At 42.4% G+C, this 72,089-nt stretch overlaps 1 protein-coding gene across 1 annotated transcript; it reads right to left on the reverse strand.

Moving 5' to 3' along the window:
- Nucleotides 1-6,660: 6,660 nt before the first annotated feature.
- On the reverse strand, nucleotides 6,661-22,179 carry LOC126092830 (uncharacterized). The gene is made up of 4 exons (XM_049908559.1): nucleotides 22,003-22,179; nucleotides 20,463-20,615; nucleotides 15,899-16,051; nucleotides 6,661-8,574 (listed from the first exon to the last, which is right to left on the reverse strand). The coding sequence occupies exons 1-4, from the start codon at nucleotides 22,177-22,179 to the stop codon at nucleotides 6,661-6,663; spliced, it is 2,397 nt and encodes a 798-aa protein (XP_049764516.1).
- Between the last annotated feature and the right edge of the window lie 49,910 nt (nucleotides 22,180-72,089).

Consider the following 72,089-nt stretch of genomic DNA (forward strand, 5'->3'; position numbering starts at 1 on the left):
CCACCCCTGCCATACTGTGATTCGCACACAAGGCTTATGGTTACTCGACACTGATGTTTTCACTTTGCTTTTTGTGGTGCTTGGACTCAGATGATCTGTGATCGTATAATCGCAGATGCTTTGTCTGGCTGTTACCAGTTCACCTTCCAGGAGATATATGCCCATGCTTTCGGAGTATCTGGCTATGTACATTAAAATCTTTTCGAATCATTGAGTTCGGACTGGGCTATCGTGGGTGTGAGTACCAGATTCCAATATTTGAGAGGGAGGCACAGACATTCGCAAGGCACTTCGTGCTCACCTCTCCCCCTGAAATCATTCAGATATTGAGTGGATAACCAATGATTCTCTGTGAAGTTTTTACTATCACCGACAAAATTTAGTTCTTACTGATTGATAACCGGCCGGTGTGGCCTTGCGGTTCTAGCGCTTCAGTTTGCAACCGCGTGACCGCTACGGTCGCAGGTTCGAATCCTGCCTCGGGCATGGATGTGTGTGATGTCCTTAGGTTAGTTAGGTTTAATTAGTTCTAAGTTCTAAGCGACTGATGACCTCAGCAGTTAAGACGCATAGTGCTTAGAGCCATTTGAACCATTTTTTTCTTACTGATTGATAAGTTTCGAAATTGACAAACACATTTAAATAAAAAAATGGCAGTTGTGGAATGTTTCTGTCCACCTTGCCCTTCCTGATAAAATTTCTGCTTACACCCACCAGGGAAGGTGGTCTGTCCAGCCTGGAGCTGATGGCTCAGGTTTTCCGTAACCCTCCTAAATGGGCTGTACTAGGCTGGCTCAACGATGAGTGATTTTCTCCAGAATAGCAGGTGTTCTTTCAGTTTCTATTCAGTAAGCCCTGACAGGAAGCAACATTTTCCAACCTTCAAAGCCTCTTCGTGTATACATACTCTGTTACTAAGTACAACCAACCAATATGTGAAACGCAAGGCGATGACGTCAGTTGTGGCAGTGTTACATTTTCTGCACATTTGTGCCATTGGGCACTCAGTACTAGTAATATGATTGTTTCACGGTAACTACATATGTAGCGATTCGTAATTTACTATAAAATAAGTCAATGAATGTCCAGTCACGAGGCGACACGGTCAACACCCTTTAAAACTGCTACTACATTCACGGGAAAAGTCAAGTATAACACTATTGCGTATTCCTATAACAAGAGCAAGTCAACTATAACGTTACTACATCGACAGAAATTTAAATTTGACCTTGAACGAGTTTAGGTATCGCACAAGTTTCGTTACCTGAAAGATTATTTATTAAAAGGAAACAACAGCTATTTTAGCGGAAACTGAATCAACGGTATTAAAGTGGGACTAGCAGTTCTGTCTGTAGCCATGGCAATCGAAAAAGGTCACCGGAATAATTAATCAAATGTATTGCTAATTAAATAAACTAAAAGCAGTATTTAACTTTACTTGGGACATAAATCTGTTTCGTAACAACAGCACACCCTGGCATGTTTTGGTGAAGTAGCTAGCCATAAGCTACTGTACTAAAGTACGCAATCTGTTTTAAAGTATGAAAGATAATGAACATTATAAAGTACTACTCCAGAAATTCCGCATTCCAAAGTGCTATGAGATAATGCATATGGCCGAAATTGACTTCTAAGAGACAGACAGTTACAGCTTTTCTTTTGCACTGCACGACGTTTACAACAAACAGATAGCGCAACAGAGTAGCTCAAATGGAAAGGAACACTTCCTATATACATTTTTGCATTCGACACTGCTGGCAGTTCTGTGTAGTTGGCAATTACGTGATTTTATTTCGGTGGTTACAAAATAGAATCGTATGTATGCACTTGGTAGCCGAGGCAGCTAGTTCATGGCGATTCGGTCAACAAAGTAAATGAATGTACCGAACATGCTGAAAACCACTACAGACAGACTGTGTGTCAGAATTCTCATCGAGTGTGCCGCAATGGTGTTATGATAGAAAAATGAGTCTTGGAGAAGAGGATTTGGTTGTCTGTTGGATTAATAATATGTTCCTATGACGATGGTCTGCCTCAGAGAAGAGGATTTGTTCGTCTTTTGGATTGATGACAGGTTGCTATCACGATAGTCTGGATTCTATTCCAATTTCTGCCGATAGTTTTAATAGGAATAGATAGATTCTATTCTCTTCTGGCTACGCCAAGTGAAGAAAGTATAATGGCATTGTAGTCTGAAATTCACGTTAAACATGATTTTCCTTCTCTACCAAAGAGACGTTAGGTTGAACCACAATTAAGTCAGGAGTGGCGAAATGTGGGAACTCTATCACCAGTAACCTTTCTTATACTAGTTATTTATTTCTAGTGACGAAACAAACGCTATGTAGGATCACAGGACAAATTCCATCATTATTTGAGCTTCTGTATGTCGATAAAATTGGTTCTGAACTGGGAATTCAACTCAGACCGCGCTTAAAGCGGAATTTGATCCCTTGGTGACAATACAGCTCGACTACAGTTTGTTGTTTGTTGAAAACCGCAGATTCCTCAACATCTCCTCATATTGCGCGTGAATGGGTTCGAAATCATGGCCTGGCACTAAAGTTTTCATTGTGTATTATCAAGCTCTAGCATGAGAACACCTATCTGCTGTTGGATAATAATTTTGATTTTTAATGCATTTTCATTCGTTGTCAACACTAACGATATCTGACGTTTTTTACTCCCAGTGAGACACAGAACTATTTGAGAGATCACTATAAGTTCAAGGATGTTATTCCGAGCTGCTGGTGGAGAAAAATTCAGTAGCTGACGTCTCTTTGTGTATAGTCAACAACGATATGTGTGGGATTCGAGTACCAGTCAGCTCTGAACACTTCGTCATATTATTTCTAGTTCAAACATGCTCAATTGTCGCTGCTGGTATAACAAACCCATGTTTAACGTTTGGTTTATCTGGAATATAACAGCGATAGGTGCCGGGTTGGAGCCCTGGGAAGGAAAAAAGTAATGTTTCCTCTCGTCATTTCAGTTAAAACATCTAGCTACTATCGAGAAAATCCGATATGTCACAGTTGATTGTGCTTCGATAACATTCCGATTAGGTTCTGGGTTTTAATCCCTGTCCAACACAATGCTTTACCTCACGGCATTTCAAGTAAATTACTTGTGAAGAAGCAATATTTAACATCTCTCGTAGTTCGTTAACAGGGACTATAGATGCTGGGTAGGAATTCACGTCCGTTAAAAATGTTTACGTTATGTAATTTAAAGTTGATATTTGATACTGTCTAAAATCGAGGTACATCACTCTCTGTGTGCCTAGTCAGGAACGACTGTTAGTTTCCGTCAGTCACGAAATCTTAGTCTGCATGACATGTGTTTGAATCCATATGCAGAATGAGGCGGCTCGTCGTGTCATTTGAAGTTCATACATATTCTCCACTAGCTGCTCGTGAATAACTTAAATTTTTAATGTCATTTTGTGTTAACTAAGAAGCACGGCATGTTACTTTGAAGAGGAAATCATGAATACGACGAACGTACTACGTGCATTACCTATCTGACGTGATACTGAGAGTGGTAACATTTCAGGTATGTCATTTATTGCAATAAATGTGAGCTTACAAGCCTTAAGGACAGTCTCATCTGTGGTAAGGTGTTCCCTGATATTTGTAGTACCGTGGTATTACTTTATATCTTGAGTTATTGCGATAAAGAGCAGTGTTTTCTAGTGGTGACTTGTTGGAACCATTTTCAATAGCCAAACGACTGCAGCAAGGGGCGATTAGAGGACCTGCTAGACAGCTGCGTTTTGCGGGTTGCATACGAGTCAGGCGAAATGCAATTCAGGTCGTTCGGATACTTTTGAGATCGACTGTACATACATATTATGTATTCTTGTTTTTATTTGCCTTACATTTCACTTTTTTGCCACTTTTTTCCTGTTCCAATATTTTTATTCTACGCAATTGTTTGCACTGTACAATGGTTCCTACAGCTTGGGAGGATTTGTGTGTGCTGCAGGCGTGTTAATTTTTCTAGGGATCTCATGGCGCTCCTCTTCTTCTCCCTTTGTTTCTTCCTGATCATCTTCTGTGTTGCGGATTTCTATTAAATCTGTTGCTGAAGTAATAGTAGAGTGAGTTGACAGGAAGCCATCGCTTCGAATGTTGTCGTCTGTACAACGTGGAATGTTTCGCTATTAGGTTGTACAGTATTGTCCTCCATTGTGTTGCCACTATTTCCTGCACGTTCTCAGCTTCCTCACACACTTCATGTCAGTCGGTGTGGTAATTAGCTATGAAGCTGTCAAGCCATCCTGTGGATGTCAAACTCGTTATTTCTAAGCTTTTTAGCGACTTCCAGAGCCTCACTCTGCAACATGGTTCCAGACGAAGGTAAGTATTTTTTGCTCGCGCGCTTATGAACCCTTCCCACACTATCCCGTTAATGTCTTGTTTTCCCGTCTTCTTCTCTTTCATTTGCCCCTCCCTTTCATCCACCTTATCCCTGCTTCTTAAGGTAGCATAAATTTGTGTTTTACCGCATTTGAAACGCGCCATCATTTCGTGCACATAGAGTTTCTTTCTCACAAGCCTCGTCTACCTTAATCTTTTCGTTAAACGTTACTGACACATCCTTTTTGTTCGACATCGTGTTAGCGGTATTACTTAATGTGCTCCTAGTGATCTGAATTCGATAGAAGATAATGCACACAGTGCATTTATTTGGAATGCTTGAGCTTGTTGGATAAAACCATTGTTTAACCGAACAACAGCCACCTCTTTCATTGCATATACGGCAACAGAGTGTTCATCAGTGCGCAACAGCGTACCAGTGCGCTGCAGCGCGCTACAGTAACAATGGAAAACGAGAAAAGCCGACAAAGGACCGAACCATGTCCTTTGGTGTACCGACACCGAGCCCAACTTGTTCGTTGTTGCACAGAGCGGCGCGGTTTGATGACCACACTCACAACGCCGCTCTGCGCCGAAAATATCTCTACTACGCTCGCACGTGGTCACAACAACATATACGATGAGGTTTCGTCTTGGCCTGTACGATGTTGTGCTTTATGTTACGCTGATATACCGATGACCCCACCTTCTTTTTGTTATTACAGTTTCTTGCTTAACTTCTACAATCAGGGGGTAGGTGTGCACTCTCTGTGTGCCGTTTGTAAATAATCAGTCTCCTTTCTGATTGCCCACAATTTCTGGTAGGCGTATGGTGCCGCAGTTGATTTCTTCAGACATTTAAAGTGACTGTGTTACGGCCCAGCTATAAACCCGACCAATTAGTTACTGGTGACAGTTCCCTTCCATATCCATTGTACTAAATTAAATAATAATGAGCCAGTATGTCAATTTAGCATACTGAGATGGTACATCACGCCATGCACCTACTGTATGTACTTACAAAGTTGTATCATTTTTTCCAACCACACACTTGCTTTCAAATAATACACGTTGGTGTAGCATACGGAAAAAATCTGTGTTGCTCACGCACGTACTTTCGTAGCCCATTAACCGTAAATAACTGGGTCCGTTTACATGCTTCTGATGAGCACATAGAGCGAAAATACTCATTGAGGATAGGAATGAGTGGCATAATTAAGCTGAGTGGCATACGATACATTTCTTTCATTTTATAGCGTATCATATTACCGTGCTATGCAGATGAGAAGCTGGTCAGAGAAGGATACGTGCTCGAATTTTGATTTCTCCCCACAGCACAACTCCTACTCTATTTCTCCTCTCTAGGAATTTGCCCGAGTTAAAACGAGAGGAAAACAGAAACAACCCAATTTATTGCACATGTATTATTAGCGCAGAACTATACTACACATACCAGAAAATAATTGGAGACAATTCCTCTCTATGGCAGCTTGACTTCAGTTTGTATATCCTGGCACGTCATGACAGTGTTTTTAAACAAGCTGCAAATAAACTCAGTGGAGAAGCAGGGAGGATCACAAACAAAATGTCCCAAATCTGACAACACTCAGATTTAAGGATGTACGCTTCTACTACAAAGAAGTTAGCTACATAGGGGAGAACGGATTACAGTAATGTCTACAATATTCTTTCTGCATTTTTCATACAATGCACTCCTACATATGTTGCAGCCATGAAATACACTCATACAGATTGGTCACAAATGTGGACAATTGCCCAGCCCATGATCCTCCACAGTCATTAGAGACATCGGGTCACCGATATTATGGCTGGTTACATAACACTCTCTAACAACTATAAAATCAGATTGCGTAAATCGGCATCATGTGATGTTCGCAATACAATAGTGAATGTAGCACTTACTGATGACTATTATCGTGTATATATCACAGACCTTTCAGTAATACTGAATTGAGTTTCATAAATGCCATAAACTGGCGCTCGGGTTTAGTCTATTGTTGATTTCATTGTAACGACAGGGAGACACTCAGACATAGAATAAAACTATTATTGTTGCAGATGTACACTAAAAAATAAGAGAACAGTTGGTGAAATACGTAAAATTTATTTTTTGCTCTAAATAATCCAAGGATTGTTAATGAAAATTGAAAAATGAATAAACACAAATAAAATTAAATGAACGCAGAAAAAACGAAACACGAAACGATAAACGAAATCAAAAACAAACAGAACAAAATCTGAACACAAACAAGAACTTTAGCAATAAACAAACATTTTTTCAGTGGGTGCAAGCGGCACCCGAGGGTTGGCTACAAAGACTCTTAGCTGCTCCCTCCTCAACCTCTACACGAACTTCCTCCATCTTGGCAGCATCCATGAGACTCTCAGCTGCCCCCTCCTCGAAATCTTGACTGGGTTCTTTCATCTTGGCAGCATTCACGAGACACTTAGCTGCACCTTTCTCCTCATTTCCACATGCTTTGTCAATCTCAGCAGCATCCTTGAGACTCTCATCTGCCCCTTGCTCAATCTCTTCACTTGCTTCACCGATCATGGCTGCACCCAATCGACTCTCAACTGTCTTCTCCTGTAAATCTTGATGGGCTTGTTCCATCCTGGTAGCACGCACTAGAGTCTCAGCTGCCCTTTCCACCTTATCTCCACATACTGGGTCAGTCTCAGCAACATCCACGAGACCATGATCTGCCCCTTCCTCAATCTCTCCACAAGCTTCATCCATCTTGGCAGCACCCATGAGACTCTCAGCTGCCTCCTCCTCTAAGTCTTGATATTCTTGTTCCATCTTGGCAGCATTAACGAAGCCATTAGCTGCCCCTTCCTCCTCATCTCCACATGCTTTGTCAGTCTCAGCAGCATTCTCGAGACTCTCATCTGCCCCTTGCTCAGTCTCTCCGCTTGCTACACCCATTTTGGCAGCACCCATGCAACTCTCAACTGTCTTCTCCTGTAAATCTTGATGGGCTTGTTTCATCCTGGCAGCATTCATGAGACTCTCAGCTGCCCCTTCACCCTCATCTTCACATACTGTGTCAATCTCAGCAGCATACACGAGACCATCATCTGCCCCTTCCTCAATCTCTTCACATGCTTCACCCATCTTGGCAGCACTCATGAGACTCTCAGCTGCCTTCTCCTCTACATTTTGACTAGCTTCTTCAATCTCAGCAGCATTCACGAGACCCTTAGCTGCACCTTCCTCCTCATTTCCACATTCATTGTCAATCTCAGCAACATCCTTGAGACTCTCATATGTCCCTACCTTAATCTCTCCACACACTTCACCCATCTTGGCAGCACCCATGTGACTCTCAACTGTCTTCTCCTGTAAATCTTGAAAGTGTTTTTCCATCTTTACAGCATTCTCGAGACCCTTAGCTGCTCCTTCCTCCTCATCTCTACATACTGGGTCAATCTCAGCAGCACTCACGAGACCATCATCTGCCCCTTCCTCAATCTCTCCACATGCTTCGCCCATCTTGGCAGCACCCATGAGACTCTCAGCTGCCTCCTCCTCTAAATTTTGAGTGGCTTCTTCCATCTCGGCAGCATTCAGGAGACCCTTAGCTGCACCATCCTCCTCATTTCCACATTCATTGTCAATCTCAGCAACATCCTTGAGACTCTCATCTGTCCCTACCTCAATCTCTCCACACACTTCACCCATCTTGACAGCACCCATGTGACTCTCAACTGTCTTCTCCTGTAAATCTTGACAGTCTTGTTCCATCTTTGCAGCATTCACGAGACCCTTAGCTGCTCCTTCCTTCTCATCTCTACATACTGGGTCAATCTCAGCAGCACTCACGAGACCATAATCTGCCCCTTCCTCAATCTCTGCACATGCTTTGCCCATCTTGGCAGCACCCATGAGTCCCTCAGCTGCCTCCTTTTGTAAATATTGGTGCGCTTCTTCCATCCTGGCATCATTCACGAGACTCTCAGCTGCCCCTTCATCCTCATCTCCACATACTGGGTCAATCTCAGCAGCATCCATGAGACCATCATCTGCCCCTTCCTCAATCTCTCCACATGCTTTGCCCAGCTTGGCAGCACCCATGAGACTCTTGGCTGCCTCCTCCTCTAAATCTTGACATTCTTGTTGCGTCTTGGCAGTATCCACGAGACACTCAGCTACTCTCTCCTCCTCTTGAGCCATCTTGGCAGCATCCACCTATGATACCAAGATATTGTTAGGTGCTTGGTTAAAGTAGAAACAACATTATACACTAGAACTTACATTATGAAATAATAATGGGTAAGAATTATCAGACATTGCGGCGAACAAGAGGTTTATATGGAGCATCACTGTTTTATGTCAGATTCAAATGAAATTCAAAATTTCAATAGTAGTGGTAATGTTTAACATTTAGTGAGTAAGATATTGGAATATTATTACCGCATAGGCATTAGAAGCTGATGACTTAGTGTATGGTACGAAAAAGAGGGTCTTCCATTATCACCGACTGCACAATAATGTATCGCTGTGATCCTCATACGAGCAGCATGTCTGTAACTTAAAAGTTTCGGGCCTACTGAAGAACGGGATACAACCCGTCAGCTCTGACCAATGACGTCAGAATTTGGCAGAGATGATTTAGTACACAGATTCAACAGCTGAGACAAGTGTTCATTAACTAAGGAATGCAGGAGAGAAAAGCAGGTGGTAGACATATATAACGTCCAGTAATATTTCGACCATAATTTTAAGGATATCGCTTGTTTGAGTCCTAGTGCTGCAGTAAAAAATAAACGAAAAAAAAGGATACGCGTAGTGCCAGCTTAGAATACCTCAGTTGAGTTGTATCTCGAAATTCAGTCGATCTGGGTAGCTTAATTGCAGTATGGTATACGAATTTAACGTACGTCGATTTCTTCGTTTTCTTTAGCATTGGTATCCTATTCTACTGTTGACCTGTATACGTCAGCTGAAGTACGGGATACAAATTTTACGTATGTCGGTCTTTTCGTCTTCAGTAGTGCTAGTATAGACTCGGAAAGTGACACTACGTACCTTCCGACGAAGAACTGTGTCAGTTACAAGCATTGTGTGGTTTGGGGATTCGCAAATAACGCACATATCCCCATTTGCTCTTATTCCCTATGGTTTCAAAGCCACTCAAATTGTGTATTAACAAGGCAGATATTTGAAAACCAGATTTTTAACTCGTTGTTTTTTCCAGTAGCAGTTATGGACTACTTCCATATTTTGTTGGATATTACGGTCTAATTGAAATTGAAGCAGCTGCAGAAAGATTGAAATCTGGAAAAATGGCCAGAGGTAAGTCTAAAACCCACTGACAAAGGGGAAGCATTGCATTAGAAGACGAATGGAAAACTTGAACACATGAAATAGAGAGGGCAGTTGAGAATCAAATGGGCAAAAATATTATTTCCAATAGAATTCTTGTCTAATTCACCACATGCTGGTTTTAACTGTTTAAAGAAGAAAATTAAAAAGAAAAACAAGAAATGAAGCCTCAAACATGAATACACACACGTAAAAATAAGTTTTGCAGTGAACTAAAAACGGGAAAACGAGGCTGGATACAGAAGAAATGCGGAACAATAGAAGCGTGTATAACAATCGAAAAGTTAGATACCATATATGGGAAAATTATGGAAACCGTTAGAGGAGAGAGGTTCAGATGCATAAATATCAAACGCTTACCTGGCAAGCCATTACGAACGAAAGGACGGAGATCTGAAAGCTGGGTTTAACGTATGAATGGGTCCTACAATGTAAACCAACTTAAAAAAGGGAATGGATGAAGATTCTAAGTGAAATAAGGTACACTAAAAAGAGTTTTACACAGCAGTAAAAGACCCAATTCGAAGAAAGACCCTTGGCGTACACTACAGTGTTTCAAAATTGTTAAGATCACTGGTAGGGAACCTGAAAAAGGTGTTAAACGTGATATGTAAAACATCCTAAGCAGGCAAAATACACTCATTCTTTGAAAAACATGTAATATTCCCATTCCCAGACAGACCAAATGCTCTTAAGTTTCAATGAAAACGGAATGGTAACGAAAAATGTAATACGAATTAATGAAGACATCGGTAGCGGAGAATTTCTGGGGAGATGAATGTAGTTAGCGCGGAGGTATGGGGACGAGTAAGTCATTTCCGACCTTAGGACTCTGAAGACAGACTGCTGCAAGGCAAAAGTAAATCGGTAGGAATTCAATTTCTGAGGGTCACAGTGATAAAATACAGGGTGTGATGTTATCCCATACTCGTGCATAAAACAAAGTGCAATTATAAAGGTCTCAGGATCTCGCAGGCATACAGTAGCTGAGACGGGAGTGAGATACGTTTGTCACCTAGCAATTCAGCAATCAGGAAGGAAAGTAGACAATAATTACGTATGGTGATAATCCAGCAGAATTCGTCAAAGCTGATAGACAACAGCTGCATGAAGAACAGTTCCATTTCGTTCTAATTACATACGAAGCCAGGGAACACCGAACAGACATCGAAGAATAGTTACAGAGCCAACACAAAAGAAAGAATCTGCAAACAAATGTGAACAACGCAGCACCATCAATTTGATAACACACGCCACCCAGATCGTGACCTCTATCATTGTCATGCGGACTGAAGAAAGGATAAGTGTACAAAATACGGAAGATCAATTTGGCTTTAGAGGAGCTGTAGGCACACGAGAAGCAATACTTGGGTTACGGTTAATACCTGAGACAAGACTAAGCAAGAGCCAAGAATGCAGCAGTGTGTCGTAGGAGGAATGGTCAGTATTCAGGTGTATGACAGGAACGATCATCCGAAGCTTACCCGTCTACTAAACATGGGCTCTAAAATGCTGCTATGAGCACTTCATCTTCGATATTGTAACGAAATCTCGTCTTGGCCGTCTGTATTTTGAGAGGCGTATGTATGGCCTAAATCACGAAAGAAATTTCCTGTAAATATGGGCTGTAGAGTGCTGACCTTCAGACCTTTGGGCACGTGTTCAGTTTCACCGGTGTGAAAGACATCCCTTCCACAAAACAAGTGCTTGTAGATCTTAACTACGAGTCTTACAGTTTATGTTTACTAGTCTCTTTTGCTTCGAATGACCGTGCTGTCCCATCTCTGAAGACTGATCATACCTCGCAGGACACTGTATATTACCTATGTCAACAAATACAAAGAATTAGACGGTGTAGTCCAGCGACAGATTTTTGAGATGCTGAGAAAGGGAATGGCATAATGTATCAGAACAGAGGAGTACTGCAGTAAGTTTACAGAGAAAAGATGGCTGTGATAAGAAGCGAATAACATGAAGAGCAAGCCACTGTTAAATAAGGTGTACGGCCGGGCTGTTCACTTTCAGCTATCTTATTCAGCGGATACATTCAGAGGGCTCTAGATGAATTTGGGGACCAACTACGACTTGTAGTAGGAATTAAAATTGAAGGTAAGATAACAGACATGTTGAGATTTTCTGATGGTACTACAGTGTTAAGTGAATGAGCGGAACTGCAGAACCGAGATGCATATGAAAGTCAGCCCCATTTCTTCCTAACATGCAAATTAATGAAGTTAAGGCAAAAATCTCGATGAGTAGACAAAATACCGTTGCCCAGTGCTCACTTAACAAAGAGTGACTGGAGACAGTAGAATCCCTTTGCTTCCTATGGAGTAAAACCACCCTCAGACGGATTAAGGAAGGATGTTACAAGCCAGATAAACCAGGCAACAGCTGTTTTCAACAAGAGAAGGAACCTAACACATCTCGTTTCATAGTCCGATACCTGAGGAAAGACCCCATAAAGATATTATGTGGACAGTGCCGCTGTACAGATGTGAAATACGGACGTACGAGGAGGCGGAAAGAAAAATCATAGCCTTCGATATGTGGTTCAATTGCAGAAGGCTCAAGATCTTCTGTGAAAAGAACGTATTAAACGAACTGGTGCACTGCAGGGTAGATAACGCGCAGCTATGTCTGCTAAAGCTTATTGAACACCACATGTGTCAGCTTTGTGCTGAGACATTATGGTGTCATTAAAGGTGTTGCTGAAAGGACAGGAGAAAGGAAGAACACAAGAGACAAATATAGTCTAGTATACATCAACCGTATCATGGACGACACAAGTTCCACCACCTATACTGCACTCAAGAAAAAGGCCGGAGACAGAAATGCTTGGAAAGCTGCTGATAGCCAACCTGATAGTTAAAGACCAAAGAAGAAGAAGGAGATCATGATAAGTTTTGAAAGTGGAACAACTAATGGCAAGACGCTTTGAAAGTCCGGAAATGAGTACATGTTGGAGTAATTAGCCTGTGCTACATGTGAGGGGAGAAATGCAGCTACACTGTGTGATCAAAAGTATCCGGACACCCCCAAAACATACGTTTTCCATTTTAGGTGCATTGTGCTGCCACCTACTGCCAGTCACTCCATGTCAGCGACCTCAGTAGTCATTAGACTTCGTGAGAGAGTAGAATGGGGCGCTCTGCAGAACTCACGGATTTCGAACATGGTCAGGTGATTGGGTGGCACTTGTGTCATACGTCTGTACGAGACATTTCCATACTCCTAAACATTCCTAGCTCCACTGTTTCCGGTGTGACAGGGAAGTGGAAACGTGAAGGGACACGTACAGCACAAAAGGATACAGGTCGTCCTCGTCTGTTTTGACACAGACCGCCGACAGTTGATGAGGGTCGTAGCGTGTAATAAGCAGACACTATCCACACCATCATACAGGAGGTGAAAAAACTTGGATTTCATGGTCGAGCGGCTGCTCATAAGCCACACATTACGCCGGTAAATGCCAAACGACGCCTCGCTTGGTGTAAGAAGAGGAAACATTGGACGATTTATCAGTGGAAAAACGTTGTGGGGAGTGACGAATCACGGCACACAATGTGGCCATCCAATGGCAGGGTGTGGGTATGGCGAATGCTCGGTGAGCGTCACTGGCTAGCGCAAAATTCGGAGGCGGTGGTGATGGGGTGTGGTCGTTTTTCTCATGGAGAGGGCTTGCACTCCTTATTGGTTCGCGCTGCACTACCACAGCATAGGCCTACACTGATGTTTTAAGCACCTTCTTGCTTCCTACTTTTGAAGAGCCATTCGTGGATGGCGATTGCATCTTTCAACACGATCAACCACCTGTTCATAATTCACGGCCTGTCGCGGAGTGGTTACACAACATTAACATCCCTGTAATAGACTGCCTGCACAGAGTCCTGACCTGAATCCTATAGAACACCTTTGGGAGGTTTTGGAACGCCGACTTCGTGTCAGCCCTCACCCAATGACATCAATACCACTCCTCACTGCAACACTCCGTTAAGATGGGCTGCCATTCCCCAAGAAATCTTCCAGCACCTGATTGAACATACGCCTGCGGGAGTGTAAGCTGTCATCAAGGCTAAGAGTTGGCCAACATCACATTGAATTGCAGCATTACCGATGGAGGGCGTCATTTTCAGCCAGATGTTATGATACTTTTGATCACATAGTGTATCTCGCACACGCTGCTCTGTTAACCTCCGTCTATGAGTAAATTTTTTATCAATCCGCGACAGCAGTGTCAAAGTAAATGTTTTTTAATACGTTAAATCATAATTTGTACGTTTTACCTCTAACTTGTTGCTCAGTCTGGAACAGAGTATAATCTTCACTATTGTTCTAGCTGTAACTTAATCAGCTTAATTCTATAGCAGCCTATATCTATAGAAAACAAAATAATTCCACTTTACAGACTAACATCCATTAACGATCTGGTAATACCCTGTTAATGATCTTTTTGGTTCCAAAACTTAAGTTTTATGGTGTTGAAAACTAATGTTGGCATAGTACCTCTAGCAGAACCTGCATGGAGACACGTGGGAAACCTATCGTTCGCCTCAATGAGAGGCAAATATACTTTCTCGTAACCTGGGCCCTGCACTTCTTATCAAGTTAAATTGATAGTATAGACTGACAATCCTTTTATAAGACCACGCTTGTTTCAACGTCCGAAGAAGTGTTGTAACAGAGCAAAGGAGATCCCCACGTAATTGGATCGAAGTGAGCTCTCATTGTCTGAGCAGTGTTGGAAGAGAGATGACAATGTTCTTTAGGTCAGACGATCATTTATTTACACAGATGGGATGTTTATGTGGCCGAATATATCCTGCTCAGTTGTTTGAAGAGATCATACCAAAGTACCGTTATCAAGCGAACGTACTAGATGCAGTAACTATACCATTTCCACCATCCGCCTTAGATGGGATATAATAACCTTCTTGTAGGCAATAATCGTTGAAGTGTTGTAACTGTTGTGACTGCCTTATCCGTCCTTTACCGTTTCACATGTTCTTTAGTGGTATTCATGGCGGCAGTTAATCGCAGCTGCTGGTTTCACATCCACTGGCTGCTGCGTAGCACGCAGAAGGGCTCTGCTTCACTAAGATGTGTGCCTAATTGTACTTATTTGTATATAAGTGCATAGGAAGTTGCCATTTACTGTGATATTTCTTTGCGCTAATGTGACTGTTGAAGATGTGACTGCCCAGACGAGTGTATGCTACTGTGGTCCTGATATTCATAACACAGCAGAAACTAAAGAACTTCCGCTAACCTTGATAGCAAATGACAACGGCAGCAATCGCACTGTAGCCAGACGTTCTTACCCTCACTAGCAACTGTAGAATTTTTCAGCTATGATTCAGTAGGATATTTTGCCGAAGTCTTACATCTCTGTAAGAGACAAGCCAATCATGAAAGGTATTCCACAGAAAATGCCATAAGTTGCACTAGGTCAATTATGACTTTGTCGCAAACTGAAATTCAGCTGCTGATCTTACACAGCATTGCCTGGTAAGTGCAGTACTGCTAAACGGTTGTGTCTCCGACTGGTAGCAGCCTTCGGACCGTTGAGACCCGTCATGACGGGGTTCTATCGTTGGCGGACTCACAATCGTTGTAGGCTAGCGTCTGTAAAACGAGTAATAATTGCCGAACCCGTGTCAGTTTCACAACATAATATTACATTCCCTGTGGGTTGTACTTTATATTTACACTTGCGTCTTCGAAGCCATGATTGCTATATTATTGGATTCTAATATCGTGAATGAGTCTGTCAGTACTTCATGTAAAGATGAGGGACAACTGCATTTAACAGTCGTGGAGATGTGCGCAAGTCATGAGGGGTGATATGTTACAATACAGCATCACCGGTCTATTGCGGTCTAACTGTGTTGGTGAGGTAGTAAATTTCCACAGGGCAGTGACGCAGACTGCGTCACTGCAATTCACTTTGGAGGTATGGCGGTGGGACTTGTAGTCCCGTACCACCCTCTGACGGTGATAGTACTACATGAGTCAGGCAGAAAATTTTGCCTAACATGGGCAGGTGAAGGTGTGGCGGTGGGACGATTTTCTCGATTGATAACACCTGTCTAAGTGGCTAATTCTGCTGCGAGTACAATCAGAGACGTAGCTGTTTCCTCATCTCACTCACACGCATACTCATAATGTTAGTAATAAGTCGACTCACCTCACTGGGGCCCTCCTGCGGCGCATCGACCAGTATTATATCTCGTTCCTCGGAGTATATCTCTCTTTGTGTGGCCAGGTCGGTGTCTTGATCCTTTAACGGTGGATTATCTTCTACGACCTTATTGACTTTGAAGCGCCCAATAACGTGGACCTGTGGGTGGTTTGATCCTATAGTTACTTACTAAGTTAGGATGGCATATTTCTATAATACATAAAGCTTTAGATACTTCTCTTAGCATTCTTAAACAGATTATACATTAAATTAGCAGCCCTTAAGTGTAGGCGATAAGAAGAAGTCATTTAAAAACTGGATTATTAAATAAGGTAGAGAACTGTGGGATACAAAACTAAAGGTCGATGATCAGTCGTAGGTTGACACGAATATTTCTATCTTATCCATGAATAGTCACTCAGGCACTTGATAGGAAAAGCTGAGATGATGTGCCTCGATTGGAAGATAAGAAACATTTTACTACCGAATAAGTGCATGATGTGTGAGAAGACATAGAGTTTAGATCACACAGAAGAATGAAACCAGCCTCTTAAGTGATAGATTTAAACATATGAGACATTTTTCGTGGCCTGTTTTGTAGTTAACTTTCGTGAAGGTTTTTTTCTTTACTCCTTAACACAGTACAGCACAAACTTACGTATGCCAAATACATAGTAAAGTAAGCATGTATCTCAAACCAGGGTGTTATGCAAAAGTTTTCGTAAACCCTGTCTAGTGCCATAGTCAGACTCCGTTAACTTCACTAACCCACCGAATCTAAATCAATTCCAAGCAAGAAATAAGAGTTTTGTTGAAACTGACGTCAGTGGCTTTCGTATCTACGAGGGCAATTCCAAAAGTAAGGTCTCCTATTTTTTTATAAGTACATAGACCTGTTCGTTTCTACAATGGTTTAAATAAGTTTACAGCTTGAGCATTTAGCTATTTTTCGACATAATCACCATGTCTGTAGACGCATTTTTGTAGACGCTGTGGCAGTTTTTGTATGCCCATGTCATACCAGCTCGCCGCCATGCTGTTCAGAAAGTTATGAACCTCTTCTCTCACCTTGTCGTCGGAGTTGAATCACATTCCGGCCAAATGTTCTTTTAAACTAATAACAACTGAGTCCAGAACGTTGTGCTGTTCGGCTGCAAGGCGGTGAAGAAATGCGCGGGAAGCATCAATTCGTTGCCGCATGTGGTCCACAGTCAGCATGCGTGGCACCTATCTTGCGCATACTTTCCGGTAGTTCAATGATTCCGTTAAAATTCTGTGAGCGGTGCTTCGGGAAACCTCAGGGACCAACGTGCAGAGATCATCCAGAGTGATCCGAACTGAACGCTTCAGTAGGACATACTCGTACGAAACCACAAGCTGAGTATTAATGACGCCCCATATACCATCAGTTGCACTCATGAGACAGTAGGGAACCAATAAAGCCCTCGGAATCAGTTACAACAATTCGGCGATTTATGCCTGCAAGAAAATGATGACTCAACTAACGTACATTGTAGAAGTGAAGTGACTACCTTGCAATAGCAGAAAACTTGGTAAGAGTTAGTCGAAGTTAATCAGACTGCGGGTACATTCCAATTATATTAATGAAATCCTCAGTGACTGACACAAATGGCATAGCGAGAACAACTTAAGTTTTTTAAAACAGAAGTGACGAATTAAAAGCATCTGTGCAGTCTTTTCTGGTTTATTATAATCCCATCAACAATTCTTTCCATGATGAGATAAGAATGAGTTCGTCAATACATAACTTAGCCAGGCTATTTGTGTGAAATACTACTAATAAAAGTCCGTAGAGCACACACGACGTCAACGGCACAACTAGGAAAAATGTGTTACTGCCTCTCACTGGAGCGAATCAAAGATGGCCCAGGAGCCTTGGTGCAGGTTCTGATAGGATTACTCCCAGGACGAAACCAGATGTCATCCAATCTGTATGTCCACTTCATCTGTGACCACCATAATAACTGAAGCTTTAGCACGTAACGATACTAAATAAGAGCAAGGACAATGTACACAATTTAAAGGGCTCTAATATGACAGGTGTGAACTAATATAATTGTGCTGTGTTAATAAACTTACAGCAGATATAGGGGCTCTGATACTATACAGAAACAGCGCGAAAATCTACTATGTGTCACTAAGTACTTTCAGTATAACGAGTAATGTTTTATCAGGGCATCTGACATATAGGTAGTTAATAACTCCACGTGATTCACTTTTAATTGAAAGTAACAGTTTTCTTTGGCACAAGATTCTGCATAATAATGTAAAAATAAATTACGTTTTCGTTAGGAAGCTCCCTTTGTGAGTTTACGACGAAGCCATCGACATACCTATATGGAAGTCAGAAGTATCTGTATCGGGTGACCTTACCGATAAACAAATCGCTTCCTACTCTCCTGAGTACCAGCCAATCAGATCCCTTATAACAGTGCAAAAATCTCCCTTCCCTATTTAGTTTAACATAATAAACTAGTCATAGGTTCATTGCGCTGGAGCTGAGAAACAGGCAACTTATGACTCCTACCATCTGTCCTATATCACGTTAAGCCAATCAGGCCTTCTCCATGTAGACACATTCGAGTTCTATGCTTCCTCTCCAGAATTTATTTGCATTATCCTATGTCAGTGTTCGCACGTTTCTTATCAGAGTCAACAAAATTTCAGTTAGCTTCTCTGCAGCCTGTCATCTCAGGGAGCCGTGCTGTTAAGCACATAAGATCCAGATGGTCTTTCGTCCCACTCCAATCTTACCTTTTCACCGTTGTGGGGCTAGGAGTTCCGAGAACATGGGAACACGACCTGTAGCTGCTAACTGGCGATATGCCTGCTCTGCGCCAGTGGACACGCCAAGCTAAAACGTACAGATCAGCTTCCCATCGTTTAGGATGCAGACACGGGCAGTGCCTCTGCCGTGGAGCTCACGCCACATGCAGTATACTGTGGCCTGACATCGACACACGCTCCCTTCTTCTGGTGGTCTGTGTTCAACGTGTAGTCAGTAGGATTCCCCTCTCCTCATTTAAACAATCGCCCAGATTCAGGAAATAATAAGGAAATCTAGTGTTACGAGGGTAATCCAAAAGTAAGGTCTCCTATTTTTTTATAAGTACAGAACTCTGTTTGTGTTGCAATTGGTCACGATGTTATGAAGAGTGAGTCACGAGCTGTGTGTAAACTTGCCCACATCGCTCTGAGGCGCTCAGTCTTGGCTTGAGCGCTGTTGAGAATGGAGCTCTCGTTGGATGTTACCGCGAAGTGCGAATTGCGCACATTTATTCAGCTTTTGAAGGCAAAGGGCACTGCGCCGATTGAAATCCTTAGCCAATTGACGGAATGTATGGCGAGTCGTGCATGGATGTCAAAAATGTGGGTAAGTGTTGTAGAGAGTTTGTAGCTGGTCGGACCGAAATTCACGACGAACAAAGGGAGCGGGAGACCGTCAATTTCTGAGGAGACAATGTCGAAGGTTGAACAAAGCATCAAGATCGGCGGATCACTCTGGACTAATATCACTCTGGGCTAATATCACTTATACCTTTATCTTTATGTACTTGGCAGTTTTCTCTTTGATGTGATAGGTCCTGGCGTAAGTATTTGTGCTCATTTTGGGACTGGCTGGGCGACAGTATGACACTACGATTTATAGTTACCGTGCAGCTGAATTTCTCTTTCCTTGTTAGCAAATAGCTAAAGACGCAATCAAATTGGAGCTAGAGGTACTTGAGCTCACCCTTTGCTGAGCGAACCAATCGAGCAGTTCAGCTCTCCAGTCTGATACATAGGCGATATTTCATGTCGCTGTAAGAGACAAGCTGAACAATGATGGTATTTCCACAAGAAACTTTAACCAGGTGATGGGTCGAGTTGCTTAAGGTACAATTCGCGAAATCAGTATGTGTTCAGTTAAATTCACGTCGGCCAATCGGATTGCGGTTCTCTGTGCTTACATAAATCACATAAAACGGTTATCGGCATACTTGCGTTAAAAATGAGTCAAACGGTGTCACTCTCCGTCATTCCACACTTTTAACTACATCTATAATGTATTCGCCGACACTGGATGCCATTCGCTAGTCTTACACCATTACCTCAAATCTGCGATACTGATGGACAGGTGTGCCTCCGACTGGCAGCAGTCATTGGTCAGTTGTGACTCAAACATCTGCAGATCTATAATTTGCGCACATGAAGCTGTTTGAAGCTGCTGTGTTCCACACAAGTGTTATAATACGAACCCGTGGATATTTTACACCGGGCCTTTTAATCCCACAATAATAGCTATCGGTAGGAACCAAGATTTACATCATTGTCTTGTAACCAATCTATCATTAGATTGTAATAAAGTGAATACCTTAAATTGTCCTTTTTGATTTAATAGTCGAGGAGGCATGTCTGCAACGTCAGAAATTCTCGATAGACATTATCTGGCAGAGTGGCTGATTGTGCAGTGCGTGCATTTTAAGAAGTAGATGCTGTTTCTTAGCTCTCAACCTGTCTACCCGTCTCTCCCTGCTTGCCCTTCATGGCAGTAATGACGCTGACTTACCCCAGCAGGGCCCTCCTGCGGCGTCGCGACCAGTTTATTCTCACGTCTCTTGCGGCGACGGCGACGCTGCTCGGTGTGTTTGCGCTCGCGGTCATCAGACGGTGATGTTTCTTTGGCTGCCTTTCTCTTCTTGACGCGCCCAACAGCATGGTCCTGTGGATGGTTTGACTTTACTATCGCTTATTCAGCTATGATGCCATATGTCTAAAAGAAGAAAACTTTAGACAACTGACTTAGCTTTGTTAAACAGATGGTATATTAAGTAAGCAGACCATAACTGTGTCTAATAACGAATGTGAAATGTGATGCTGTAGGCGTTTGTCAAAAAATAATATATCAAATAGAGTTAAGGAACTGAGAAGCACACGAATGAAAAGGGTACAGAATGTTTCAATGCGGCACACTTAACAAAATAAAGGTTGGTTGACACGATTAATGATAAGGCATCTAGGAATAATGTAACCCGCACCTGAAAGGGGAAGAATGTGAAGGTGTCAAATTGTATAAACACCAGATTGTTGTCCTCGCACTGTGTAGTACACAACATATGAAGAAAGCTGAAATAAGTCAATAGATTTATGACTCGAAACACAAAGACACTGTCTGTGATCCGTTTTGTATATAACGTTTATGATGCATTTTTGTTCACTAATTGCGAAAGTAGAGCAGAAGTATACGTACAGCAAGAACTTAGCAAAATACGCACGCAACTGTAAACAACAAAATTTGCTAGTGAGAACCTATATTTATATTTATAATACTCTCTGTTACCTTAATTTCTCTCACTTGATCCTCTGATCGTCACGTGAATATACGTATAAAGTTCTATGACGCCGCCTACTTTACGACGAATTCACATTCTGGAAGGCTACACAAAGAGATTACGTCAATATCGTTACCTTTTGTTTAAGAGCCCCCCACACTATACAACTCTCTGTTATATCTTCATGTGGTTTGGTCTGGTTACTTATATTCTTGTTAACTATTCTTCATGTTTCAAAACCTTATTCCGCATGTCGCATTGATGGAGGCCACAAGCACTGGAACTGTAAAACATATTACGTCGCATTGGTATCGTGTGTATTTCTCCTGCAGCTACTGAGTAGAAGTTGAAGTCGGATTTGTGCCTCTTATTACCGACAACATTTGCCCACTGCAGTTCATAGCAGACTTAGTTTCATGAACAGGTATTGAAGCTAACACTCCGTATGATTGTACATCGTGTACTGGACAGTTGAGGTAGCATATCGAATGCACATGGGATACTGAATCGACTGTTAACATGCGTTTTTAGCTTGTGTTTCAAACGAGTGGTATATTCCGTATCCTTGTAATTTTACAACGGAAGTGTACTTTCCACAGCAATATCATTCCGTTGTATGTTACATATATTTTAGGATATTGTAACCACAGCTATTTTTTATTAATGGATTACAACAAAGTGCGTTCCTTACTTAGTCCCACAAGTAAAAATGAGAGAGCTGTCTGGGAGAGTGACTGATTCTGCGATGCAAACCCAGTAGTATTGATGTTTGCTCACCTCTGCACGGCCGTCCTTCGGAGTATCGTCCTTGCTATTCTCTTCTTTCTTGATGCGAGGGGCAGGTCCTGGAGTCGGTTGACAGGGAAAGATCTCGAAGATGGACGGATATTCTGACTCCCTTCTCTCTCTGAAGCGCCCGTACTCCATAAACTGTGGGTGTTTTGTTTTTGCCATTACTGACTCACGTAGTATTGCATATAACTAACACACAAGAATACTCTTAGAGATTGCACTTACGACACTCGAATGGATTTTATATTACATACTCAGTCCGAACGTGTAAATTCTGAAGAATGTGTTACATAGTGTTATAGGGAGCGGTTATAAATTAAGAAATCAAATAAAGTAGAGAAATGAGAGGTACAAGAGTGAAATGGTGAGGTAAGCCTTTAATGGAACATGCTCAACAGGGTTGGACGCAGGTTAATGGGACTGCTGCTAAGAAATCCTAAAATAGTTAACGGCCACTTGAAACCAAAACTTTTGTGTAAGTGCGAAGTTTAAAAGATAATAAGCAGATTTTGCCGATGCAGTGTGGTTAACATAGTGATATAAAAAGATTAGACAATGAAGAAGAATGAAACCCGTCAAGAGCCTCATGTTCCATAAGCATAATTGATTATCTGTGCCCCAGGCTGTGTATAACGTCTATGATGATGTTTTGCTTAGTAAGTACAGCAGTAGATGTGTATGCACAGATGGGAACATTAAGTACGTAGTAAATTTTGTATGCAAATATAAACATGAAACTTGGAAACGAAAATATAAAATTATGCTAATAATACCTCCCTAAATCATCTTCTAAGTTAAATCAATTAGTGTAATACATTGTTAATAACATATAAATTCGGTGTCCTGATAAATTATTACATCGAATAAATTTAGCCACATATAATAATTCAGATTCATCGCACGGTGTAATAGTTTGTGAAATTGTATAGTTGCTCCAAGGTTACGCTATCTTTCTTTCTTTAATGATTCACACCCACAATATCGCTACCTCTGTATATCGTAATTTTTTGAATTATTGTTTTATTATAGGGCAAATGTTTCTTTAGGTACCTCCTTAAGTAAACATACTTGATCTACCGTTACAAAATATATTTAAATGGCCTAAATGGTTTCCAGTATTTTGGTAACATCTGAGTTTCTTTGGCAACTGTTCTTGTATATTTATAGTTCCAGAACCTCCACTTTGCCACATAGTCAGTACTTCTCCATCGAATAAGGTAGCAGTGTTATCAAATGGAAAAACAAGCAAGTATTCGTAAGCTCCAATGCTTTCAGTCAAATTTTCCCTATTAATAAACGCAAGGAGAGTTCTAATGCAAACCAGGTGAACGAAACCCGTTTAAAACATATGTTTATGGTAATACTGCCGCAGAAATTAATAATGGAAGCGAACAGACATTATATGGTTTGCAATTATCAATAACATACCCATTATTTTATTTATACGGATTTATTTCATTGTTAGTATTTGTCCTCTCATAAGACAAATATTTCGACTATATAATACTACGCTTCTCATTTAAATATATGTTCACTTGCTATGAAAAATACGTAATATTATCTTAAGGTGAGATTTGAACCTCTTAATGGGAAGTGATCGTGGATGGCTGAGGGCAAATAGATTTGGACAGTGCACCACAAACAATAAAGGAGAGCGTCTCCTTGATTGTTCAGATGAACGTAACGTGATACAACCATCATAATCTTTGAAGTGCATAAAATAAAGAACTGTACCTGGAAATTCAAGGTAATAATTGCAGCCATCTCGTCGATTTTATATTAACGTTGAGAAAGTAAAGATATCAAATAAAGTCTAACAACAGTTCTCCAGAATTAGAAGTAGATACCGAAAATGTGTGTAATTGTAAGGTCTAATTTAAGATTTAATATAAACCAGAAAACTAAAACAAATAGTTGGAATATTGAAAAAATCTGGGAAGTTAAAAGAACAGATTTTGCTACTAGAGTAAGCATTATTACTAATGTCAGTAATGCTTTAACATCGCTGTGCCGTTTTTGATACGTCTAGGAGTTGCTCACCATGTTCAGATCCATTATTCCAGCATCAAGGTCTTTCTTCCACTCTTTTCTACTTGTGTAGCGCTCCACATAAGGCGTCGCTTGCTTAGTTTTCTTCGTTTTCTTTGTTTTCTTCCTGCAGGGAAGACACGAACAGCACAATATGCTGCGTAGCACCTGAGAAGCCAAAACAAAATCACTATAGGCGTAAACCAGTGCCTACACATTAAGACAACGATGACGCCGCCTCAAACGTGGACTACATAGCAATCAGAAAGTAAGAGTTTTTTTTGTGGACTGGCTCTAACAAGGACTTGACCCTCGCCTCAGTTTGTTGGAGTAATCTCTTGAAAATGTAAAATCTGCGTTAATAGACGTGTTTTTTTCCAAACGTTGAGAAAAAAATGAATTATATATTTCGGTCAATGCTTCACGTTCAGTGGGTCTGTGGTGAAGTGCAATATCGTACAGTGCGGGTATGCAGATGTTTTCGAATTAGTTTTATGTTACATCAAGTGAGGAGTTATGAGACACAATGGAGGCTCACACAGTACCCTCGTGCTTCGTTTATCCTAGGCGAACTGAAATTCCATATTACCAAGCCGTAACACAGTGTCAGTGTTCAGGACGTCCACGACGAATGGCAGCTGCAGTTAACTCAGAGATAATATCTGGAGTATCATGTTAACAGGTGAGGTGTATTTCCTTACCAGAGCAGAGTTAGGTACGAGAGGCGTAAGAATTTTAACTCTAAGCATCATTTACAATCATTATTTTCATGGTTCTTCAGTGGCATGTTCGGTCAGCCGTAGACAACAGAGAGAGCCTGAAACAAGAACTCCATCTAAATATGTGTCTGATGCTTGGATTTCCGAAACGTGATCCAAACTAGATAGGCATATCACCTGTAGTTGGTTCTTTGTTATTAGTTCAGGCAGACTCAACTCTAAAGGGGCTGCCGCTGTCCTGCTAGGGAGGAACTTACTGCAGGACTGCAGATGTCGGTAGCACGAATTAAATTATGATCTGTATTATCCACCCCGTTAGCTGGTTATTAATCCCCGAGAACTGAGATACGTGAAGTAAGAGTGGAAAGAACTGTTGCTCCAACTTGAGCTGTGTTCGAATTTCATCGATCACACCTCTATTTAGGGAAGTTCGTGTACAAGAGACCCAGGACAGAGCTCACCTAAGGTAATGGAAGACAGTCACCACATAGTCCTCAACGACGGCTCTCCTATCCCGGAGTCTCTTCGTCACAATAGTGGCTCACGTAATGCTTGCCACCAAAAGTGAATATCTTTACTCGGTCGATATTGCATCAAAAATCAGGATCAGGTAATTTTTCCTGTTACTTGGACAATGGTAGCGACAATAAGAGACGTGGAATTCTTTCCTAAATACATTGGGACATAAATAACAAAAACTGGCACTCTTTCAAAAAGTGAGAATACAGTTGCTGAAGTAAGTTTACCAGAGACCAGCTCAGTGTAAATATCTCACTACAAATTCTTCACAATATTAAATGCAACAGTAGTGTCAAAAGCGACATTTCACTTAGTTACATGTTACGAACTGCGTGGCGCGGTGGAATACGGAATACTCACCAGAGACTGCCGAACGTCGACTAGAACATAAGAAGGGTAACGTTTTCTCATCTGTGGAAGATTACCCGTGCAACTGGGATATAAACGCTCAAACTAACATGTTTTAAAAATTGTGAAACATCTTAACTGGATAAATCCCCCCTAGCAGTCATCGCGTATGATCATTTCCTAAGATTCTCGTCTCAGATGAAATAGATAAATTAAATACGGAAGTCCTCTTCGAATTCAGTCCTTGGAGTGGATTATGTGCATTGTCCTGTGCTCTCTCTCGTGACAAATCGTCCCTTCACGACTTTTCTACGAACATTATCGACATCTGAATTCGAGGCTGCTACCTCCCTGAACAGTTCAAATAATGGTTACAGTTCCCTAATCTAAATCGGTGCATGGAACTTTCTACGTACCCATCCCGTTGTCGGCTTGTCGCCGTTTATTAAAAGAGCTCTTGAAAGACTTATTTTCTTTTGCGTTCAAATCTTTCCAAAGCGCAGTACCATGTGTGTAAGAATTTAAAAAAAAAATTACTCATACAAACTCAAGAAGCTCCCAAAATGCTCAAATCAGAGCACTATTCTGTTTTTAATATACACGCGAAATATGAAGAACATAATTACAGCAGAGGTTAAATCTCTCCAGTATGGACATGATTTATGGCTTTTTTCTAGAATTAAAGGTCAAATCTCCATGCCTCATGTCAGGCAGAGCCATTTACACGTTCAATGACTGTATGACTGCCAACGATCTAACAGTCTGACTAAGAAATTTTCTATAGTTCTCTTCAGCCCACTATGTAACTACGAAAAGAAACAGCATTAACGCAATGAGTCCTGCAGCTGGGACTTGACGGTGTGCACACTGTAACATAGTATTCGTCCTCTGCATAATCGATTAGAATGATCGTTATACTATACTGCTGCGAAAGGTGCACTTCATCAATTTGACTTAGTACAATTCGGGTGCAGGCTTGTGGGCCTTGGAGCAATGCGATCAACTTACAAGAATGTCTTACTAGGAGAAGTTGTTGAATCTCCGATGCATGTTCGACGTCAGTACTTCGAGGCATATTTTAATAGCCAAGTAGCGCAGCAGCCCAATACAGGTTAATGCTCCTGCGACAAATGAGGGTGTCTTCCGCACACAAGGTCTACATCGGAAATGAGGAGTGTCTGACCTCTGCTGGTGAAAGCATTAGGCTCAGTGCACAGTATCTACAGTTGGGTTCAAACAGATACATCCATAGACCAACTTAGAAATCCATTCGAGTATCAGATGTAAAATCTCGCTATTTACTATTGACAGTACGATGAAAAATTGCTTTGGCACAATGAGTTCCAGTTTCATTGCCTACTTTAAACTTTACTGACGCACTTTGTTCACTTTTATACTGATTGCTTTTAATTTCAAGAGACTTCAGCAGAAAGATGCGTCTTACTTCTCCCTCAGCCGAAGTATTCCTAAGAACTTCGTTGCCACCACGTTGTTCATATTTTACTGCAGAAGCAGCAGCGATTCGAGAAGTTCTGACATTAGATGTTTATGCGAGGCTCCAGAACCTGCTGTAGTCTCGGACTCAAAAAGCGTGTTCCAATCTATTCAAACTAAAGCGTGACAATAAAATGAATATTCAGGTATTTGAAATTTTACGATAAACATTGAGAAATAACCGAACAGGTATGAAATTTTATTGCAATTGGCCTCAGATCATGTATCACTGGTTTGGAAGACTTAGTTGGAAAGCTGGTGAAGAATTCCAATGGTTCTGGATGTGTGATGAACGTCGTTCTACCATCCTCAGATTTCCAGCGGTGGGTTCGGAAACTGGACGTAAAGTCAATGAAACACTGCGATCCAGCCAGTAACAAGAAGGTTCTCCTGTCTTCGAGACTTTCAGCTTCCTGCTAGTCTGGTAGTTGTTCATATGAACCGTAGTTCATCGAACCCACTTACATTTGGTAGAAGTAAGCTGCAAAATATCTGCGACTCTCAGAACACACAAGAAGGAAGCGGACGTAAGTAATTATCTGTTTTCCTACACCTAATTGGAAACACATCAAGACTCTTTATTGCAAAACCTTTTTGAAACTGATGGCTCCCATTCCCACAAGTGCTCATGTTTTTTTTTATTTTTTATTTTTTTTTATCGTAGGCGTCCTCAAATATCCTCCTCTCTCCTTATGATGCGTTTAGGCTACACAAAAAATTTTATTTTCTTGTAGCTCAGAATAGTAAGTAAATTCGCTGTTCTCGCTTGTACCTTGTACTCCACGCCACGTGCTTTCTGTTCATCACATGTAGGTTTCAGCATTTAACTGCAGAAGCATGGTTTTGAGAAACAGAGTTATTTTCTGTTTGAATTTAGTATTTTTGAACTAGATTGACAACAGAATATTCTTTAGAATATTAATATATCTTAATCTATAGAGAAAGAGATAACTTATTTCCTCAAAAAACACAGCGATGCTTTTACAGATGTAGCGCGAAGTCTCCATTCGGCACATCCACAGCAGAGATGCTAGACGTAGAAGAGAGCGAAGAAGAGAAGGCTAAATATGATGACAAAGATTACGCATTTCCAATGAGGAAACGCACCAGAATACCAAAGCCTCTGCCAACGGAACATTAAGGATGTTTCATATAGTGCATCTACCTGAGAAGTTGAATAAAACTTGTAAAAGCTGATTCTGATTGCGTTGCCTGGTTTTAAGGATATCTGCCTGAAGTCAGGCATAGAGATTTGGCCTTTAAGTATAGAAAAAAGGCATAAATCATCTGCACACTGGAGAGTTTTAACCTCTGGTGTAATGATGTTCTTCGTGTCACATTTGTGTAGTGCATTAAATGCAAAATACGTTTTCGTTTCAGAGAAACAGAAAGAAGGTGCTTTTTTTCAGTTCCATAAAAAACAGAGTCAACGACCTTGCCGCAGTGATAACATCTGTTCCCTTCAGGTCACCGAAGTCAAGCGCTGTCGGGCTGGGCTAGCACTTGGATGGGCGACCATGCGGTCTGCCGAACGCTGTTGACAAGCGGGGTGCCCTTGTGAGGCAAACTGAAGACATTCTTGTTTGAGAAGTAGTGGCTCAGGTCTTGTAAACTGGCATACGGCCGGAAGAGCGGTGTGCTGACCACATGCCCCTCTGTATCCGCATCCAGTGAAGCCTGTGGTTTGAGGATGACACGGCGGCCGGACGGTACCGTTGGGCCTTCATGGACTGTTCGGACGGAGAGAGAGAGAGAGAGAGAGAGACAGAGAGACAGAGAGAGACAGAGAGACAGAGAGAGAGAGAGACGGAGAGAGAGAGAGAGAGACGGAGAGAGAGAGAGAGAGAGAGAGAGACGGAGAGAGAGAGAGAGAGAGAGAGAGGGGGAGAGAGAGAGATGTAGCAAATAGAAGAAACAGTTTAAAGTGCCATATTCATAGTGAGTGGGAAAAGCAAGTGACACAACTCGACCCATGCTGGTGTAACAAGTGTGACGCGTTGTCAGAAGACAGTACATGCTGTGGGTGTCCTGCAGACACAGATCTTCAGTGATAGGGATAACAAGCGAGCGTGAAATCGTGCAACAACTGGACACGTACTCGAAGTTTGAATTACGTGGGACACTACGATCATTGTGGGCATAACGTCTAACATATAAATAAACGGTGAATTCTGATGCTGTATGGACCACATCCAATACCGCATTCAACAACAGTGAAATTTTGCCAATAGTTTCACCAAAGCCGGACACATGAGGGTCATGCTGATCACCTAGGGAGGCCATCGACTTGCTCGTCTACCATAGACGACATAGTGAAGGTATCGAGGAACGCATTCACATCAATCACAGATTTTCCGACGATGAAGATTTCTATTGAAGACCGGGTGTGAGTCGTGCTTCGGTAGCTCAGATGGTAGAGCACTTGCCCGCGAAAGGCAAAGGTCCCGAGTTCGAGTCTCGGTCGGGCACACAGTTTTAATCTGCCAGGAAGTTTCATATCAGCGCACACTCCACTCCAGAGTGAAACTCTCATTCTGGAAACATCCCCCAGGCTGTGGCTAAGCCATGTCTCCGCAATATCCTTTCTTTCAGGAGTGCTTGTACTGCAAGGTTCGCAGGAGAGCTTCTGTAAAGTTTGGAAGGTAGGAGACGAGATACTGGCAGAAGTAAAGCTGTGAGACCGGGCGTGAGTCGTGCTTCGGTAGCTCAGATGATAGAGCACTTGCCCGCGAAAGGCAAAGGTCCCGAGTTCGAGTCTCGGTCGGGCACACAGTTTTATTCTGCCAGGAAGTTTCAAGATTTCTATTGTCGAGGAAGTGAGCGACTGATAAAACGTTTCGAGTCTCGTTTACAGAGCTTTGATGACTGTGTTGCAAAACATTGTCATGTATCTGTGTTAGTTTGAAGTTTAATGCAGCTATCAATATAATTTACTTGGCGTGACATAACAAGGTGCAACGTACTTTCTGACGCCGCTGGAGTGAACAATTTTTATAGTATTTTATGACACAATAATTAACTAACATTTACCGTTACTTAAGTAAAAATGTTTATGAATTTTAGTAGTTACATTACAAACAAAATCTCTTAAGATCATCCGTGAAAATACGTCATTAGAGGATGTAAAACGAGTTTGATGTATGATGTAGCATATATGATCCTACTTGCCCTAATACTTTTATGAATCACAAGAATTTTTTTAAAATTTGGTATTTCAGTCTTATTCGGTCCCAGAACATTTCATTGACAGCCAATACAAAATTTTCATTCGCAAAACTCAGGCTCAGAACCGAGGAGAATAAATAAAGTTCCTGTGTGAAATTTTATTCTTTCTCGTAGTAATCAGAATCGGAAGTCTCCTCAGAGGCCTGTGTTTTACGACGACCTGCAACCTTGGCATCAGTTTTCAAGAGGACTCCACAACAGGGGTTCTGATAAAGATGGGGAACAACTGGATCGCCGAAATATTGAATGAAGTTGATTTTATAATGCGGCAGCCAACCTGAGGTGTCATTCAAGAAAGCCCTTATTTGCTTTACACGAAATAATAGTGTGTTTATATGAAATATGGTTTGTTATTTTAAGTGAATACTCTTGTTAATCTCTGTGTGTATGCCTTTCATTCTCTCTTGAATAATACTTCGGGTTTTCTGACTACATTTGATATGTGAAGATTCCTTAGTATTTAACATATATGAAACAGCAAATAATTCAAAACCATTGTACACATTTTTTATACTATGTTTTCTCTGCATATATAAGTTGACATTTGTACCAAGCAGTTTGCAGTATGGCTCAGTAAACCCAAGCGAAATAATGTACTAATAATAACAATAATAAAACTGCAACAAAGTAAAGGCTCTCTCTCTCTCTCTCTCTCTCTCTCTCTCTCTCTCTCTCTCTCTGTGTGTGTGTGTGTGTGTGTGTGTGTGTGTTGGCTGTCCTTCCTATGCCTTCTTCATATCACTCCATACTTTACTTCCTCTGCCCACCAGTTGATTAAAGTCAACTTGAGAGCTAATATGGGAAGACTAAGAAGAATGTCATTAGATTAACGACCCCAAGAGGGAAAGGAAACCGGTGCATCAAATGTATCTAATGCCTAGCAGCCCACATCTGATGTCTTAATGAGATACAAAGTATTCTTTGAGTTGTGGCCGAGAAAGAAGAGAAGGCCGTCTTGGCGAAGTGGTTAACGCGTTGAAGTTTCATACATCACGAGCTGCTGGGATCCTCATTCAACGTTCTCACCTGAATTTTATTCATTTTCTCAGTCCACTTCAAGCAGGTGCCGGAATGGTTCACCTGAAAAGGTTATGATCCGTTTATTGGTACACCTTTGTCCGATCCGAAGTCGACGAGACGTCGAAAGCAAATTTTCGTTTCTAATTATGTAGTACACCACATGTAGGCTGAAGTTTGAGCGAGGCTCTAGAAATACCTTTAATCAGTTGGCAACCTTTCGGATCCTTAATCGATAGCTTGGATATAGAATAATCAAGTTTGAATCACCATAATTAGTTCCTTCATCCTACTAAAATCATTCACTATTTTATTTGGAGTTGAAAAGTGAAGAATACAGGTAATGCCTCTTAGGGTAAAACGGCCAAGGTTATCATTTATATCCATCCAACTTTCCTAAGTTCATGTTGTCTCCCTAGGTACTAGACGTACCCTAGCAGCAGTAACCCTAATCAGCTTCTTTCAGTGAATAATTCAATTATGAATACATCGTGATCAAATATTTGAGATAAGAAAAATAACTTCTAGTTGCGTTTACTTTATGTCTTCATCAGTGTTAAACCAGTGCTCGATTTGCTCCCGTCGCAGAATGAGGAAATTCTGCGGTCTTTCAGCTCTTTGTGTGTAGTCGTAGATCTTGTAATTTATATGTACATGACGCTTAAGCACGTTTACAAAGTTATACTTCAGTTACGCCTTTCTTGTTATTGATATATCAGTGCATACAAATTAGAACACTGAAGATCGTAGTCTCGGCAACACGCAAATAGAAGTTAGAAAATCTAAATTGTGTCGTTATTTCTCATACTTACACCCGAACCTCCAGATATCACACACTCAGATCGGTACCAAACGTTGTGTGTCAATAGAGTATCAACCAAAACACCGATTTACTTCGTGCTGGGTGCTGTAGTCCATAAACGATAATTAAAAGTAACACCAGCACAGTGGAGTATAGGAGAAGTGTATCTGTGTTAATACACCATAGAGAAGTGTGAGACGTGAGTGGGTAAGGCGTCAGCTCGTCGTCCTAAACGTCCCGAGTTCGAAGCCCACTGATCGCGATTTATTTTAAAACAGCTTACGCGTGAAATTCTTATAAGGGATAACATATTCCTGACATGTAAAAGAACGTTTCGGCGTTTGTACCAATGTTATTTTTGCGGTTTGCTTTCGCTTCATTGGTTGAAAGTAGCAAACCTGTAACGTACATTTGTGTAGATAAAAACACATCTGTTTACACAAATGTAATCTGTAGGTTTGGTACTATCGACTAACGAAGCGAAAGCAGACTGCCAAAACAACGTTTCTACAAACTCCGAAAAGACATTTTACATTCAGGAAAATGTTCTGCCAATTTACAACGCAACAATTTCACGTATAAAAAAAATGTTGTCAGTGATGTTCCAACCCGGGACTTTAGTTTCGACGAACTCAAGCACTACTGACAACTTCCTTTTTTTTTTAAGGGGTGGGGACAAAGTGAGCAGGGGTTGCAACATCCCAGGAACCAAAGAAAGCTTAAGGAACGTGGAGTAGAGGTGCCACGAACGTAGTTTATTTATTTTCCTGTTCTCTACTATATATATAATACCACTGAGAGTAGCATGTTGATCCTCTATCGACACACAAAGTTTGGTATTGATCTAAGTGTTTGACATCTGGAGGTTTAGGTGTCAGTGACAAAATGCTATGAAAGGGAGGAGTATCATCACATAGAGCAAGCGACGATGTAGTTCGGCCACACATGTTGCAAGGTCTTGACTTCCAGCGGCTAAAAAAACATATGTGGCCTATTTTACTGAACCTGTAAAATACTATAACACGTTCCTAAATACTTCACGTTAATGATAATGCCAAGCCGAGAATCACAGCCAGTACGAAAGTTCTTACTACGGAATATTTCACTTCTGTCTCCTACTACGTATGGTCATAAGTAGTGGAAAACAAACTAGTGATACTGTCAGGGAATACTGATGAAACAATGTGTGTGTTTTTTATTTACTTAATCTTAGTATTCTTCTCACATGCATCTGACAACGTATTTGAATTCCCTTCCACCTTCTTGTGGACTGAACCCAATCACTTACAGTAATAAGGCAAGTTGCTTCGTACATCCAGAGAAAATTGTTTATTTAATTTGGATGCTAGTTTTGCTAGTGCAGTTTTACATTAACGTTACAAACGATTCCATAATTACTGGACATAATTCCGTCAGTTCTGATTATAGAAAAAAAATCTTGACATTGGACATAAGGTGATCTGTCTGAATAGAACATAAAGCGAAGAACTTATCTACGACGGCGTTAGGTGGGAGAGTTCCGGACGTATGTTTAATGGTGTTTGCAGAAACGTGCACACACATGAGATGGAGTTATAATTTAGCAGAGTGCATTAGTGTACTGCACTGTGGACTTGTGGAAACAGTTTCACGTGAACTAGCACAAACAGTGTACGTTGCTCGCATTGGTAATTTGGTGGAACTCAACGAGCTCATGCTGTGACTACTGCAAGTTGTACTCCACTGAATATGCGTAAGTTCATTATAAATCCGCTTGAATAATCGGAATTATCTATCAGTCACTTCGTTGGCCATACTGGCACAGAAATGCAAGACGATAAGAGAAGACCATATTACTGATTTCGATTTTCCGAAAATTACAACAGATCGTAATTCGGATGCTACTTTCAGTCACTGCACAAACGTGGAAGTGTTAGCTTTGAGACAAGCATTCAGGATATAAGAAATCAACTGAAATCCCTAGCCAGAGGAAACGCATCAAGGACGGATGAGAAGTTGGGACATTTTAGAGAGGTCACTCAAAGAAGTTGCACCCCTTCAATAACCAGTTTATTATAGGTCGCTGGAGCAACTAAGGAATTGACGGTACCAAGTGACTGGAAAAGAATCGTAGGTCAATCCAGCTTTCAGGAGAAGTCGCCGGGCAGATTCACATGATAATACGGCATTACTGACAACGTCCGTGTGTTGTAGATCTGTGGAACACGTTTTATGCTCATTCATTTGCACGTTTCAGCAGAAAGAAAATCTGAAAAAGAGACTTCTGCAGACATAGACCTTGACCGACTTAGCAGATAGTTCGGGAAGCTGACTCAACCTGTAATCATACACCACAGGGATTTTTCTCACTATGCAGGGGTTAACTGATGCATGCTCCTTTGAAAAGTTTCAGATATTCTTACAGGATGAAGTATTATTCAAAACTGAAACAAGAAAATAATGACATGTTCGGAAACAAGAACCTGTTGAGATATGGATCGTTGAATATCCAGAATTCACAGCGTCTGCTATATTTTCAAGTAAGGCGGCATTCTCATGTGATGGCACAGTAAATTAAGGCGGTACGGTCGAGAGATCTAATGCCATTCCTGGTGCAAAAGTGACATTGTGGCGTCATGATTCCTTCAGCACCAGTTAATGCGCAGCAGTTTCAGGTGACAGACTCATTGAGCGAGACACTTAACCAAACAGGTTAACAAGTGCTTTGTATTACCGATTACCAGTCCTATTGCAGAACTGTGTACAGCGGGTCACACCACACGGCATCGTTTCTTAGGCGATATCCTCGCCGAGTAGGTCCGGTATCATGTCTCCATCATTCACCGGAGACGAATGTGCAAGATTTGTAGCTGTCGAGTCATTTAAGGTCATCGGTGTATGTCCAGTCCATCGACAAAGTGTGAACGTAACAGGAGCGTGTGACCAACGCATGTAACGCAATCCGAACAGAGGCAGGTGTATTTGAAAGAGAACAGAGAAGGATGTCATGATCCGTGCAAATCACATGCCGCCCTACTTATAGAGTCTCGCTCTGTGTATGACTACGGGAAATTTCCCTGCTGGTTTGGACAATACTGTGTCAAGTTTGGAATATATGACACTTGCTTTCAAGCACCTGTATTTATCCACAGGTAATGTAGGTGATGACCGTATGTCGCAAAGACTGACCACAAAGAATAAACATAATGAATGCGGTTAAATGGGCGAAAAGTTATGAGGTGCTTTGATCACAAGATTGGTTACCTGTCACTGGAATCAGTCACAATCTTCGAAGCTCTGGAACTTAAGTTCGGACCGGTTTAAAGTTGAACGACCACACAAGCCTGGCTCTGCTTATGGCACAACGAAAGCAAGGAGCCAAGTGGTACACAATGTTCCACCTATTACGCACGACTGAAGTACTTATGTGTGTGAAACAAATGCTACTCTAGTATGATAAAGGTCTGTCGCACAATCAGCTTAGCAGCTCATGCATCCACATTGGTAATAAGAATAATACACAGAAGAATGAGAAAGAATGTTCTGGATCTGCTTCTGGATTTGGCTTTGATGAAGATGGACACGAGTAAGCAGTTTTGACATAATGATTGGTAATGGAAGCAAGTTTTATGGAAAATTAAGACAAAAGACAACATACTAAGTGTCGCCTTTTTAACGGTATCAGTATCTCGGTGATTGTGAACGGTCACCTTAACCCCCCCCCCCCCCGGATATCGATCAAACGGGCTTTACCCCAGGAAGCCCCTTATCTATGTCCTTTACTTCGCCGCCTCGCCATGCAGTTACGTGGCTGGACTATATTGGAGGAACTTTCTTCGGTCCGCGCATACGCCGATGACGTCATGGTTTTAGTACGACATGTCGAGGACATACCGAGGCTTAGGATACCTTGGATTCATTTTGTCATCTTGCTGGTCCTCGCGTTAATGGTGGTAAATGCACGTTCCTACCGTTGAGAGGCTTCGGTCGTGTCGTCATTTCTTAGGCGACGGTCTTCAATCGCCAAGACCTTAGGGATCTTAGTGGATCGCAATCCGATCAAAATGGAGACACTAAATTGGCGTGAGGTTGCGAGTCGTGTTCATGGGGCGGTCCTTCACAAGATACGGGTTTCAGAAACCTATATCTTCAGTTAAGTATATTAAGTTGCGCAGGTCTTCCCGCTTCCCACGATGATGGCCCGCAGACTGAAACAGCTGTCTTGTCGATTCCTGTGGCGCCGCCATATCTTTCGTGTCTGGTATGAAGTACTGGCCAGGCCTTGAAAGATTGGAGGATTGTGTCTTTCCAAATTTAAAAATGAAAACATCCATCTCATTTGCCTGCCGCAATGTTTTAACCTGTACATGGGCTCTGCATTCAGTTACCTCTCGTTTACTTTCCCGCATCCGGTCGGTCTGTCTGACCCCTCCTGTTGATGTTGGACGGATTAATCCTAAACTGCGGCACATTCGTGAATATTTTCTAGTTATCGGTATCCTAGGTGCTGATATAGTTTCTATGACTCATATTAATACGAACATGCTGTCAGCCCGTTGTGGTGCACCATTTCCCCTTTCGTCTATTGAACTTGCTCAACGTGTTGGAAAACGGTCTGGTCTCTTCTTAGTCTTCCTATATTGCCGATGGAGATTGCTTCAACGTGGTATAAGGTCGTTCACTGTCTGATACCTACTGGTGATCGTCTTTTTGTATGGCTCTGGTTATGGCACAACGGAAGCAAGGAGCCAAGCGGTCTACAATGTTCCACCTATTACGCACGACTGAAGTACTTATGTGTGTGAAACAAATGCTACTCTAGTATGATAAAGGTCTGTCGCACAATCAGCTTAGCAGCTCATGCATCCACATTGGTAATAAGAATAATCCCCCCCGGATATCGATCAGACGGGCTTATCGATGTCCCTTTATGTCTTGTTCTTAGAGCCCTTACTTCGCCGCCTCACCATGCAATTACGTTGCTGGACTATTGGAGGAACTTACTTCGGACCGTGCATACGCCGATGACGTCATAGTTTTAGTACGACATGTCGAGGACATACCGAGGCTTACGGATACCTCGGATTCATTTTGCCGTCTTGCTGGTCCTCGCGTTAATGATGGTAAATGCACGTTCCTACCGTTGAGGGGCTTCGGTCGTGTCGTCATTTCCTAGGCGACGGTCTTCAATCGCCAAGACCTTAGGGATCTCAGTGGATCGCAATCCGAACTAAATGGCGACACCAAGTTGGCGTGAGGTTGCGAGTCGTGTTCATGGGGCGGTCCTTCACAAGGTACCGGTTTTGGAAACCTATATCTTCAGTAAAGTATATTAAGTTGCGCAGGTCTTCCCGCTTCCCACGATGATGGCCCGCAGACTGAAACAGCTGTCTGCTCGATTCCTGTGGCGCCGCCATATCTTTCGTGTCCGGTATGAAGTACTGGCCAGGCCTCAAAAGCTTGGAGGATTGAGTCTTTCCGTTATCAAAATGAAAACATCCATCTTATTTGCCTGCCGCAATGTTTTAACCTGTACGTAGGCTCTGCATTCAGTTACCTCTCGTTTACTTTCCCGCCTCAGGCCGGTCTGTCTGACCCCTCCTGTTGATGTTGGGCATATTAATACTAAACTGCGGAACATTCGTGAATATTTTCCAATTATCGGTATCCTAGGTGCTGACATACTTTCTATGACTCATGTTAATACGAACATGCTGCCACCCCGTTGTGGTGCACCATTTCCCCTTTCGTCTATTGAACTGGCTCAACGTGTTGGAAAACGGTCTGGTCTCTTCTTAGTCTTCCTATATTGCCGATGGAGATTGCTTCAACGTGGTATAAGGTCGTACACTGTCTGATACCTACTGGTGATCGTCTTTTTGTATTGGCCTTCGTCCGACTGATCAGTGTGAGGAATGTCGTCAGACTGATACCTTACTTCACAGGCTTGTTGCTTGCGGACGGGATCATTGGATCTGGGTCCGCTGTCAATCAGCTTTCCCGTACTCAAGGACCTGAAACTGCTTTCCCAGACGACATTTTCCTACGTCCGGACATATCCTTTTATACTTTTCCTCAGACGAAAACGAACACGATTGTCTGGCTCTTGGGTTACTATGTTCACTGTGTCACTGAAGGTTAGAATGACCCAGATCGCCGCGCTTTTAACCATTATCTGACAACAGCGTGTGCCACGATAACAAACGCTTTTTGCCCATATGTTTTCTCTTGTGTTTAAGCGTCAGAGTGTTGATTAAGCTCCCCTGTTTCTCCCCTTAGCTTGAGTCCCCTCCCTTGTAGCTTTGTTTTGTCACTTCTTCTCTTCCACATGTATATAAAAAAAATGACTAGAAGGGTGGGATAATGGGTTAGCCTTCCTGTTCAGAATTTAATAATTGTTTGTGCTTGAACTAATTTGTTGATTTTCTTTTTGCAGCTGATATTAAATGATGATTTGGCTATGGTTAACTGATTTTCAAGAAAATACCAAGTCAATCTAGTAATTAAAAAAAGTGGTAGAGCACTTGCTCGCGAAAGGCATAGGTCCCGACTTCGAATCTCGGTCCGGCACACTGTTTTAATCTGCCAGGAAGTTTCATATCAGCACACACTACGCTGCAAAGTGAAAATTTCATTCTGGGATGAAGCGTTTCTCGGCAGAAGGCGTCCGGACAGGAATATGTGGAAAACAGAGGTCATAAGAAGAGACACAATGATAGGACGTGTTTTGAAACATCAGGAAATAGTTTTCTTGACACTAGAGGGATCTACAGAGGTTGAAAACTGTAGGGGAATACAGAGCAAGGAATATACACAACATATAATTGAAGACGTTTGGTGGAACTACCCCCCTGCTCGTAAGAGTTTCACAAAGTGAGAGGTAAGGCATAAACTCAAGCAGCAGACAAATGGCATAAAATAATAAAAACTAAAATTAATATTGTTTGCTCATACAGCAGTTTTGAAGAATCAGTTTCAAAGTTCTACGGGCCAAAAAGTTCCATCCGAATCAACAATCGCCAACCAAGGCGTAGTAGCAAAAGACTATTGCTTTAGATGTATTTGGATACAACAATAAAGAGAGAGGATAATAAACACACATTTGACGTCTTCAGAAGGCCAACAGCCACAGACATTATTATTCCTGCTTCATCCAACCACCCGCTAAATCAATAATTAGCTGCCCTACGACGCATGTTATACAGACTAAATAACATCCCACACAGCAAAAAAAACTATGAAAAAGAATTACACACAGTACAACTCATAGCCACAAACAATGATTACAGCACCCATATATTACAATATCGCAGTCAAAAAATTAAATCACAACTAAAGAGAAATCAAAACATGCAGAGAGCACAGAAATCCACATACATTACATCACACACGGAAACACAAAACAATTACACTCCTGACATGAATAACAAAAAACATGGTACATTCTTACATAAAATCACAAAAGCAACACACAAGATGCCAAATATACTAAAGAAACAGCGATTAAAAAGAGCTTACAGGACTAGAAAACAAGAAACACACTCCAATCACATTTACAAACAACAGACGGACCAGATAATTACCAAGGGTCTGGTATATACCAGCTACAGTGCCAAGAATATAAATCAGTATATCTGGGGATGACGAGCAGCAACTTCAATGCTAGATATAAAGAACATATAAGATGTTGTAAATATGAAAATAGCCACTCTACCTTCGCTAAACACATTATAAATCATGGAAATCAACAATCCGACATGGAATGTGACATGACAGTTATCAGAGTGAATAATCACAACAGAAAGCTCCTGACATTCCAAGAAAACTATCACATACAATGAGTCACCCCAATGGAAGAGAAGGTACTCAACAACCAAATCAATGTAAACCATCACTTTCTGATCATGCTAGCCACCAAAACAAAAACAAACCGAAATGCAGCCAGGATAAATAATTAATGAATATCCTTCCCCTCACCTGCTCCCCCCCCTCCCCACTCACATAAAGAAACATGAACTCATATTTATTGAAAATAATACATTTACATACAGCAAAACACACACACACACACACACACACACACACACACACACACACACATATATATATATATATATATATATATATATATATATATATATATATATATATATATATATGGTGTTACAAAAAGGTGCGGCCAAACTATCAGGAAACATTCCTCACACACAAAGAAAGAAAAGATGTTATGTGGACATGTGTCCGGAAACGCTTAATTTCCGTGTTAGAGCTCATTTTAGTTTCGTCAGTATGTACTGTACTGCCTCTATTCACCGCCAGTTGGCCCAAATGAAGGAAGGTAATGTTGACTTCGGTGCTTGTGTTGACATGCGACTCATTGCTCTACAGTACTAGCATCAAGCACATCAGTACGTAGCATCAACAGGTTAGTGTTCATCACGAACGTGGTTTTGCAGTCAGTGCAGTGTTTACAAATGCGGAGTTGGCAGATGCCCATTTAATGTATGGATTAGCACGGGGCAATAGCCGTGGCGCGGTACGTTTGTATCGAGACAGATTTCCAGAACGAAGGTGTCCCGACAGGAAGACGTCTTAGGCAGCACGGAACATTCCAGCCTATGACTCGCGACTGGGGAAGACCTAGAACGACGAGGACACCTGGAATGGACGAGGCAATTCTTCGTGCAGTTGACGATAACCCTAACGTCAGCGTCAGAGAAGTTGCTGCTGTACAACGTAACGTTGACCACGTCACTGTATGGAGAGTGCTACGGGAGAACCAGTTGTTTCCGTACCATGTACAGCGTGTGCAGGCACTATCAGCAGCTGATTGGCCTCCACGGGTACACTTCTGCGAATGGCTCATCCAACAATGTGTCAATCCTCACTTCAGTGCAAATGTTCTCTTTACGGATGAGACTTCACTCCAACGTGATCAAATTGTAAATTTTCAGAATCAACATGTGTGGGCTGACGAGAATCCGCACGCAATTGTGCAATCAAGTCATCAACACAGATTTTCTGTGAACGTTTGGGCAGGCATTGTTGGTGATGTCTTGATTGGGCCCCATGTTCTTCCACCTACGCTCATTGGAGCACGTTATCATGATTTCATACGGGATACTCTACCTGTGCTGCTAGAACATGTGCCTTTACAAGCGCGACACAACATGTGATTCATGCACGATGGAGCTCCTGCACACTTCAGTCGAAGTGTTCGTGCGCTTCTCAACAACAGATTCGGTGACCGATGGACTGGTAGAGGCGGACCAATTCCATGGCCTCCACGCTCTCCTGACCTCAACCCTCTTGACTTTTATTTATGGGGGCATTTGAAAGCTCTTGTCTACGCAACCCTGGTACCAGATGTAAAGACTCTTCGTGCTCGTATTGTGGACGGCTGTGATACAATACGCCATTCTCCAGGGCTGCATCAGCGCATCAGGGATTCCATGCGACGGAGGGTGGATGCATGTATCCTCGCTAACGGAGGACATTTTAAACATTTCCTGTAACAAAGTGTTTGAAGCCACGCTGGTATGTTCTGTTGCTGTGTGTTTCCATTCCATGATTAATGTGATTTGAAGAGAAGTAATAAAATGAGCTTTAACATGGAAAGTAAACGTTCCCGGACACATATCCACATAACATATTTTCTTTCTTTGTGTGTGAGGAATGTTTCCTGAAAGTTTGGCCGTACCTTTTTGTAGCACCCTGTATTTATAAACATGCTGGTACCGTTTCTCGTGTAACTGTCGCGTACTCATCGCCTGACGCGATGGATAGTAATCGGCCACTTTTACCTCCAATAACTCATGTATTATTCAAGTTACATGCCTGTAATTTATACCAGCTTATGTTTACACCAACAGCTTTCTAAAGACACGTCGATCGGCGAAATCGGATGAACCGTTTAGATTTTGGAAATTCGTTGATCGGTGTTACTTGTATAATTTACAGTCAGATACTAAACTTTAAACTAATAAAGATATTGAAAATCTGAGAACACCATCAGAATCGTCGCGCAAATAATAGTAATGCACATGTTTCTTTTTGAGGTATCGTGATTCATTTGACATCTATTAATTTCTATATGAACTGTGAAATGTCTGCCATGATGGTTTCACAAATCCGCCATCTTTGACACTCTCGGCATACAAGTCTCTTTCAACGACACAGCATCACCATGGAATTCCCAACCACGCGCTCGAGCTGGACCCCTCTTGCTTCGGCCAACGTCCAGCGGAACGTGGTCGGCCTGCCGAGCGCGCCGAGCGACCCGTGCAGCTTAGAATGTTTTCAGGGCCCCCACAACTCGCCCGTTACCTCACACTCTAAAAATAGTCAGCCACTCTACTCCCTTCTAAATACAAATGGTGGTCTTCCCATTTTTTGTAGCTTTCCCAGCAGTTTCTTTCCTGTTTCCTTCGCCCACCTGATATCGTATGTTTCCATTACCCTATTGCTTCAATTCCGTATTAGCTGTCCTGTCTTATACTGCTCCGAAATATATAAAGAGGAAAGCAGCTGAGGTACACTTGCTCTTCCATGTACAATGCCCTACAAGATCCACCAACTACGCGTATGAAATGACGTCAACCACACTAGGCTGATTCAGAAGGTACCCGTTTCTTCGACGTGACATCCGGGTGGCGCCACCGCGGGAACGAACGCACGTACACTCAACAACTCTCAGGTTCTTCAAGACCCAACGAAAAATGTTGATGACTTAAACTACGGTGCCAAATTTGATCGAAGATGAATGGCAATAGGACGGGTTAATGGAGATGTGGTTACGCTTTGACGAAGTGGGGTCTCCTCTAAACTGTTGGTACCGAGTGCAGAGCAAAGGAGGAAATTATGAAATCGTAGTTAAGGAGTGAGCACTTGCGGTATTCCATGGCAATCTGATGACTCGGCACCAGGTGACTCCGAGTGTTGTGAGCTGGTGGTCAAGTTTAGACATTTGCATTTTACTGTAGACACTTTTCGGTACATGAATCCGACACACACACAAACACGTACACACACTTTTATATGTGCGTGCGTGTGCGTGCGTGTGCGTGTGTGTGTGTGTGTGTGTGTGTGTGTGTGTGTGTGTGTGTTTGTGCGTGTGCTATCCATATGACAGTAATTAAATGAAAATTTCTGTCCAGAAGTCATTCATTAGTTGCTGTGAAGCTAAGTAATTCAATCACCTGTAAATTTAAGGTCTCAGTGTAATCAGATGAGCAGCGCATCCAGTCACCACATGCAGTACATTAAATGGTAAAGAATGAAATAACCTGTCCTTGTGTGCCGAATTAATCCATATATTTTATAAAAATGTATAATTGTATCGTTGACTGTATTTAACATCTGCTATTAAACCACTGGATCGATTTGATTCAAACTTCGCACTGTCTGGAAAGAATCGCTGTGGTGTGTAAGAACCGCTTACCAATCAAAGAGGTGGGGGGTGTAGGTGAAAAAGTAACGTAGCCCACGACTGACAAATGTCTGGAATTTATTCACTGAACATTTAAGAGTGAGAGCACTTAATCATTTGGAACAAACTCTATACGTAATTTCAGTGCTTATCCCATACTACATTTTCATGTAGTAGAGTAAAACAGCTGCATTTTAATTTATGGCTTTTTTTTTATAGAAACTCTATTCGTGACACATATTGCAAGCAGTATCCACATATACCACCGACTGCACTTGCAGAATATACCAATGTGCGGCACATACTTCTGGAAATATGACGTCATATACACTAACATGCGGGAAAAGCTGCTTCAGTGTTCATAACATTTTAATTTATTGCAACTCTAGAACCAACTCTACTCCCGACACGCTTTGCGTACAGTATGCACAAATACCGTTGAATGTATCTGGAACATTATATCATAGTACGACACATCGTTCAGAACGTAAGACGTCAAAACATTGAACTTCATGAAAAGGAAACTGCAGGGAGAAATTTACTAGGGTTACATGTCAAATACGGGTACCAATTTGTATCAAATACGTTAAATATATTTGAAATGTATGTGACACACGCCTACATAGGTGAAGCTGCAAGTAAAAATTGCTCCTAAATCAAATGTGAACCATGTTTGATACACATGTTGCTTATATATTTTTTGGAATGAAATATTGTGGACCTAGGCATCACCGACTATTCTGAGGAGCGGTGACGGGGAGAGAAGGGTGAAGGAAGAGGAGATGGAGAAACAGTGAGGGTTAAGTAGTAGCTGGACAGAGTTAAAGGACGAGAATAACAGACAAACGGGGAAAATGAGACTGAGGGCGTAGGAGATGGGTGGAAAGAGAAGCATGAGGAAACGGATAGGGTGAGAGGGCGAATAATGTGGACAGTATCGGAGATGGGTGCAGGAGAAAGTGGACACAGAAGGGGCGGATGAGTGGACAAATAGAACACTAGAATCAATACATACCCAGGCAATTGGAGGTACTCAGTTTGTATGATTAGAATTCGCTATCATTGGCGTATCTTGTTTTGTTTGATCTTCAATATATTAGTATTGGACTGCATGCTAGACAGACTACAGACACATACACACTGCACATGTGATTTCTATAAGGAACAATATTCACAGATGCAACATTGCTCTTTTCCATGTCAGCAACCTTTCAGTTGGCCTATCCTGCTAACATTAATCGTATCACGTAACATAAAATCTAATGCTGGCTTACAGTTGGCTTACCATGCCCGTATATTTTAACTAGGAATTCAATACAAGTGAATCATAATCTTACTGTGTATACTAGAAGAAAAATGATATTTATGAAAAAGTAAGCTCCATTCACTACATGTCTGCCTCATACTGCATAGGCGCGATCAAAGCTGGATGAACTGCTTGAATGAATATGGGAAGTAGAATGTAGCGGGTGAAATGAGAAGACCTGACAGTTTATAGATTTAGCTGTAATAACAAAGGGAATCTGGTATCTAGAAGTGGCTACCATTTAATGGATTATGGAGTATTGGAGGGACAGCGAGTACAAATTACTTTCAGGTAGCTTACAGGGTGAGTGCGTTGTGAGACGTGGATAGCACGGTCTAAGAAGTTCCGCAGAGGAAATCGCCACTGCAGACCCGTGAAACTGCACAGTGGCTTCTGGTATCCACCTGTTGCTAGCTAATGCCACACGCTAGGAACACATCGCTTCTGCTGATCGTTTGACTCACCCCATAGCTCACTAATTTACAAAAATCGTGCGTCTTCTGTGTAGCCAGCTAGAAAACTGAGTCGACACGTGTAATGTCTTAATGTCGTACTTTCACAGGCATTCTTTACAACAGGGAATTAAATTCTTTGCTCCAGACGATCCATTAATGGTTTCTAAACTGAAGAAAAAGCGGCAGTAACGCATTCTACGTAACTTGAGACACGCATTTATTGTACCTAGCTCATCTGACGGGATGGTGGCTAGTAACGTAACCTCGATGGCCATTAGAATTGCAACAGCAAGATGATTAACAAATGTCGATTCCTTACTAATTGTGCGTATACGCAATAGCAGAGAGACTGAATGAGTAATTAATTAATTGGAGTGTTTCTGTTGAACTTGTATGTCAGTATTATCCAAGAAAGGAGACGAAGAGGACATTTTTGTCCTCTTCGTCCCTTTTCCGGACCCACATTCGGGATAACAAGGGTTCACACACAAGTCCGTCTAACCACATTATGCTCTTCTGTTCGATACCTTACATCCGACTGAGGCCAATGCCTGGCGGGGTCCAGTGAAGAGGTTCACAGTTCACTTCGTTAACCAACACTGTTCAATTCATGCTTGTCATATTTCTCCGAAGATATGGTCATATACTCGACGTTTTAACCTGATCTTTATTTTTCTATGAGGAAATGTTGCAGAAATACTGATACTTGTATAAGTATATTACGAGACAAGTGTATTACGAGAAAAGGGAGATTAAATGCCCATTGTTAAGCGTTCCTCTGACATAAGATGATACAGTCTTAAGAACACATAACACGAATGATAAAAGCAACACTTTTCGTCTAGAGGTTACAGAGTTTAGAGATACCGTCCTAATCCCTGCTTTAGTGTATCCATTTAATGGTAAATCAATCATCCAAAAAAGGTGCACTTCTGGCCATTAAAATCGTAACACTAGGAAGATAACCAGTAACGAAGCTTTAATCATTGATCGTATATGCAAGAGCAACAAGAATACCCGTTTTAATTTGCACGTGATCTGGGGGTGTACAGAGTGTGAAGTACACAGAACTGCCTCCTCACTCAGCGATATTAATTTTAATTCGGTCGGCCATCGTGCTGAACTGATCCTAGACGGGATATAGGGACACATCATTCCGAGTTGCTTCAACTCACTGTCACAGTCCACCCATTGTAGTGACAGGCAACTGCTAGCGCGCTAGTCTTTCGACAACGCACTACCAGACGTTTTCAACCTAGAGAACGCGTTGGTCAAGGCAACAAACTAACGCCCTCAATCACATATCACGTATTAACTGAGAGGACACCACATATCGTATCTGCTACTGTATTTTCGGCTCCTTTCAAAGATATAAGTATTACAGAGATGAATCGTAAATAGAGAATTTATTTAATCCTCAACAGTGTCACCACGTGGTCAGTATGAAGTGGGATGACCCGTTGCACCGGCCGACTAATATTTCTTCCTTCTGTGGTATGAATCATTAAGGTCCTTACGATTCCCTCTCTCCCTAGCCTTCTATCGATAATGCCGGTTCTCTCCATCCAGTGCCTCACCCTCTGTCTTCCTGCAAGGGTACAATCCACCCGACATTTCCCAGTTTTCCTATTAGATCGCTGGACTTCATGGAAGTTTCAGAGGTCGAGCAGGTATGCTTCCTTCCATACCTTCATCATTTGCTCTCTTCCTCGTTGCCTGGCCTCTCTTTCAAGATCTTTCTTTATACTTTGTTCATGGCCGATGTGTATTATAGCCTACCGTTCTCCAGTGAAGAAACAGCTTAGTGTAAGTCCTTCCGAGCTTCCCTGAGCGATTGGTCGCGGGTTGATGGCGGACTCTATCTGCAACAGTAAAGTCCTAAGTGATCCGTATCCGGTTCACCCTTTCGTGCACCGGATCCAACGCTCTCTTCAGCAGCTGGTGGACGACGGTTCTCCGGTTACCTTTATGTAGGTTCCTGGCCATGTCGGTATCCCTGGGAACGAAACTGCAGATGCTGCAGCCAAGGCTGCGGCCGTCCAGCCTCGTACAGCTTCTTCTTGTGTGCCTTCATCTGATTTTAGCAGGGTCATTTGTCAGCGCATGTTATCGCTGTGGCATGCCGATTGGGCTACACAAGCTTCGGGCCTTGAAACCTCTCCCCACGGCTTGGACGACCTCTGCACGCCCTTCTCGGCGGGAGGAGGTCGCTTTGGCCCGGTTAAGAATTATGCACTGCCGGTTTAGCCATCGCCATCTGCTGACGGCTGCGTCGGCGCCGTTCTGCCCATGTGGGCAATTGCTTACGGCACGCCACATTTTAACGTCCTGTCCGAATTTTAATACACTGTGCATTGATCTTGGCCTGCCATGCACTCTGGATGCCATTTTAGCGGATGACCCAGGAGCAGCTGCTCGCGTTCTTCGTTTTATCCACTTGACAAACCTGTCTAAGGAGATTTGATTATGCTGTTTTCTTTTAATCCCTTGCCTGTTAATGTGCCTTTTATAGTGATGTCCTTTTCAGTTGCTGTTTTAACATTGTGCCTCGCAGTGGATTCATAACTTAGTCTGGGCGCTAATGACCACTGTAGTTGTGCGCCCTAAAACCACAAAAACTAAAACAAAACCAAGCCGCAAATGGTGCAGTAAGCTTCTAAGTAAAACCTTGCTGAGGGATGTACTGGCTGGACTTCCTGTTGTCGAAGTCATGGGTGAGGTAGTCTCGTTCTTTGTTTGCTGCTCAAAAGTTTTCGCATCATCAGAATAAGGAATATATAAATTGATGCTGGAGGGCGGAGAAACTAACTGAATGGTAAGGAAATAATGATGTCAGCTGCATCTGGGAATTTATGAGAAATCAGCGACGACGATTGAAAATGTGTGCCGGACGGGTATTCGCAACCGGTATCTCCTGCTTGCTAGGCAGTTACGTCAACAACTGTGCTACCCCGACCCGGTGTTTATCGCAGACGATCTGACTGTCCTGGCGCTTCTACCAGCAGCACCACATTCCTGTCTGGTGCCACCTGACTGCAGTCCCCGCCCATGTTCTGAATGCTGGCGAGTATGAGATTCCCGCAGCAAGTCGAACGTATTTCTGCATCCGCGCTGAAGCAGGTGCTCACAGATGCGAACATTACCGACCTATCAGTTTAATTACACGTGGTTGCAAAATATTTACGCGAATTCTTTACAGAAGAATGGAAAAACTTGTAGAAGCCAACCTCTGGGAAGATCAGTTTGGATTCCTTAGAAAGGTATAACAGGCAACGCAATACTGACCCCATGACCTCTCTTACAAGGGAACCTCCCCATCGCATCCCCCTCAGATTTAGTTATAAGTTGGCACAGTGGATAGACCTTGAAACACTGAACACAGATCAATCGAGAAAACAGGAAGAAGTTGTGTGGAACTGTGAAAAAAATAAGCAAAATATACAAACTGAGTAGTCCATGCGCAAGGTAGGTAACATTATGGAATATTTTATCTAAGGAGCGCCATGGTGTCGTGGTTAGCGTGAGCAGCTGCGGAATGAGAGGTCCATAGTTCAAGTCTTCCCTCGAGTGAAAAGTTTACTTTCTTTATTTTCGCAAAGTTATTATCTGTCCGTTTGTTCATTGACGTCTATGTTCACTGTCATGAGTTTAGTGTCTGTGTTTTGCGACCTCACCGCAAAACCATGCGATTAGTAGACGAAAGGACGTGCCGCTCCAATGGGTTCAAAAATGGTTCAAAATGGCTCTGAGCACTATGGGACTCAACATCTTAGGTCATAAGTCCCCTAGAACTTAGAACTACTTAAACCTAACTAACCTAAGGACATCACACACACCCATGCCCGAGGCAGGATTCGAACCTGCGACCGTAGCAGTCCCGCGGGCTCCAATGGGAACCGAAAACATTTGATCGCAAGGTCATATGTCAACCGATTACTCCACAGGAAAACACGTCTGATATATTCTATACGACACTGGTGACGGCATGTGCGTCACATGACAGGAATATGTTGTCGACCCACCTAACTTGTACACTTGGCGAATGGGTGAAAAGATTCCTCTACCTTGCCCCATTTAGGTGTTCTTTTGGATGTGATAATCACTCCCAAAAAGTGATGAAAACGTAAGAGTTTGTCACATAAACTGCAACAAATGAATGCAACAGTTTCACAGTCGCACAGTTTTCCCTATGCTCTGTCGAAACATACGTTTTTAACGTTATCAAATATTTCCGTGTGTAGACCGTCAAATCCTGCATATGTCCAAGCAAATCTGAACATGTCCTAGAATTTTGGTGAGCGAAGTTGATTGTGTGTGAGTGCCTAAACTTTGATAATTGAGTGAAAATAAAAAATTAAAATTCTCGCTCGAGCGGAGACTCGAACCAAGGACCTCTCGTATGCAGCTGATCACGCTAACCACGGGACCACAGCACACCTGAGCTCAGATGGTCCTTGATGTAGCTTATCTTGCGGATGGACTACTCAGTTTGTATATTTTGCTTATTTTTTCATAGTTCTACACAACTTCTTCCTGTTTTCTCGATTTATCTGTGTTCAGTTTTTCAAGGCCTATCCACTGTGCCAACTTATAACTAAATCTGAGGAGGTTGCGATGGGGAGGTTCCCTTGTTAGAAGATAGATTAAGGAAAGACAAACCTACGTTTATAATATTTGTAGATGTAGGAAAAACTTGCAGAAAAGCTGACTGGAACATTCTATTTCAAAATTTCAAGGTAACAGGAGTAAAGTAAAGGGAGTGAAAGGCTATTGACATCTTTTACAAAAGCCAAGACGACGGTTATGTGTCGAGGGGCGGGAATGGGAAGCAGTGGCTGAGAAGGCAGTGAGACAGAGTCGTAGCTTATCCCCGATGTTATTCAGTCTGTACATTGAGCAAGCAGTACAGAAAACTAAAGAAAATTTTGGAGTAGGAAATAATGTGCAGAGAAAAGAAATCAAGACTATCGGGTTTCTGCCGGTTGTTCGCCGCTTTCTTGTACCGTTATTTCAACTGTGTAACTCACAGTCTTCTCAAGGTGCTGCCTGATACTGATTTCAGTGTGGAACGAGTCCGGTATTTATGACTATGTTGTGCTAGGGGCTCCGTCTACGGTCCGCCCCGCGTCATGTGCTATGCCTGTGGTATGCACCGACCAATAGCAGCGACTGTAGTGCTTTCCTCCAGCCGCGGCAGTTCTGAACGCTGTGGTGATTACCCGTTGTCAGTCTTGTTGTTGCAGGTCTGAACGACGTCCAAGTCGTGCTAGACATTTTATCTTCCGGTTGTCGTCATTTAAGCCCACCTGTGACCTAGGACGTTCTGTTACCGTGGCGTGCCGTGTCAGGCGGGCAGTTTTCTCTAATTCCGTCTTCATATTTGTGTCCCGTGGGGTCTCCATGTTGTTTCTGTTGCTACTTCAGAAGACTGAGTCCCGAATTCGAGGCAGAGCTCAACTGGAAACTGGTGTCGCGGTTAATAATACTCCCCGAGACTTTAATCTCAATAGATTCTTCGATAATGCTGCTCTAATATCTCACTGTATGTGTCAGAATCTTGGCATCGTTATATTTCACAGAATGATTGAATTTTAAACAATGCATGACAATCACTGACTTGGTTGCCTGTCTCAGTCTGGTGTGCCTTTGATGTTCTTTGCATCTAAGGCAACGGTATTAGTCGTCTGGCCGATATATTCCATTCCACATTCAAAATGTATGTGGTAAAAGCCTGGTTTCCGCAGATCGAGGTAAATCTTCACACTCCCTAGCAGAGCCTTAAGCTAGGTGGCTGGATGGAACACGCTCTTGATGTTATGTCTGAGGAGAATTCTACTGATTTTTGCAGAAATCGGCCCGACATATGGCAAATATCCAACATTCTTTAAAAAAAATGTTCAAATGCGTGTGAAATCTTATGGGACTTAACTGCTATGGTCATCAGTCCCTAAGCTTACACACTACTTAACCTAAATTATCCTAAGGACAAACAAACACACCCATGCCCGAGGGAGGACTCCAACCTCAGCCGGGACCAGCCGCACAGTCCATGACTGCAGCGCCTTAGACCGCAACTTTCTTCATTTCATCTTGCACATCTTCAGGAACCTCTGATGGGGAAATAGACCGCAGTGCCTTTTGAACATATCTAGAAGAGTATCCGTGTTTGAAGAACACAGATTGCAAGTGTTCTATCTCCGTCGCCAAATTATTCGTCGCTGTTGATCTAGTTCTGAGTAAACTGATTTTCTATGTCTGATAGTGGCAACTACTGGCGTGCAACAAGAAGTCGGAGTGTGTTTGGGGTAGGCCTACGCACTGTGACTGAAGATGCCATCTGCCTTCCTCTTCACTAGTACACCTAGGAATGGAATAGCCCATCCATCTCCAGTTCCACGATAAATTTAATGTTGTCATGGCGTGAGTTTAGGAGGTCCAAGGAAACATCGAGATTTTCCCTCCCGTGTTGCCATATAACAAAGCCGTCTTCCACGTACCTAAAAAAGCATTGCAGGTGATCTGGGCCGGATGTAAGTGCCTCGTCTTCAAATCTCTCCATATGGAGATTGACCATCATCGGTGAGAAAAGGCTGCCCATTACCACCCCTTTTATTTGCATGTAGAATTGATCCCCATGTAGGAGGTACGTCGAGGTAAATATGTGCCTCAATAAGTCTAGCAGAGAACCGTCGAACTTTTCCCTATCAGATCACGTGAATCATTCAGTGCTACGCGGGTGAACAGGGGCACCACGTCGAAACTGACCGTGACGTTAGATACCTTGACCTGCAGCTGCCTCAGGCGTTATAGGAAATCCTCTGAGTTACGAATGTGACGGGCACACTTTCCCACAAATGGCGAGAGCATCTTCTGAATGTGTTGAGCAGTGAGGTAGGTGGCTGTGCCCGTGTTGCTGACTACTAGACGTAAAGGAACGCCTTCGTTTTGCACCTTAGGCAGATCATAAGGTCTTGGCGTCACTGGTGCTTTTGCTCTTAGCTGCTTAACGATCTTTTCTGGAAGGCTGATTTCCTTTAGAAGAGCCCAGATCTTCTTATCCACCTTGTCATGAGAAGTCGCTGTCCACTAGTCTTTATACTGGGTCGTCTAGAAGTTGTCGCACCTTACTGTCATAATCTGCATTCTGTAGGACGAGGATAGCATTCCCCTTTATCTGCTGGTAACACCACAACGCTATCATCTTCCTGGAGTTGTTTAAGGGAAAAAATCCCATCACCAGAGATGTTTCGTGAGCGCTCTGCGAATCTCCCCTCGCACTTCTTCAGCATCATTGGCAGTAAATTTCAGGGCCTCCTGCTCCATTGCAGTAACGAAGGCCGCCGCAGGAATATTTATGGGCGTAACTGAGAAATTAAGATCTTTGTTGAGCACGTTCAATGTGGTTGCATCGAATCCCTTCTCGCTCAGGTTGACGACCGTGCGAGCGTCCTCGTTCGGCTGCGCCTTGTTATTAAAACGTTCAAACTTGGTTAGTTGACAGGACACTGATTTCTCCCTTGTGCACTCCGCTAGTGACCAAAGATCCCATCAAATCAGCCCAAGACTTGTCTTATTAGAAGGTTTGGTATAAAATAGTGTAGAGACAGCAACACTCTGGATGTCACATCAAGTCGGTCACACATGTCACGTACTCTCTCCTTGACCAATGCTAAGCTGACTCGATGATTAATTCTGTTGATCGGTGTGGAAAAGACGTTATGTTTAATTTTAGAAAACACTGGAACCACGTGCTCTTCTCGGTGTCTAGGCCGGAAACAGAGCTTTTTCCCCTTCCCTTGTCAAAACTTATCCAGCGTTCTAATTATGACATAGAAGGAGAAGTAGCCACATCCTAAAGGCCTGGTACTGTCGAGCAAGAAGAGATATTCAGAATGCAAGAGCACCCATTAAGTATGCTTGTGGTGTGCGTACTGTAAGATCTTCAGTACACACACCATCCGATTATTTGCCTGGTCGCTCTAACGAAGTAGGCGAGTGTGAGCAATGTGTCTCGTGGTCTTATCGTGGCGTGTTCTGCCGTTAGGTCAGACGATAGAAGTGCCACTTGCACGCCTAGAGTAGCAGATTGACGGTGACCAACTTTAAACAGAACTTGATTAATTTTCACACACATTTATTAAAATAATAACAAGCATAAAAATTACTTAACTTGGTTCTGGATGCTATTTACAATTGACAATCTGAAGTTCCTTTGGTATTGGTACGTTAATCTTATTCTCACATATACCTCTGATACTTGACAAAAGTGTCTATACATTTATCTTCATGGCTATGTAAAGGAATATGGTAATCTTATTAGGCGCAGAATGATACTTGATTATAGACTGGTACAGACAAATGTAGAACTCGTACAGACTGGTACAGACTAATGCAGACTGGTACAGACTGGTGCAGACTAATGCAGACTGACTAATCGGAGGTCTGTACACTCGCTATAATACCTCGCTCGTTCATGTATCACTGCGCGAGTGTGATCCGCGAGGAGAAAAGGTTCTACGTTAGCAGCAATCTCATTGGCTGCGCTACATATTAATATGCGGATTGGCGGAAGCAGAATTTGGTCCATCTCTATGGCAGCGCCATCTCGTAGTGCGGAGACGGACGAGCGCTGCGTCTGCGCTGTTGTGCTTAGTGCGACGCGCTCTAGTGGGAAAGTTGTGTACGCGCTGACTATGTGGAACTATGTACACAACAATGCTCATACTGCAGGATGCGCCAGCCACAGTCTCTAAAAGCCGTGGCTCTTTAGAACAGTGTCCGAGCATCTGAAAGCGCTTACCAGATAAGAAAACCAGGACGAATGAAGTCGTTAAAGATAGGTGCTCCAGCGTCTTATGATTTCTCAGCTGACCTGCTGCTATAGGGATAACGTTAGTCAGCCTGACCCTCACATACAACGAACGTTTGAGGGTGAGGGTCTAAATTAGAACCCTCACTTTCAAACTTTCGTTGTACACATCTATATCTACATCTTCATGGATACTATGCAAATCACACTTAAGTCCCTTGCAGAGGGTTCATCGAACCACCTTTACAATAATCCTCTGTTATTCGACTCTCGAGCAACATGCAGAAAAAACAAACACATATGCCTTTCCGTGCGAACTCTGCTTTCCCTTATTTTACTAACATGATCTTTTCTTCCGATGTATGTCGGTGTCAACAAAATATTTTTGCATTCGGAGGAGCAAACTGGTGACTGAAATTTCGTGATAAGGTCCTACCGGAATGAGAGATGCTTGTGATTTAATGATGCCCACCCCAAATACCGTATCATGTCCGTGAAACCCTGCCTCCTATATAGGGAAGTATGGAGAAGGAAATCGTCCGTGGCCTTTCAAAGGAAACATCTACATCTACATCTACATTCATACTCCGCAAGCCACCCAACGGTGTGTGGCGGAGGGCACTCTATGTGCCACTGTCATTACCTCCCTTTCCTGTTCCAGTCGCGTATGGTTCGCGGGAAGAACGACTGTCTGAAAGCCTCCGTGCGCGCTCTAATCTCTCTAATTTTACATTCGTGATCTCCTCGGGTGGTATAAGTAGGGAGAAGCAATATATTCGATACCTCATTCAGAAACGCAACCTCTCGAAACCTGGCGAGCACGCTACACCGCGATGCAGAGCGCCTCTCTTGCAGAGTCTGCCACTTGAGTTTGTTAAACATCTCCGTAACGCTATCACGGTTACCAAATAACCCTGTGACGAAACGCGCCGCTCTTCTTTGGATCTTCTCTATCTCCTCCGTCAACCCGATCTGGTACGGATCCCACACTGATGCGCAATACTCAAGTATAGATCGAACGAGTGTTTTGTAAGCCACCTCCTTTGTTGATGGACTACATTTTCTAAGGACTCTCCAAATGAATCTCAACCTGGTACCCGCCTTACCAACAATTAATTTTATATGATCATTCCACTTCAAATCGTTCCGCACGCATACTCCCAGATATTTTACAGAAGTAACTGCTACCAGTGTTTGTTCTGCTATCATATAATCATACAATAAAGGATCCTTCTTTCTATGTATTCGCAATACATTACATTTGTCTATGTTAAGGGTAGTTGCCACTCCCTGCACCAAGTGCCTATCCGCTGCAGATATTTCTGCATTTCGCTACAATTTTCTAATGCTGCAACTTCTCTGTATATTACAGCATCATCCGCGTAAAGCCGCATGGAACTTCCGACACTATCTACTAGGTCATTTATATATATTGTGAAAAGCAATGGTCCCATAACACTCCCCTGTGGCACGCCAGAGGTTACTTTAACGTCTGTAGACGTCTCTCCATTGATAACAACATGCTGTGTTCTGTTTGCTAAAAACTCTTCAATCCAGCCACACAGCTGGTCTGATATTCCGTAGGCTCTTACTTTGTTTATCAGGCGACAGTGCGGAACTGTATCGAACGCCTTCCGGGAGTCAAGGAAAATAGCATCTACCTGGGAGCCTGTATCTAATATTTTCTGGGTCTCATGAACAAATAAAGCGAGTTGGGTCTCACACGATCGCTGTTTCCGGAATCCATGTTGATTCCTACATAGTAGATTCTGGGTTTCCAAAAACGACATGATACTCGAGCAAAAAACATGTTCTAAAATTCTAGAACAGATCGACGTCAGAGATATAGGTCTATAGTTTTGCGCATCTGCTCGACGACCCTTCTTGAAGACTGGGACTACCTGTGCTCTTTTCCAATCATTTGGAACCTTCCGTTCCTCTAGAGACTTGCGGTACACGGCTGTTAGAAGGGGGGCAAGTTCTTTCGCGTACTCTGTGTAGAATCGAACTGGTATCCCGTCAGGTCCCGTGGACATTCCTCTGTTGAGTGATTCCAGTTGCTTTTCTATTCCTTGGACAGCCATTTTTTCGTTTGTGCGAGGATTTAGAGAAGGAACTGCAGTGCGGTCTTCCTCTGTGAAACAGCTTTGGAAAAAGGTGTTTAGTATTTCAGCTTTACGCGTGTCATCGTCTGTTTCAATGCCTTCATCATCCCGGAGTGTCTGGGTATGCTGTTTCGATCCACTTACTGATTTAACGTAAGACCAGAACTTCCTAGGATTTTCTGTCAAGTCGGTACATAGAATTTTACTTTCGAATTCACTGAACGCTTCACGCATAGCCCTCCTTACGCTAACTTTGACATCGTTTAGCTTCTGTTTGTCTGAGAGGTTTTGGCTGCGTTTAAACTTGGAGTGAAGCTCTATTTGCTTTCGCAGTAGTTTCCTAACTTTGTTGTTGTACCACGGTGGGTTTTTCCCGTCCCTCACAGTTTTACTCGGCACGTACCTGTCTAAAACGCATTTTACGATTGCCTTGAACTTCTTCCATAAACACTCAACATTGTCAGTGTCGGAACTGAAATTTTCGTTTTGATCTGTTTGGTAGTCTGAAATCTGCCTTCTATTACTCTTGCTAAACAGATAAACCTTCCTCCCTTTTTTTATATTCCTATTTACTTCCATATTCAGGGATGCTGCAACGGCCTTATGATCACTGATTCCCTGTTCTGCGCTTACAGAGTCGAAAAGTTCGGGTCTGTTTGTTATCAGTAGGTCCAAGATGTTATCTCCACGAGTCGGCTCTCTGTTTAATTGCTCGAGGTAATTTTCGGATAGTGCACTCAGTATAATGTCACTCGATGCTCTGTCCCTACCACCCGTCCTAAACATCTGAGTGTCCCAGTCTATATCTGGTAAATTGAAATCTCCACCTAATACTATAACATGCTGAGAAAATTTATGTGAAATGTATTCCAAATTTTCTCTCAGTTGTTCTGCCACTAATGCTGCTGAGTCGGGAGGTCGGTAAAAGGAGCCAATTATTAACCTAGCTCGGTTGTTGAGTGTAACCTCCACCCATGATAATTCACAGGAACTATCCACTTCTACTTCACTACAGGATAAACTACTACTAACAGCGACGAACACTCCACCACCGGTTGCATGCAATCTATCCTTTCTAAACACCGTCTGTAACTTTGTAAAAATTTCGGCAGAATTGATCTCTGGCTTCAGCCAGCTTTCTGTACCTATAACGATTTCAGCTTCGGTGCTTTCTATCAGCGCTTGAAGTTCCGGTACTTCACCAACGCAGCTTCGACAGTTTACAATTACGATACCGATTGCTGCTTGGTCCCCGCATGTCATGACTTTGCCCCGCACCCGTTGAGGCTGTTGCCCTTTCTGTACTTGCCCAAGGCCATCTAACCTAAAAAACCGCCCAGCCCACGCCACACAACCCCTGCTACCCGTGTAGCCGCTTGTTGCGTGTAGTGGACTCCTGACCTATCCAGCGGAACCCGAAACCCCACCACCCTATGGCGCAAGTCGAGGAATCTGCAGCCCACACGGTCGCAGAACCGTCTCAGCCTCTGATTCAGACCCTCCACTCGGCTCTGTACTAAAGGTCCGCAGTCAGTCCTGTCGACGATGCTGCAGATGGTGAGCTCTGCTTTCATCCCGCTAGCGAGACTGGCAGTCTTCACCAAATCAGATAGCCGCCGGAAGCCAGAGAGGATTTCCTCCGATCCATAGCGACACACATCATTGGTGCCGACATGAGCTACCACCTGCAGATGGGTGCACCCTGTACCCTTCATGGCATCCGGAAGGACCCTTTCCACATCTGGAATGAATCCCCCCGGTATGCACACGGAGTGTACATTGGTTTTCTTCCCCTCTCTTGCTGCCATATCCCTAAGGGGCCCCATTACGCGCCTGACGTTGGAGCTCCCAACTACCAGTAAGCCCACCCTCTGCGACCGCCCGGGTCTTGCAGACTGAGGGGCAACCTCTGGAATAGGACAAGCAGCCATGTCAGGCCGAAGATCAGTATCAGCCTGAGACAGAGCCTGAAACCTGTTCGTCAGACAAACTGGAGAGGCCTTCCGTTCAGCCCTCCGGAATGTCTTTCGCCCCCTGCCACACCTTGAGACGACCTCCCACTCTACCACAGGTGAGGGATCAGCCTCAATGCGGGCAGTATCCCGGGCAACCACAGTCGTAGTCCGATCGGGGGATGCGTGGGACGAGCTGGCCGTCTCCGACAAACCCCCATCCGGACCCCCACAGTGATGCCCATTGGCAACAGCCTCAAGCTGTGTGACCGAAGCCAACACTGCCTGAAGCTGGGAGCGAAGGGATGCCAACTCAGCCTGCATCCGAACACAGCAGTTGCAGTCCCTATCCATGCTAAAAACTGTTATGCAAAGAACGTCTGGACTAATTTACAGAGAGCGCAAACAAATCGACACAAAATTTAAACGGTTATTAAAATACAAGATTGCCTAGTAAATGCAGTAATGCTGCTACTTGCGCACTTCTGACACACTGCTCGGCGGCGGAAGGAGACTACGCGATTTTACACTATTCGGGTACTAAAACGCGATGCTACAACTCTCAAATGCTATAATACGCCCGAAATTTATGAATTAAACAATGCAAGTACCAAAAACACGCAAAGAAATTAAGAATTAAACTATGTAACAAATGAGTGAGCTAGGAGTATACGACTTGCTGCTGCAGCTGCTTATCCAACGGCGGCAGGGAGCACACTGACTCTGACCAACCGACAATGGCCGTTCAAAACAAAAACAGAAGACAGGCGACTACGCGAATTTACACTATTCAGGTACTAAAACGCGATGCTACAACTGTCAAATACTATAATACGCCAGAAATTTATGAATTAAACAATGAAAGTACCAAAAACACGCAAAGAAATTAATTAAACTATGTAACAAATGAGTGAGCTAGGAGTATACGACTTGCTGCTGCAGCTGCTTATCCAACGGCGGCAGGGAGCACACTGACTCTGACCAACCGACACTGGCCGTTCAAAACAAAAACAGAAGACAGACGACTACGCGAATTTACACTATTCAGGTACTAAAACGCGATGCTACAACTCTCAAATACTATAATACGCCAGAAATTTATGAATTAAACAATGCAAGTACCAAAAACACGCAAAGAAATTAAGAATTAAACTATGTAACAAATGCCTGAAGCGATTGAGGGAAATTACAGAAAGTCTAAATATGGGTGGCGGGACGCGAGTTTGAACCGTCGTCCTCCCGAATGTGGGTCCAGCTTTCTAACCACTGCGCAATCTCGCTCGGTCTACTACGAACTGAGACTTCTCTGACAGTAGATCACGTATTCACTTGCATAAGTGAGGCGATATTAAGTAAACACGCTATTTGATTACAAGCCACTTGTGAAGTACGGCGTCAAAAGCCTTCTGGAAATCTATAAAAAACGGAATCAATATAAAATCCTTTGCAGATACCACTCAACACATCTTTGAGCATACAGCTACTTGTGTTTCATAAGAACGATGATTTTTAAATCTTCGAGGTAAAAGTAAAATCACAATATATGTTCCAAAATCCGACTGCATATCGACGATAATGCTAGCGTTCTGTAATTTAGTTAATTACTTCTATCGCCTTTCTTGAGTATTAGTGCAATCTGTGAAATTTTCCTATCCTTGTGTACGGATCTTTCGACGAGCGAGCGGTTGTTTATATTGTTAATTGTGAAGCTATTGCATCAAGATACTCTCATAGGAACCTAATTGGTATACACTGCGGACCGAAAAACTTGGTTTTATTAAATGATTTGAGTTGCTTCACTACTCCGAGGACATTTAATGCAAAGTTATTCCTGTTGGCAACTGTTCTTGAATCAAATTATGAAATATTTAATACGTCTTCTTCGTTGAAGGAATTTCGGAGGGCTTTGTTTAGGAAATCCGCTTTGGTAGTACTATCATCAGTTTCGAGCTTTTGTAAAAGATTGGCCATTTTGGGTGTCTTACGTCCGTTTAAGTTTGGCATGCTTTTTCGTTATTTCTGCAGCGGTGTTATGGCCTGGTTTGTGAAGTCGTTTTCTATTTTGTTTGATATAAATATTTCGATTGCTGTTGATACTATTTGCTTGAATTCAAGCTATATCTGGTCTACACTTACATTATATTGTTAATTAAAAAGGAATGGAAATTGTCTCTCAGGAAAGCATGGAGCGAATTTTTATCTGGTTTTTTGAATAGAAGTATTTTTAGTGGATTTTGGAGTTACGGTACTTAGGCTCGCTACGACAACCCTGTGTTCACTAATTGCTGTATCCGTTTTGATGCTCGTTACTATCTCAGGATTATTTGCTGCTAAGAGATCGACAGTGTTCTTACAATCGCTTTGGATTCTAATAGGCTGATCAACTAATTACTCTAAATAATTTTCAGAGAGTGCGTTTAACACAACTGCGGATGATGTTTCATGCATACCTTCCGATTTAAAAATGTATTTTCATCAACATATCGAGGGCAAGTTGAAGTCACCACCAACTATAACAGTATGAGTCGGGTACGTATTTGAAATTAGACTGAAGTTTTGTTTCAACCTTTCAGCAAGTGTATTATTTCATCTGGGAGGCCGGTAAAACGATCCAGTCATTATATTATTCTGGTTGCCACGAATGACATGGACCCATACTAATTCACAGGAACTATCTACTTACATTTCGGTACAAGATAAACTGCTTCTAACGGCAACAAACACGCGACCACCAGCTGTATTTAGCCTATCCTTTCTGATCACTCTTACGTACTTCGCAAAAAATGTCAACTGAACATAACTTTAAGTGCCTATAACGATTAGATCACCAGTACTTTTTATTAGCCACCTGCAGTTCGCTGCACCCTGTGATTTTCATAGCATCCGGAAGGACCCGTTCCACATCGGGATTGGCTCCACTTGGTATGCACACGGTCTTGCCTACTTTCCTTGGCAGCCATATCCCTAAGGGTCTCCATAACGCGCCTGACATTGGACCTCCCAGCTACCAATAACACAACCCTGTGTGAGTGCCCGTATCTTGCAGGCCGATAGGTTTCCTTTGAAACAGGGCAAGTGACTGGATCTGACTGAGGGATATTGTCAGCTGCAGGTAGCACCTGGAATCTGTTTGTCAGCCTAACCGGGGTGGCGTCACCGCGAAGTCTTTCGTAGCCTGCTCCCTGCCCCCACACACCCCCTCTCTAGTCTGCCGCCCACTTGATCACGGTTGAGGGTTCAACCTCAGTGCGAGCAGGAACTGGACTGGCCGCCAGTGCGGACTGATTGGAGGACGCTTTACTTCTACTGGACGACCGTTGGAACCCCACGGCCCGGCCATAACGGTGGTGCCCATCGACTGCAGCCTCAAGCTGTGTAATAGAAGCGTTGAGAGCATAATGCCGCATCCGCACACAGCAATCACAGCCCCTATCCTTTGGATGGTGGAAAACTACACTACACAAAAAAACCATTAACTATATGAGCTACGAAACTCTGTTATAGACTCTAACGTAAATGCAAGAACTGTGTCTAATAAAATAAATTTACACGCAGAGATTCAAAAACTAAACTTCCAAAGCACACAAGTGAAAGTAAATAATTCGCTCCTTGTTAGTAATTCGTAAAATGTAAAAAAAAAATGGCTCTGAGCACTATGGGACTTACAATCTATGGTCATCAGTCCCCTAGAACTTAGAACTACTTAAACCTAACTAACCCAAGAACATCACACAACACCCAATCACCACCAGGCAGAGAAAATCCTTGACCCCGCCGAGAATCGAACCCGGGACCCCGGGCGCGGGAAGCGAGAACGCTAACGCACGACCACGAGCTGCGGACGTAAAATGTTACAAAATCAGTTATTTTATTACACAGATGAAATTGCGAGAGCTGTGTCTGATATATATTGAATGTTGAATAAACCCATAACAGCCTATTCTGATATGCATTGCTTAGTTGAAACGGTTTCACATTTGTGTAATACGCTATATGCAAAATATTTTGTTGCAGAGAAAAAAATGAACTTTTTTTTGCAACTCCATAAGTGACAGCAGAAGGAACTACGAAGGACACACATCGTCTCATGCTATGATCATCGTGCAAGAAGAGTGGGGCATTACTGGAGGACAGTATACGCTGTGGCTGTCCTGCAGACACAGTTCACCGTGTTACAGATAACAGGTGCCTCACAGTGTGAGAGTGAATGGGCACAGCAACTGGCGACCAACTCCAAAGTTGAACTACGAGGGACAGTACAATTCTAGCGGGAGAAACGTCTAATTAGGCCACAGATTAACCGTGAATTCTGGTGGGATGTGCATCAAAGGCAATGTCGCGTCCAAACACAGTGAAGTGGTGCCGACAGTTTGAGCAAGGCCGCACAGATGTGGCCGATGCTAATCGGGAAGGAGAGCCATCAACTTCCAAGTTGACCACAGACGACAGTGTGAAGGCAGTCGAGGAAGTGATTCACAGTGATCAAAGATTTTGCGACGACGAAGCAATTTACGTAACTGTTCTGGAATGGCTCCGTGTCCGAGGGTCTGATTTCGGTAGTCGTGGAACTCAGCAACTGATAAAACGTTCCGAGGGTTCGTTTACACAGTTTTGATTGTTATAAAGCAAAACAGTTTCATGTATTTGTGTCAGTTGGAAGTGTAGTGCAGCATTTAGTAAAAGTCACTTGGCCTGGCATAATAATAAGTAACATACTTTCTGAAGGCCCTGGAATGAACAATTCTGTGACAGTTTTTTTCAGATATAATAAGTAACTAACATTTTGTGGCACATACATAAATATAATTCAGTTGTCAATATAATAAATAAAATGTATGAAAAGTAATCCGTGGGACTATGTAATTATTAGGATGAAAAACGAGGTTGATTTATGATGTAGCCTATATGCTACAAGCCCCCAATAAAGAGCACCAAGTTGACTCAGAAGATTTTTTTTTTTTTAATTTGGTGTTCCGGGCTTGTTTGGTCCGAGAACAACTAACTGACCAACATTATTTTTATTCCCAAAATCTAAGTTCTGGATAGAGGAGGATCAACAAAGCTGTTTTATATTCTGTCTATATTTGATATGTGAAAATTCCTTATCGATACGTATTGAACCTCTGTGACATAGTCAAATAATTTAAAGCCATTGGACGCACTACTTATACCCTGTTTTCTCTGAATATCGAATTTATATGTGTACCAAGCGGTTTGCAGTATGGATAAATGAACCCAAGCCAAATAATAATAATAATAATACTAAAAATGCAACAAAATAAAGGCCCAGTGTGCTTGTTGCTTGTCCTTCTGATGCCTTCTTCACATTACACTTTGCCCGCTCTGCCCTGATAAACGCCGATTTGATAGATGAACGTACATGTTGAATCATAAAGAAACAACAGATATCAGTTGTTTATTACAAACAAATTGTGAAAGACAAAACACTTTACGCGTGTCACTGGATAGAGGGAGGTTGAAAGTTTTATCTTCGCACAGACATTACACCGCTGTTGAAGAGTAGATGCCATAGGTGCGACAAAGACTCTTTCTTGTATGCACTCCCAGAGAAATAAATCTCAAGATGTGAGGTCTGGTGACCTGGCAAGCCAAAAGGAATGAAGAAGATCTTGTTGTTGACCTCTTCCAGTCCAGCGTTATGGGATGGTGTTCTTGGCTCAAATGGCTCTGAGCACTATGGGACTTAACAACTGAGGTCATCAGTCCCCTAGGAATTTAGAACTACTTAAACCTAACTAACCTAAGGACATCACACACATCCATGCCCGAGGCAGGATTCGAACCTGCGACCGTAACGGTCGCGCGGTCCCCAGACTGAAGCGCCTAAAACCGCTCGGCCACACCGGCCGGCGATGGTGTTCTTAAAAATATTCTGTATCTCGAGGTGAAAGTGAGGCGAGCACAATCACGCATAAAAATACGTGAAGTTGAGGAAACAACCAATTATGTGACATGTCCAGGTATGACATTCCTGTCACAGTTTCCTCTGCATTAAGGAAAGGTCTATAAACACTGCGAACAGAAACGGAGCAATAGACGTTCATTCTCGGTGTCCGAAGACGACGATAGGATTTTTTGATCCCCAAATTGTTACATTACGGCAGTTTACTTTACCAGATAGATGAAACATGGATTGGACTGAGAAGTTGAGTAGTTCGGGAAAAGTGTCCTCTGCCATATTCTGGAGAAATGAATTGTTAAATTCGTATTTTCTCTAGCGGTCGACGGGACGCAATTTCTGCAGCAACTGTAACTTGTAAGTCTTCATATGCAGACGTCATTTCAGAACACCCATACTGTTGTTTGAAGAACTTTACTTTCCTGTCCTGGTCTTCTTGTGGACTTGCGAGGGCGCCGTGTGAACGCGTCTCGGATATGTTCGACCAAGACCAATGCCCTTCCCTGTGCGTATGCAACCAGCTTCCAACGATTTTGTATGCTAAGCATAAATCTGCATGTGCAGAGGTGGCTTCTTGCTGTATCGGTGGCGAAATGCACGGTGGACATGAGCAATGGATTGATATCATCCAAATTCCAACACACAAAATGATTTCTCTTGTGTTGCAGTACCCATGTTGCTCAAAACTTTAAAACTTCCTTTATCCAGTGTCATAAGCCATGTATAATAAACAACTGAAATCTATTCTTTCTTTTTGAAACATCTGGCATAAGATCACAATCAGCAATTTCATAAGATTGACGACCTCGAAACAAAAAGGGGACAGATGTGCAAATATATCTAATGCCCGGTATGTCAGATCCGTTTTCTTAACGAGCAGCGACGTTTGTTTAGAGAGCAGGATGTGTTGAAGGAGTAGTTAACACAATGGCGTTTCATACGTCTCGAGCTACTCACACCGTCATTCAGCGATCTCACTTGAAATTTAATTCATTTCCTTTAGCCACTTAGGAAACGGGATTGGTTCACCTGAAAAGTTTATGATCCATTTAATGGTACAGCTTTGCCCAATCAAAAAGTTACGCGACGTCAAAACCAAGTTTCCACGTCTGTTAATATAGAGCTTCACAGCCTAGGCCGAAGATTCAACACAGTTCTAGAAATCAGGTGGTAAAATATTTGGATCCTAGTAATCAACTTTGTATCATCTTCTTTCCTTCCTTGAGCTTACTAAAATCTTTCATTATTTTGTGTGGAGATGAAGAGTAAACAGTGAAGTAGTGCGTCATAGAGTAAATCGGCCACGGTTAGCATCCATATCCATCCCTCTTTCTAGGTTGTCTCTTAGGAAATGAATGAAGTTAGTATGGGTACGAAAGTACTACGAGTAATCCACTAAATTACAGGCCCATATCGTTAACGTCGATACTTTTCAGGATTTTAGAATATATATTGTATTCGAACATTATGAATTACCTCGAAGAAAACTGTCTATTGACACACAGTCAACATGGGTGTAGAAAACACCGTACCTGTAAAACACAACTAGCTCTTTATTCACATGAAGTTTTGAGTGCGATTGACAAGGGATTTCTGATGGATTCCGTATTTCTGATTTCCGGAAGGCTTTTGACACTGTACCACACAAGCGGCTCGTATTGAAATTGCGGGCTTATGGAATATCGTCTCAGTTATGTGACTGGATTTGTGATTTCCTGTCAGAGAGGTCACAATTCGTAGTACTTGACGGAAAGTCATCGAGCTAAACAGAAGTGATTTCTGGCGCTCTTTATCTATATAAACAATTTGGGAGGCAATCTGAGCAGCCGTCGTAGATTGTTTGCAGATGACGCTGTCGTTTATCAACTAATAAAGCCATCAGAAGATCAAACCAAACTGCAAAACGATTTAGAGAAGATATCTGAATGGTGCGAAAAGTGGCAGTTGGCCCTGAATAACGAATGAGTGATAAAAGGAACTCGTTAATCTTCGGTTACACGATAAATCAGTCTAATCTAAAAGCCGTAAATTCAACTAAATACCTAGGTATTACAACTACGAACAACTTAAATTGGAAGGAACACACAGAAAATATTGTGGGGAAGGCTAACCAAAGAATGCGTTTTATTGGAAGGACACTTATAAAATGTAACAGACCTTTTTAATATACTGCTGCGCGGTGGGGGATCCTTACCAGATAGGACTGACGGAGTACATCGAAAAAGTTCAAAGAAAGGCAGCAAGTTTTGTATTATCGCAAAATGTGGGAGTGAGTATCACAGAAACGATACAGGATTTGGGCTGGATATCGTCAAAAGAAAGGCGTTTTTCGTTGTGACGGGAAATCAGAGCTCATACGGAAAGCTATAGGTGTTCATTCTTTCCGCGTGCTATATGAGACTGGAATAATAGAGAATTGTGAAGGTGGTTCGATGAACTCTCAGCCAGGCACTTAAATGTGATTTGCAGAGTATTCGTGTAGATGTAGATGTAGATTCCTACGACCAACAAAGTTAAACAGCTTCTTTCATTGCATTAGTCATAAATTTCAGTAAATAGTCCGACAGTAAATATATCATGGTCAGTCACTTGAGATTCGCAAATTAACTACTAGTTGCGTTTACTGTAAAAAGTTATCAGTTTTACAACATAGCTCAATGTGCAGCCGCAGCAGAATCAGAAAATTCTGTGACTTTGTAGCGTACATCTTGTGATGAACATGCGCATTAGACATTTAACTAATTATAGTCATGGTACACCTTTCTTGTGACTGATATATCGTTGTGTCCGAAGATTAATACTTACATCCTATGGCGACATGCATGATGCAGTGTTTTTACCTTCTAATGCCTAAGAAAACTTATTAATACATACTTTAATGAACATGTAAACTTCTAAAAAAAGTTTCGAGAAACTTCAATGGTAATGTAAATGCTAGCTGATAATCACATTCAGTATGAACGCTGTCCTACGAAACACTTCAATTCCGTACCCCATAATGCATGGTTCTAAGTAGTGGAACAGCAAATTCTGATAATGAGAGGCAATAGTGAAAATGATTCAGTAACTGGGATTATTTTTCAATTATTTATTCCTAAAATTCTGTTCAGATGTATCTATTTTAATATGTATTTTAATTCACTTCCACCATCATGTGTACTGAACATAAAGAACTTAATGGTAATCAGACAAATAGGTTCGTACGTACTGACAAAACAAGTTATTTGATTGGGATGCTTGTTTTATTACTGCAGTCTTACATTCACGCTACAAACGCGAAAACAAATCGAAATCGATCTCTCCTGATCCTCAAAAAAATTTAATTTGATAGAAAATGGATATAAGGCAATCTGTTTGCTTAGAATGTATGGCGAAGAATTTATCTACGATGGCGATGGGTCGGAGGGTTACAGATGAACCATTTAACAGACCTTTTTCCTTCGGACGTATGTTTACTTCTGTTTGGAAGAACATGCACACACCTGAGATGGAGTTAAAATTTAGCAGCGTGCATTCTCGATTACTACATGAAAACCGTGAACTGATGAAACTAGTTTCACTTGGGTTAGCGAAAAAATATCCGTTGCTCGCGTTGTCAGTTTGGTGAAACTCAACAGGCTCTTGCTGAGACCACCGTGTCAATCCACGGAATAAGTGCAGGTTCATGGCAATTTCCCTTAAATAATCGAAATCTTCTAATCAGTCGCTGAGTTAGCTGTACTCGCCCAGGAGTAGAGGGCGATAAAGAAAAGGCTGTACTGCGGTATTTGACTTTCCGAAAATGTTTCGCCACGAAGCTTTACAATAATTGCTCCTTTGAATCATTGCACAAATGCCGAAGAGCTAGTTTTGAAACAAGCGACCACTAAATAGGAAATCAACCGCAATTGTTCCTCAGAGGCAACACATTGTTGATGCGTGAGACAGTGCGACATTCTACACAGATTACTCGCATCAAGCGATTGGAAAAGAAGTGCAAGGCATTCCCGTATTCAAGAGGGGTCCTCGGGTACATGCACATGATTGTAGGCCAATATTACTGACGTCAGTCTCTTGTAGAATTGTGGAATATATTTTACGCTCACGCTTTACGACGTTTCGGGGGAAAAGGAAATCTGCGAAAGAGTCTTCTTCAAACAGAGGTAGATAATGTCAGAAGATTACTGAGGCTACACGCAGATGAGTCTGCTAGCTGTAGGAAGGCTGCAACGTCAGAGGACTGTGAGCAGAATGCAAAAATATCTGGGGAGAGTCGATTAGTAGTACAGAGACTGGCAGGACCTTAAAAACTAAATGAATTGTAACACACTGCGTATAAATAGGGGAAGAAATTCATTACTGTTCGATAGGGGTATTGGGGGAAAATCCTTGGAATCATCAGTTTCGGTAAAATACCTAGGATTAACTGTCCGAAGTGGTTAATAGTGAAATACTCACATAAAACTAATTGTAGTAAAAGATGATACCAGGTTGGGGTTCACTGGAAGAAACTTAGTGAAATGTAATTCATTCGCGAGAGAAATGGCTTACAAAAATTTTGTTCGGCCGGGGTTTAAGAATTGCTGATCACTCTGGAGCCTTTGTCTGGTTTGACTAATATAAGAGATTGAGAAGATTCAACTAAGTTCGGTACGTTTCGTCAAAGGATTCTTGAGTAGGCACGAGAACGTTACGGTATGCTCAAAAGACAAATCCCAGTCGCAGACGCCATAAGATGTTGTACATCACGAAGATGGTACTGTAGAAATTTCAAGAGCATACATGCCGAAGGGAGTTGGGCAGCATATTCTCACGAAATGCTAACGACTGGGAAATCAGAGCAATTGGAGTCGTTACGATGGCTTGTTTACAGGAGACCTTCCCTGTACCACGTGCGAATACAAGAGGGAGGGCACAAGTGCAGACACACTCTCTGCCACACACCGTAAAGCGGTTTGCGGAGCATATCTGTCGAAGCAGAGTGATGCACGATTCACAGGAGACTCCCACGCCAAAATACTAAGGAAAAACCCGTCAAAACTTTGGAATCGATTTTGGTGTTGCTCTATTCACGCTGTATCTTACTCTGATTACTACACGCAGCATTCAGCAGCAACAGCTTTTGAAGTTGTTGCCTACAGTATCAGATTTCAGCGTGGAAGTGTTATGATGGCTGAATATGGATTGGTCCCTTACCTCCATTGCTTTTCGTCACAAGTCTGCTTCTCTTCAACAGTTGACCTTCTTTCAAAGCCTTACTTAACTTCTGTTTGCTAAGAACGGCAGCAAACTCTTTAATCACTGTATTCCTCTCAAAGAACTTCGACACACGCCCGAATGACTTGAGCTCTCGAAGCAGACAATTGCTAAGCAACGGCAGTGTCACGTCGAGCGATTTTTTTCATTGTTGTGAGCCTGCCCTGGGACCGATGCTAAGCAGCGAAAATTGGTGATGACTAGCGCCCGCATTATTGGGTTTTTGTAAAACTAATTTTGGCGTTTTTGGAGTCCTTCAATGGAAAGTGTAATGGACTCCAACATTAACACAGAATACGTCAATATATTTTTGACAGAGCCATTCTAGTCCTTTGTTGCAAATGAGCAAGTAATTATTCCCTACGTCAAAACTCGCAAAGAATTCACAAGCAGCTGAGATGTTTACCAGTGCTACAACTATCTTCTCTTTTGATAATACAGTAATGGGACGCGTTTCACTCACACAAAAACACAGACTTCTAATGCGTACCTGAGTATGACCACAGTCCGTGGCCTAACACTACAATCATATTACATTTTGAAACCGCAGTACACAGTGAACCACACTTCTAAGCTGTGTAATATGACACATTTTCTACTGTCTCTCAGTACATTTTTGCAGGCTGAGAAAGTTCTGCCATAGACGTCTGTAGTCTCGTCGACTGAAAGCCAAACGCAATGGTCACAAATGTCTGTTTTAATACCAGCATTAGCCTTTTCATACATCCGTTACAAATAATTTTTACAGTGCCGACTTTCCTGGTATATTGTAGGAAGGTCTTAATATGCTGTGTTCCTTAGAACGACCCATGGCAGATTACATGGCACTAAATCCTCACACAAGTCTAGATGAAAGTTGCCCACTTTAAGATTTGCCACAGGAGACATTAATGGTTCAGTCTGTGTTTGATCTACTTACTAGTGGAGCGCGTAATGTGAGCTGTGGACCTTGGTGCTGAAGAAAATGTCTTTTTAGACTTGATTACCTAAACATACGATTACTAATGAAATGACAGTAACTGAAAAAAATAAGATGGTAATCATATAAAATGTCAACTTAAGCTCAATCACATATGCCTCCCAGTTATTTAATTTTATAAAGAACGATCACAAAATTTCTGCTCAAAAGCCGTACAGTCCAGAATCGGTATGCCGATCAGGAAAAATCGCCGTGGGCATTCAGGATATCATTCCACCGACGCATCAGGCTGAGGACAACTGTTGGCTAAAACAACAAGTCCGTAACTACCTGATACACACCCTTCGACAGGTATCGCTGATTTGTCAAGGCCGGCGGATGTTCGAGTCCTCCATCGGGCATGGGTGTGTGTGTTTGTCCTTAGGATAATTTAGATTAAGTCGGGTGTAAGCTCAGGGACTGATGACCTTAGCAGTTTAGTCCCGTAAGATTTCACACACACATTTTTTTTTTATTTGTCAAGGTCGTGCGTTATCACGAAGCAGCAGCTCCCATTGTAGCTGTTTTCACGAACGTTTCGCCTTACTTATACGGCATAATTTCTTCAGCGTTGCGCAATACCATTATCCAGTGAAAGAGACACCACATTCCTTAAAATCAAATCATTAGTCTCTGATAATCAGTTAATAGGTTGAACAGATTGCTGACACTTGTACTTCTTGCGACGAAGGACCGATGAATGACAAAAATGTATCGTCAATGCTTTCGATTCCAACTCTCAGTGGTGGCACCAGATTTTGCCGCCTGAAACAATGCTCCATAAGAATACGTTGCCTTCAGCTTTCAGTCTCGTCAGGTGCTACATACAAAAAACCATCCGGTTTGCCTTTTGTTGGGGATTCTGCGCCTGGTGTACACTTGCTGTAGACCTGATGGTAGCCTAACTGCTGCCGTATAATGTGTTGCACGCTGGCGAAGCTGATGTCATCATCCTTTGCTAGCACACGAATTATTATGTTCCGATCCGTCCCAATGGCATCGTGAACCGCCCCCTTGTGGTTTTCCGTCGTGAATGCGTGTGGTCTCCCACATCGACCGACACCATCTGTCGAATCGCGACCACCACGAAACTTGGCGCACCATTACACAGCGGTGCTTTCAGATTGATATGCTACCCCCATACATTCTTCACTCTCCGATGGATGTCTACTTGCATTTAGCCTTCGGCAGCCAAGAAAACAGTAACAGTACGTTGGTCCTGTTTGGAGGCATTTAGTAATAATGTCGCCGTAGTTCATGTTTCAGTTTTTACTGTACGAACATAGTATATATACAAATCCCACATTAACAGCACACGTAGATGCTGGTGGTTATATACCCGCATCGGAGTCGCGCTACACCCTCCAGTTGCATATACATCTTCCGGTCGCCCGTTGCAAATTCGGTTTTAAAATCTCAGGGAAGAAGACCAGCAAGAAACCGTAACGTGAATGATAAAAATAACTTGTGTTTAGTTATTTGTTTTTGGCAGGGCTCGAAAAATTATTATTCGGCCATCTGTTCGTACATACAGGGTGTTTCAAAAATGACCGGTATATTTGAAACGGCAATAAAAACTAAACGAGCAGCGATAGAAATACACCGTTTGTTGCAATATGCTTTGGACAACAGTACATTTTCAGGCGGACAAACTTTCGAAATTACAGTAGTTACAATTTCCAACAACAGATGTCGCTGCAAGTGATGTGAAAGATATAGAAGACAACGCAGTCTGTGGGTGCGCCATTCTGTACGTCGTGTTTCTGCTGTAAG

The sequence above is a fragment of the Schistocerca cancellata genome, chromosome 7, assembly GCF_023864275.1.
Source record: "Schistocerca cancellata isolate TAMUIC-IGC-003103 chromosome 7, iqSchCanc2.1, whole genome shotgun sequence".
Classification (NCBI taxonomy): Eukaryota; Metazoa; Arthropoda; class Insecta; order Orthoptera; family Acrididae; genus Schistocerca; species Schistocerca cancellata.

What these genes read in the sequence shown, in the direction of transcription:
- LOC126092830 (XM_049908559.1), bottom strand. Translation starts at nt 22,179, where the DNA reads ATGGCAAAAACAAAACACCCACAGTTTATGGAGTACGGGCGCTTCAGA. An exon ending in CGAAGGACGGCCGTGCAGAG is followed by an intron (nt 20,616 to 22,002) that starts GTGAGCAAACAT and finishes AACCATCCACAG; the next exon opens with GACCATGCTGTTGGGCGCGT. An exon ending in CGCAGGAGGGCCCTGCTGGG is followed by an intron (nt 16,052 to 20,462) that starts GTAAGTCAGCGT and finishes AACCACCCACAG; the next exon opens with GTCCACGTTATTGGGCGCTT.